General features: G+C 38.8%; 1 pseudogene; it reads right to left on the bottom strand.

Annotated features, from left to right (window-relative positions):
* Positions 1 to 8,054: 8,054 nt before the first annotated feature.
* LOC114629953 lies at positions 8,055 to 14,671 on the bottom strand (annotated as a pseudogene).
* Between the last annotated feature and the right edge of the window lie 50,324 nt (positions 14,672 to 64,995).

The following is a 64,995-nucleotide window of genomic DNA, read 5'->3' as shown; positions in this document are numbered from 1 at the left end:
AAAAAAAAAGAGAAAAAAGAAATGTTGATAATGTATTTGTAGCCACTTATATTTTTATGTCAAATTAATTTATGTAAATGAACTGCAGACTAAGATTAATGCAAGATATCTTTTCTTTTTATACAACACAGAAGTTGTGATGACCTTCCATTACAACATAGGCTGTCCAGAAATTCACTGAGACTTTTTTGTACTGTCTTTGTTTATGTCCAAGAACTCCACAGAAATCATTCGGTAACCATTTACATAGATTCACCAATAAAGTACCTACCACGGATCATGTATTCAACATACCCCACTGTTTTCAGCATATAACAAAAGTATTATTATTGAGGAGCCTATAGTGAAATTTTAACAGCTATTCAGTCCTATCCAAACGCCATCGCCACCAGGGATCAATGTTCCCAGTGTAGGCATGCTAATGAGTGGTCTGATTCCTTCTGTCGCAGCTTGCACAGTGTCTTCCAGTACTATAAAAAACGAATCCCAGGGAGGAGGCTTTGAGTCAGATCCAGCTGGAATTATCTTAGCCCTGTAACCAGTGTGTTTGTTGTCCTCAGCAATAGAGCTGTACCTTTAATGTTTGAGGAACCAAGGGTAAAAACAGCCTGTATTACTTGGGGAATCTCTTGAATTTCCTGATCAAGATCTCAATTCTCATGCCCAGTATTAGGGTTTTGTTAGTCTATGACTCTTTGGGGAGATATTGTCATCTCAAATAGCATTAATTCATATATATCTATATGCTTCACCAAGCACAGAGATTGTGTGTGTGTGTGTATAAGCATATATACACATACATAAACATACACACACACCTAACACAAAGTAATCCTAACCCTAACCCATGTTATGTAAATATAAATGATTTCCTGTGGCTATTTCAAGCATTCTTAGTGTTATTTATCCCCTCTCCCTTCCTCCCTCTTTCTATATTGTATTTCTTCTCCACCACCTAAAAATAATTTCTCATTTCCCCGATATCACTTGTACTGTGCTATTCCTCGACGCCAGAGCCCCTTGCCGAACTAGACGGTTCCTTTGTACTGTCTTGGTATCTGTTGCTACTCCAGGTCTATGTTCACTTGTGATGATTTGGAGCCAGGAATCACAGAGAGAAAACATTCAGTATTTGGTTCTCTGGATTTATGGTCCTTGATACAGTATTTTCTGGTTCCATCCATTTATCTGCATATTTCATGATTTCAAATCTCTTTAGAGCTGAAAGTTATTCTGTTGTGCAAATGTACCATATTTTTCTTATCCATTCATCAGCTGAAGGACATTTAGATTGTTTCCACTTACTAGCTATTGTGAACACTGCTGTGGAATTGCCTTTGAAGTGGGACGTTGAATCCTCTAGACATACACCACTGAGTGGTACCAGCTTTTCAAGAAATTTCACCAATGTATAGAATGGCTGCATCAGTTGCAATCCCACCAACTGAGAGCAAGGGTTCAAGGCCTCATCAGCATTTTCTTAACCATCCTGACTGGGGTAGAACATGATTTTGAGTAGCTTTAATTTGCATTTCCTTAATTGCTACATATGATGAACACTTTTTCAGATGTATTAGCCACTTTACTACATCTCTTGAGAACTCTTCAAATCCATGGCCCATTGCTTAATTGGGTCATTTGTTTGGACTGTTTTTCTAAGGTCTTATATTCTGGACATAGCCTGTACATAGCTGGCAAAATTTCACTCCTACTCTCTCTTTTCTTTTGCTGTATAGATTTTTAAGTGCTTCCACTTGTCAAGTATTGGTCTCACTTTTTGGACAAATGGAGTCACATACAAAGTCCTTTCACACACCCGTATTTGTGGGACATTGCCTACTTTCTTCTAAGAGTTTCAGTATTTCAGGTTTTACATTGAGGTCTTTTATCCATTTTGAGTTGACTTTTGTACAGGGTTAGAGATGCAGATCTAAATTTATTCTCTACATGTGGACATTCAGTTTTCACAGCACCATTTATTGAAGTTATTCTTACCCCCAGTGTACTCTTGGGATCTGTCAAGTATTAGCTGGCTGTAGTTACACATATCCGTGTCTGGGTCATCTATTGAGTTCCATAGGTCTACATGTCTAAGGTTTGATGCTAATATCATACTCTTTATTACTATCGCTCTGTAATATGCCTTGAAATCTAGAGTTATAATCCTTCTAGCACTTGCTCAGGATTACTTTGGCTCTCTGGGCTTTGCGTGGTTTCTTGTTTTAGGACTCTTTCCTCCCTATTTCTTTGAAGAATGCTGTGGGGTTTTCACTGGTGTTGCATTAGTCAGTAAATAGGACTCCGACAAGTATCACCAATTCTGTAGTACTAAATCTTTATGAGAATGAACTGGATGAGATAATCACCATTCCACTGGTTACAACCCTAGACTAAATAAAAAGGAGAAAGCTAAGCACTAGCATTCATCATGCTCTGCTTCCTGACTGCATTCACAAGGTAACTAACTGCCTCAAAGATATCACCATGATGATACCACAAATACGGGTGATATCACGCATGCCCAATAACTCAATAATCTTTCATTCCTTAAGTTGCTTTGCTCAGGTATTTTATCATTACAAAATAATCCAATCTAATGCAAAAAGTGGTACCAGCACAAACTAATGTAAAAATTTATTTCAGCAATAGGGTTGTCCATAATAAACCTAATTAGATGATTCTAAGTTTTAGGAATGAGTTTGAAGAAGAAATCTGGAAGTTTGTAAAATTGGGCTTTAAAAACGCTTAAAAATACTTACAAAATACTATAAGCAGAGCTAAACGACCCATTCTGATACAAGCTTGGAAGACAATACTGAGAAATACAGACAGCAGAAGCCAAGTTAATAAAGTTTCAGAGGGGAACAAGACCTCTATAAAATACTGGGCATTCTGTGAAACGTAGCAAGTTTGAGTTAAAAAGTAATGGACTAAATTACATGGCAGAGGTAACTTCAAGAGAGCACAGTGCTCAGACTATCGTATGGGTACTGCTCATTTACATTAACAGAAAAAGCAAAATGAAATGAAACACGTGAAGTCCATCAAGGAAAGTTTTATGAGCAGGTATGTTCCTCCAGAGAGCCCTAATACAGATGTTGGTACCAGAAGTGGTTCTAGAGCAACGGAAGTATAAGGATGAATTTTTCAAGTATTTGGAATTGGTTTTCCAGTTTAACAAGATTGACAGTTATTGAAGCCTCTATAAATTACTAAATCTAAAGTAGCTTTTTCCCAGGAGCATGGAGAATATTGAAAGCCCATGGTGACGACTATTTTTACAAACAAAAGAAGACAAATTCATCTTATTATCCTAACTGACCAACTAAACAAGGCAATGGATTTGGTGGCTGAACATAAAATTTCTGGCAATGTGTAGAATGATGCTGCCCGATGGGTGCTCCTAACACCTCGGATAAACAGACAAAGAAAAGGAATAAGTTCCATGATAAAACTAACTACATCCCAGCATCTTAGAATACAGTCAAAGACAACAATGAACTCAGTGACAAAAGTGACTGCCTCTAGGTGCACATAAACAGCCTAAGATTCTAATTGTGCCCTGGGAGAGAATTTTCTCAGAGTTCAAGTTGTGAAAAATCAAACCAAAGACCTCACATGAGGTTGACTAAATTACTACAAAAATTCAAGTCCCGGTCTCAGTTGTTAAGGGAGGGCATTAATTAGTAAAGGAGATCTCATAACTTGGGATGGAAAGGTATGGAAGAATTCTACTGAATCTGAGAACTTTAAATCTTCAGGAACAAACACCATGTTTACTAATTAATGAAGGGATGATTAAAAAAAAAAACGGCAAAAACTTGTTTTAAATTGGCAAGCAATCAAAAAAGACCCAAGTAAGAAAATTAAACACAGAGTAGCTCTCAATGAAACTCAGAGTAGGACATACTTTATATCTGTACTTCAATACACTAAAAACTTTTTTATAAATAAATTCAAATTTGACTTACAAAGAATAAACCAAAAGGATACCAGCAATCTGCCAACACATGAGACTGGGTGGTAGTAAAGTCTCCTAACTCAGAAAGCCCCAGGTCAGAGATCCATTGATGAATGCTACCAGAACGTAAAGGATGACAAAATACCAATGCTCCCCAAACTACTCCAGGGAATAGAAAGGAAAGAATACTAAGATTTATTTCATAATAGTACACTCTGATACTAAAACCAGATAAAAACAACAAAAATTATAGGCAAATCTCCCTGATGAACAAAGATACAAAACTTCTCAATTAAAAAACTAGCAAGCTGAATTAAGAATCACCACATTATCAAAAACATTAATTCAGAATAATAAAAGTGGTTAACAAACAGAGACAAGAAGGACTGCATGGCTAGGCATGGTGCTCACACCTTTAATTCCAGCAGAGGCAGGTGGATCTTTTTGAGTTCTAGGCCAGCCTGGTCCACACAGTGAGTTCCAGGACAATCAAAGCTACATAATTATCTTAGTCACTGTTCTCTTGCTGTGAAGAGACTCTATGACCAAGGCAACTCTTACAAGAGAAAGCATTTAACTGCAGACTGACTTAGTTTTAGTAGTCCATTATCATCATGATGGGAAACATGGAGCATACAGGCACACATGGTGCTGGAGAAGTAGTTGAGAGTTTTATATTCTGATCCACAGGCACAGAGAAAGATCCATGCTGGGCCTGCTGTGAACTTTTTGAAACTTCCAAGCCCATCCACAGTGACATACTTCATCCCACAAGGCCAATTCTTCTAATCCTTAATGTTATTCCCCGGTGATTATGCATTCAAATATATGAGCCTGTAGGAGCCATTCTTATTCAAACCCCTATAATAAGAAACCTTATCTCAAAACCAATGTCTGTTACATGTACATAAACTCATAAATCTAATGTATCACATCAATAGACTGACTCAAGGATAGAAGGCACAGAATCCTATCACTAGATACAGAAAAGGCCTAAGGTACCTACATAAGAAGCCTATCTCAGCATAACACAGGCTACATAGGACAAACCTAAGCCAACATTCTTCTAAATGGGGAGAGAATATTTCTTCTAAAATTTGGAACAAAAGAAGCATATTCAATTTATTGTATCTACTTCAATAAAATCATTGAAACCTTAACCAGAGCAGTAAGAAAAAAAATTTAGTGATAAAAACAGAAAGAGAAGATGTCCAATGATACCCATCTATTAAGGGCATGATACTAAATAGAAAAAAAATCTTACAGATTCTTCAAGAAAATTTTTATAGTCAATAAACAATTTCAGCAAAGGAGCAATAAGCAAAATTCACACACACACACACACACACACACACACACACACACACACCTGTTTGAATGAACATGACCCACATAGGTTTTGTTTAAATACTTGGTCCTCAGTTTGTAGAGCTGTTTGGGAAGGATTAGGAATTCGAAAAGTCATGAAGAGATTTCTTTGGTGAAGATTATAAACTTTATTTTGAATCTACCCTGTGGTTATTAGCAGTCTCTCTTTTGCAGGTTTATCTATGGTGAAAACGAGCAAATGATAAAATACAAAAAGTAGTTCAAGGAGAAAAGGAACACTGGGAAATTTAATGATGGAGCCAGGGATCTTGCTGAATTGAGTAAAAGCGGGAAGCTGAATCAGTAGTGGGAAAAAAGGATGTGGGGAGGGGAGTATCCTTAGGGCAAGCCTCCACCCAGCTGAGCTTCCAATCTGTGGATGAAAAAAGCTTAAGAATTTTCCCTTCCCAAAAAAACAACAAATTAAAGCTGCTGCAAATGTGACTCAGTGGGCTCAGGCTCCCATCCAAGCAGAAGGCAGAACCTGGGAGTGTCGAAGGATAAACGAAGGAGTTGTGAAAGTCTTTCTTCATGTTTAAGGAGAGCTGTGAAGGCAAGCAATGTGTGGCAAGGCAGTCCATGCATGAAGGTCATGAAAGGACAAGTCCTTAGAGACCACTCAGGACCAGAGAGAATGAAGATTTACTTTCTGATACTGAAACAGACCTAAAGTATCACATTTCATGGTATATGTGATATCGATTCTTGGTTGCCAATTTGACTATATCTGGAAATAGTAAAACTAATGGGGCACAAATGTGGGCGATTTTTGCTTGACTTGAAGTGGGAAGGTCTACTTCTAAATTCACATCTTTAATCCAGATCTTTTGAGCTAAGAAAAACAACCTTTAATCTGGGCCACACCTTCTGATTGGAAGAAGGAAGTTTTTGCTCTTTGTCTGATTGCTTTTGCCTCACTAGCAACTCCAGCCCTTTATGCGCATCAGAGCTAACATCTTCTGAATTCCAGCAGATATTGCAGACCAGCTAAGAATCAGCCTTGAGGACTGAAAAATTACTGGATGCTTGGACCTTCCCTCTATTGTTGGAGTAGCTGAACTACAATTTGTAAATCATTCTAATAAACCCCTTTGGATGAATGGACAGATAGATTTATTGATTAATTAATACAGTTATAAGGAATGACTAAACTTCTATTTCATTCCATTAAAAAATGTTTATTAGGTGTCTTCTATGTGCACACACCACTCTCAACATTTGGGATAAAGTGGTAAATCAGTCAAAATGCCTACCTTCTACTTTTCTGCAGATAGTAAAAATAAAATATTTAGGCAAGATGGTAAAAAATATATCAAAATACGTAAATAAGCAGAAAAACAATAGAAGGTCAACCAGCTTCCCAAGTGTCTTGCGAAGACCAATTATATAAAGATATTAAGTAAAATAAGCTAAACTAAGAAGGTAAAAAATCACATTTTTTTCATATTCGGATGAATATTTTAATTTGTGTATGCATGTAAACCACAAAACTTTAAAGGGGACTGTGAGAGAGTAAGGACTTTTAGAGGAGGATTAAGGAGAGGGTAAAAGAAAACATGAAAGCAGTATGGGAATGGAGGGTTTGGGGTAGAGGGAAACAGACAAGAGGGCAGGACAGTGAAGGAGGGAATGACATCAAAGTATAAATGCTACCATGAAAAAGACCACTTGACAAGTTGCCTTAAAAATTGTCTAAGGCAACACGTGTTTAACATGTATAAACCCTCAAGTATGCTTACATACATGTATGTTTACATTATATATATTATGTAAACATACACAGATATACTGATAAATATACATTTGTAGCCACACATTTTTAGCCTCTGAGGAACTATTTGAAACATGTAGTTTTATGGTATCCTCAAGTTTAGGGATAGCCAAAGATTTGTTGCATTTTCATTTCCAAGGATGACGCTTCATTCATGATCCAAATACTGGAAACACTTCAAAATCAGACTATCAGTTATAATCACAATGATTAAAAAAAAAAAGAAGGATCAGAAAGGGGAAAAATTGGGTTACTTCCTATAGCTTGAATATATCCCCAGAAAACATGTTAGAAGCTTAGTCCCCAGTATAATAGAACTTCACTTCCAGACTTTAATCATGATTTTCAGGAAGTTGTTTCAAGTATCACACAAACGTCTGCATTACCTGTCTATAATTTAAGTGCAATGTGGACAAAATTACTATCCTACCTCAAAAGTAATGGTTTCACTATCTTTTCCATCCTTTACCCACTGCTTCTACCACAGCAAACCATCTGTCAGAAAATTATATCTATGATTTTAATGTGTCGTTCTAAAGTTCCAGGGATATTTAATCTCCAGTCCATTGGATTGTGAGATTAGGTATTCAGGTGATCTGTCACACAGGGTCCTCCCTGTCAGTGGGATTATAGTCATTCTCGGAGCCTCGTCACACAGCTTCTTGACCTTAAGCCATAGGAAGCATCCTAGGCCATTCTTTAAAGCACTGAGACCATGTTCTTGGCATGCTCTGAACCTGCTGGCACTGCTACACATGGATTTCATGGCCCTCAGGATGTGAAAAAGTAATCCTATCCCTACAAATTACTCAGCTTCGGGTATTTTGTTATAACAAACAGTGTAAGGCAGAAAAGCATCTGAAGTTACAATTTAAAGCAATTATCTTAATTTTTTCCTTCAAACCAAAACCTCAAGGGAATACAAAAAAAATCTAGTACCATCTTTTACTAAAATTTGATAAATGTCTGTTATGGAAAAAGTGTTTATTTTGAAATTATTTTAATTTAGAAATAAAAAACCTCATAGGAAGATGGAAAGAAACAAAAAACACAAAGCATCCAGGCAACGTTTTACTTCATGAGCTTGTCACCCCCTGATTGGTTCACTCGTCCCATGATGAGAAAGGACTCAGCCACCCCTGAAAGAGAAAGAAAGACTGTCACTTTTAAGCATATCATTTGAAATGCAACATGCTGTGATTTTATAAAATCAAACTCATTTTCAAGAGAACATCTAACTTTATCCCAAGACAGTATAAAAGAATAACACTAAATTAAAATCTGAAGTTAAAAGGCCCTTAATGATGGGTGGCTTCTTGGGCAGGTTAGTTTAACACTCATCATGCACCTTTAAGAAATGTCATTTTGAAACAGTCTGACATGGCTTTCTAAACATAACAAAATAGATTAATTACACATGAAGTTTTCGATTTTACATGACTTGCAAGTAACAAACCAGTTTAAAGAAGAGAAAAAGATGACACCACTCTCCTCAGCCAGGAGACCATCAGAAAGACCCACAAACCTGGTTTAAGCACAATGAAAACAAAACATCTCCACAGAAGACCGCCTACATTTAAAAGCATAGTACTATATGGCTCTTGGAATTACAGCACCGTGTACATTAGTTTTGACAATTGTAAAACAAAACCAAAAAGAAAAAAATCACCCCCAAAAAAATCATGAGGAAAAAAAATGGGATTTTAAGTCAGTCTAGTGAGATGTTTGTGGATCTATTTCTCTTTCCATCCTCTCTGATTTACATTATTCCAAGCACCTAAAAAAATGTCTTACAGTTCTACGGTTACTGTGCTGTGACATGGAAAACATGTTTTCTGTAGCCCCACAACCAACAAAATCCTGTTTTATTTGGCTTCAACTTTGGAAAAAAAAATTAGTATTAAATGGTAGATAAACTGTAAAACAACAAAAATAGGGTTTTAACTACAGGAAACCTTTTCCAAGTAGCTAGCATCAAACATGTTTCCCATGTTGCTCTAGCACCGTGATCCATGCAGGTTATTCAGTCTCTCTGTAGCTCAGTTTCTACCTGAGGATTAAATGAGTTGATTCACATTCAACATTAACAGGATAAGGTCTGAGCAAAGGCAGGCTAGTATCATCATCTACATCTGTATTAGAGAGGATAAAGAATTCAAGTCATTTAGTTCATTCAACCAATATTTATCTAGTGTTCTAAACACCAAGATAAGTACCAATCACTCTCAATCTCTCTCTTTCTCTATCTCTCTCTTTCTGTGTGTGCATGTGTGTGTGTGTGTACGTGTATCAAGATCAGAACCTCACCAGATAGGGAACGCACTACATGAATTTGCATTTCAGTTTTTAAAGCAATGAAAAATACATTTGTATTATCTCTAAATTAGTCTTGGGCACTGTTATAGTAGCCCGAAGACTACAGCAGAACACCTGATATACAGTATTTACTAGTTGGTTTTCTTATAAAACAGAATAGTCAGTGTCAAAAAGAAAAAAAAATCATTATTTTATATTATTAGAATTTGACTGCCTGTAGTGAAAAATGTTTATTTTGAAGTAAGTATAGTTTAGAAATAAAACATTTTGGGGATTGGGTAGCAAAAACAGAAAAACACAAAGTATACAGGAAGATAAGTAACAGGCCTGCCTCCAAAGTCACAATCTTAAGGTGGCAGACACACACATCAAGGTAAAACCCAAGTACACTGAAGTCTGTGAAGAAAGATAAAAAAATATCCGCTAAGTAAGTGAATGCTTGGGTGAAAAATACTACGTCCCCCCCCCCCAAAACAAAAAAAAAGAAAGAACGAAAAAGAAAAGGAAAGAAGGAAAAAAAAAACAGAAAAGAAACCCCAGACTTTTTGTTGTTCTGGAGGGCAAAGTTAAGGATAGCATCACAGAAAACAAACTCTGTCATTGGAAACCTTTATAAAAATGCTGCTGCCTGGCTGAGGTTGTGCTTTGAGACAGGAGAAGACCAAACGCCAACTTGAAGAGCTACTGCACTTCTTTCCCACTGGGAAGGCAACTGGTCAGATTCAGGTTTCTCCTTCAGAAATCTCTCCAAGCCTCTACAATTCCAAAGCTGGCACTTCTCATTAGTAACCCAATGAGGGTTCTCAAAAGACAGAAAAGACGTCATGACCGGTTCATCAGCTTTCCTGTCCTTCAGTTTGTTTTTATGGATGGTCTCCTGCTGACCTTGCACTTGCAGCAATCTTCCTACTCCTGACTCTCTATCCAAAAGCCAGAGAATCTTAGGCACATACCAAGCATGCCCATATTAACTCTACAACCCTTTATTATTCAGAAATATCACTGTGTGTTACTTTTGTTTAAACACATCTATAATAATATGGATTTAGCCACATGCTATGAAAAGAACAACTCTACCAGTATTAAATTATCTAATACTCAAGAGACTACTAATTAAGGAATTTTCTAAGTAGATTTGAACTTTACCACCCATAAAGTCAGTATTATTAGTTCAAAATGGGAGAGGAGACTGACACATGACTACAAAATCACACACTACAGAAGAAACTAGAGAGCTGGCTCAGTTGTTAGGAGCATCCTCTTGCCGAGGTCAGGGGTTCAGCTCCCAGCATCCACTCTAGGGAGCTCACTTCTAAAGTCGTTAATCTATAACATAATCCAAGTAGGAACCACTGTCCTCTAACACAACGGTTAATTAAATTACCCAAGGCTTTGTTGGTTACTAAACAACAACAAAAAAAGATGTAGTCAATCTGCTTTGTCAGATTTCTACCAAAATAGTGATATTCAGATGAATCATGGGTTCTTTGCACCTTACAAGGATCAACAAGATACAAGGACAGGACGTGTTATGAATCTGGTCTGTCACTGAGTAGTTGACGGTGATATACTGTGGTTTTAACTTATTTTAAGAATAAAAAGCTTACATGGTTGCTATAAAGATGGTATTAGATACAGAAGCCTTTTAAAGGTATTAATAAATATACAACAGCAGTGCAACCTCACTAAAATATCTTGGGTCATGTCTGTACATTAATAAAATGGTCTCATTTGCAGTCACTTGAATGCTATGTCTATTTTATAAAGTGATTTACACAATAATGTTATTAATAAAGATATAGAATGCTATAAGTCTATTTTATAGTGATTTACACAATGTTACGAATAAAGCTATGGAATGTGAGATAGTCTATTTTATAAGGTGACTTACACAATAATGTTGTTAATAGGGATATGGATCAGTTTCACAAAGAAGCCAATGAAGCCCATGATAGCAAATCCTATCGCTGTGGCCATGGCGATCTTCTGGAATTCTGAATTTAAAACACAAAGTCTGTAATTAGCTATTGTCAGTCACAGAAAGTATGAAGAAGAGCTATCAGTAATATTAATAAAAATACCAGCATACAGATTAGTAGACACATCATTTTAAAATCAAAGAAAGTTGGAGTTCTAACAATATGTTGATTTACAGGCTTTTAAATCCCATACTTTGTTGATACGTAAAGGGAACAGAAATGAAAATGCTATGCTCCTGAGCTCATCAATAAACACCAAAAGTATTTATTATTCTCAGTGACAAAAATACAAAAAGCAAAAGAAACAAAGGATTGAGGTCAACCTAAGTAGTGTTTTGTAGTAGAACACTTTTTAAACTGTAACACTGATTATAAAAGTAAAACTATAGCTTTTGGGAATATTATAGGCAATTAATTGTCCTTAATACCACAGTGAAGTAAAAGGAAAGGACTGAAAATTCACATTACGGGGAGCAGTTTTACAAAGAGATTTTAACTCAGGTGTACTTCAGTCCGCTTCTCGGTCCTAAGGACACATTCTCTGACCACCTCACCTAGCTCTCCTGGTATGCACTATCTCCTCATTATCTTCCTTTACACCTCCACCAAGGCAGGTTATCAAAATGTGTACTGTAATGATTGGATGGCCTTCCCTGACAGACGCCCCCAGCTTCATGAGAATAAGAACCAGTATCTATTATTTTATTTACATATTAAATGTGTGCTAGTTAGTTTTATATCAACTTGACACAAGCTAGGAATTTGAGAGAAGAGAGACCATTGAGAAATGCCTCTCTAAGATCCAGCTATAGACAGGCAGGCCTGTAGGGCATTTTCTCAATTAGTGATTGATGACGGGGGGATCCAGGCCATTGTTAGATGGGGCACACTCCAGGACTAGTGGCCCTGGGTTCTGTAAGAAAGCAGGCTGAATAAGCCATGAGGGATAGCAAAGAAGCAGCAATCAGCTCCTGCCTGTTGGTTCCTGTCCCGCTTCAGTTCCTCCCTTGGCTTCCTTAGTGGACTATGATTCAAGATACATAACCCAAATAAATCCTTTCCTCCCCAGATAACCTTTGGTCATGGCGTCTCATTGTAGCGATACTAACCCTAAGACAATATGTTACTCTATTATAATCAACTGCCTTAAATTCTAACTCAATCAATTCATAAATTAAAGTAGGCAAATTCTAGCACACCTATTAAGCTATGACATAAGAAAGTAAAGTAACTTTCTAGATTGTAATAACCATTCCATTAATTTCATGTTAAAGTTTTTATAGACTAGATGGCTGAGCAGGGAAGTTGCCAAAGTTTTCTACACACTGGTAATATGGAAGACACTAAGCTATAACTTAAAGATGATGTGTCTGATAAGGCCTGAATAATCTCATATCATAAAGCAAAACTTTAAACAGTCTTGCTAAGAAGGACGTAAAGAAAGACAGGCTGTGGTAGTGACATCTATACTCCTTCTAACCGTGTGCTAAGCAGGCACTCGATCACTGAGCTGACGTCCACCCCCGCAAAGACTAATCAGAAGACGCTAAACGAAACATGCCAAGATTTAGTGTTTCTCTCATTCTCATGGTCAAGACAGCATTACCTTTTCTGTCGGGCTTGGTGCATCTTTTAACCAGCCGAATCGAGTCCTTTACAAACTGCCGACTTGGCTCGACAAACTGCATTACCTGATCCATGTTTGTCTGTTTAAAAAATAAAAACGAAAACAACATACTCAGTAGTATTCACTCACATCCTAGGGCTTGCTGAGTTATACACAGGGGTAAGTAGCACAGTCCTGAATTCAATTCATAAAGGAAAGCATATGGCTACAAACAAGCAAGCACAGATCTTACCAGTGCTGTTATCCTCACTGGCAAACGATCATACACTGATTAAAGGAGTCTCTCATGACAAGATTAAGCAACAATAGACCCCTTTCCTATCAACTACATTCACCTAACTATTCCTGCTAAGAAACCAAAAAATGTTTAGGCTTAGTAACTACTTTCTAAAGTTCAAACTACTGAAAAACTTAGAATGTACTACAACAAGTTCCAACTATGGTGTAGCAAGAGCCTAAAATGGAGGTAAAGGTGAATGCATTTCAATCAAGTTGCTAGAAGTCATGTTCATATAATGTACTTAAGTAAAAGTACATTTCTTGGGATGGACAGTCAGGTGTTATGTTCCAAACAATAAAAATTATCAAGATTCAGAATCTGCAAAGCCTCCAGCTAAATGTTTAGGTTAGAACATTTTGAGGTTCCTTTGAAACTCTATTAATTAACAAGAATGCTTTTCAATTATACAACAACTCTGAGAGCCACTGGTAATGGAGCCACAGTATTTGTACTTCACTTCCAGGCCTTAGAAGTCAGATGATTCCACTCCCTAGCTAGAAAAGGTAAGCCCTGCTAGGCCCCAGTTTTCTTATCTAAGTTGTGAGCAGTGGACAAACAGCTGAAACACTTAAGGTACACACTAAGAAATCTATCCACAGCCTGATACAAAAGGCAGAGGGATGCCTGTTTTCTCGGTGCTTCACTTAGCTGTTCTTCAAATCCAATAGCCCTAACAACCACACTAGAGCAACCACTGCACTCGATGTTAAAGGACAGCACTTGTCCACTAAAACTTCTAGACGCAGAGTCTTGAGCATATTCAGCGAGAAGGCTGAACCCTAAATCCGGACGCTAAGCTCTGAGTTCCTGAACCCTCCTCTAGGGAGGTCTTGACTGGATAATTCCATCTGAGGCCACGTAGGTAGAACCTGTGCCTGGATTTGGTCCTGTTCATGGATGAATGGCTCTCAGTCCACCTGTCCATCAGTGACCGGGCTCAGCGCACTTATCCACAGTTCGGTAACTTCTTGGTCTCAGCTCCTGGCCTCCAGGCTTGTCAAAGACACCCTCGTGACCCGAGCCCGCTCAGCCCGTGGCCCCTTCGCCGCCCCCTTCCCCGCCCCCTTCCCCGGGGGTTCCTTCGCTCCCCATGCCCCTAGACCCGCTTAGTCCCCTTAGTTCCCGGCCCCAGTCGTCCCGCCAGACGCCCGCACCTCCAGTTTCTTCTCGTCCCCTGGTCCCTCCGTGTCCCTACCCTCCCATCGCGCGGCCCCTCCGTGCCCTGGACCTTAGACCAGCTCCCCGCTACCCATCGCCCACGAGAAAATCCTTACTTACGGGATGGCGGTTTGAGAGGGTAGAGACACGTAGCTTAGGAGAAAAATTGAGCCCAACGGAACCGGAAGCCGGCTAGCCACAGCCCGCCCATTCCTCCTTTCAATTGGCTCTTCAGACAGAGACGTCACTACGCCGGCTCAGTGCTACGTGTGTTTCTCCCGGCTTCCGGAGCAGGGCCGGACCAGGGCGACTCTGGTCTGTCCAGCCGAACCGGCGCGCCCCAGACCTTGGTTCCCGATATCCACCTCCCGGTCTCGGGCGCAGCCTCTCCAGCAGCCTCAGCGTAAATCCACGAAATGGTCGCTAGTTAACGAGTGTCTGCGTTACATCTCTTGAGTCTCCCCGCTGCCTATGAAAATAATGTCACTGATCAAAAAATGAAACAAGCACCATAGTATAAACGACCTAATAATAGTCTCCATGCCTGAAAAATGACTTTCTGCTGTCTATCAGCAGAAAGAAAACTATCGCGGGAATTAAGACCGTCTACCTAGCAGTGTCTCGTCCCCTGTGAGGAATTAGATGTACTGAGGGTACTAACAGTCTCCGAGTGCAATACATTTGGCATTTCTGAGTTAATATTTGTTCCTCGGATAATCTTGACTGGCTCCTTCATTAGGCTAAGAACCAACCTTAGGGCTTTGAAGAGTTTTTGCTTCATTTCATGTGCGACATCAGTCAAGTACTGGGAAACAGACTACAATACTTCGCTTTCATATGGAGCACAAACTGTAATTCTACCATTAGTATTTGAAGGACCTATAAAAACTTTATTCCATTCACTAAAAGAGACACAGCAGGTTTGTCGAGTACCATGAAGCATCACTTTGAAACATTAGGTCTTTGCTATTAGAAGGAGTTGTTCTTTTATATCCAAAATAAGCAATTAGAGTTTCTCTTTTTAACTCATAGCTTGCAACCACATATTGGGACATGACAACTGTCATCCTGGCATAACTTGGCCTTTGGATATAAGAGGGGTTAATGTCGCTACTGTAGTATAACATTCTTATATTTTTTCATGCTTGTTTCAGTATAAATACACATCTATAATCCTAGCACTTGAGAATAGATGTGTAGATGTTCCAGGTCACCCTTAGCTACATAGAGAGTTGAAGGACAGCCTGGGTTATATGAAACTATCTCAAAACAAAAAGGTATTAAATATTCAAGCCCAGGATTAAATACTGCAAAGTGATAAAGCAGGAGAGTGATTCATATATTAATCACTCTCCTGTGATAAATAAAAACACAGAAAAGAAACACAGAATTAATCCATAAGAATTCAGGAGAAGCAGAACCAAGTAAAACAAATATTATTTTTAAAACCACTAAAACAGGACAGCTAAATATAGGAGACAAACTTCTAGCATACTGTAAAGAATTATCCAAATTAGGTTGCCCTCCCTCCTAGGAACCCAGATTACCCTGACACTTCTTCCCTGCTAAGCCAGCCATCCTGTCCTTTTCCAGAGACTGAGTGTTCTCTGAGGGCTCCAGTTGTGAATGCTGCCACTACCTGTGTAGTCCTTCCTAGGATCCTGTGTCCCCATTGCTTTGTATCTGTGTGACAATTCCCTGTGTAAACCCTGGTTGGTTCTCATGAGGTTTTCAGCCCAGTGAATACCATGTGGCTCTCTCTCGGTTTCTTTTAGGCAGTTCTGGTAGTATTCTTCTGCCCAGGTTTCAATGATCCACACACTTATTCTGAGTTTAACAGGTGGTTTCAGGCTGAGAAGCCAGTGATACAAGACTTTTGAAATGATATCTTGTTTCTGGTCTGTGGGTTGCCTACTACCTCTTACTTGGTGGAGAGGTTTTCCTGTATCTATTTCTCATTTCTCCCCATATTTATGTGATTGTTGTTACTGCTTACATGCTTGCTTAGTTGTGGTGTTAGGGGTTGAACCCAGAGCTATGTGCATGCTAGATAATTAGTCTAACATTGAGCTACAACCTATCCTAAGTCACATTTTAGAAATTACTCCTACCTAACATCATATACTTTGACAACATTGTATTTTTTCTCTTCCAGTAACCAGTTTACTAGCTTCAGTGAGATCAACTTTACTAAATTCCACATGAGAAATTGTACTAAACTTGCCACACTCCGCAGTTTTCACTGTTTTCACAAGTGACAGAATTTTATTCTTTTTATGAATGAATATTATTATATTGCAATTTCATATCATATTTTACATCCATTCTTCTGTTGGTAAATACTTTGGTTGACTCCATATCTTTGCTGCCATAAGAACGGCTGTATAAGCATGAAAGTACAGACATTTCTTTGGAATTCTGTCGAGTATATACCCAGCAATAGGACAAAAACAAAACAAAATGAAAGGAAAAATAGACAGCATCAACAAGACAGTTTCAACAAGGATCCAAGGTTAAAGGAGCTCACTACAACTGCTTGTAGGAACAGAAATGATACAGTCATTTTGGAGGACAAACTGGAAATTTCTTAACAAAGATACCCATAGTCCTTGTCTTAGCTAAGGTTTCTATTGCTGTGCTTACACCATGCCTGAAAACAATGGGAGAGAAGGGGTCTATTTCATCTTCCACTTCCAAGTAATAGCCCATCTCTGGGAGAAGTCAAGGCAGGAACTCAAGCAGGGCAACAATACCAAGACAGGAAATGAAGCAGAAGCCATGGAGGAATGCTGCTTACAAGCTTGATCCACATGGCTTGTTCAACATCTTATGTACCCTAGGCCCTTCATAGGGGTGGCAACACTCACAATCAGCTGGGCTCTCCCCATCAATCATTATTTAAGAAAATGTCCCACGGGCTTACCAATAGGCCAATTACATGGGCTGTTTAGGACTAGTCTCAACTGTGGGTCCCTCTTCCCAGATATATCTAGGTTTGTGTAAAGCTGGCAAAAACCAACCAGGACAGTTCTCCATATGATCCTCCAATAATGGAAAACTCTATGCTCACACAGAAAACTATAGCTATTTCAGTAGCATTTTTTTTCTTAATTGCCATGACATATAGAAAAACAATATACTTCAATAGCTGTGTGATTAAATAAGCTGGGCACATCAAGATATGAGTGATCCACATGAGAAGCCATGAAGTTAAGGTCAGATTACTAATTAAGGAAGCCAATCTCTTAAGACTATGTATCCTTTGATTCCAACCATACAATGCTCTGCAAAAGGAAAACTATGAAGGACAGAAAAGGATCAACAACTGGTCAGGAGTCGCCTGGCATATTGAAAGTAGAGAATGAGAGAGCACGGGAGACTTCCAGTGCAGTTGGAACTTCTGGATGTCATTCCAGTGCTGGCATCTGTTGTATTTGTTAGAGCCTGTAGAATTACACAGAGAATGAACCCTAATAGGCACTGTGAGTTTTAATTTAATGTGTCAATATTAGTTAATAAATTTTTGTAAAAAAGATATAGACGGAAAATCCATGTAGCTATAGACACATTATTGGAGGTGAATTCCTAATTTATAACTATGTAAGAAAAGTGCTGGACTAGTGAATTAGTTTTCATGCATACCAGGGAAGAAATCCTAGAGAATACACAAACTGAGAGTCAACAAAGATAAGGAAGGCCTTTCCAACTCAGCTTGAAATCAGCATTACAAATACTTTAACCTAATCCCCAGTCTTCCAGAGAAGTCTAGATTCAACCATCCCTAGCCTGCTAATGGATAGTAAACATAATATATCATGACCAAGAAGGATTTCTTCAAATGATGAAAGTGTGTAATTTGTATACAATTCCATTCATTCACTTGGCACAGAGTGAAGCATAGAAATTATATGGCCCATAAGTCATACACACTTAAAGTATGTACTGTTTAGCTAGTGGGTAGTGACACATACCCAGCACTCAGGAGGCAGAGGCAGGTGGATCTCTGTGAATTTGAGGCCAGCCTGGTCTACAAAGAGAGTTCAAGGACAGCCAGGGCTTCCTGGAGAAACTCTGTCTAAAAAAATTCAACCAACTAAATAAACAAGCAAACAAACAAGCAAATAAAATATTTAGACATATATAGGAAATATGTGCAAATTCTCAAAATAGACATTATATAGGTCAATAAAACTAAAGAGACCACTTTTAAAGATGAATATTAGTAAAATGCTAAATTGGCTTACCATTGGCATAATCAGTCCAACTCATTAACAGAAAAAAAAAAAAACAGGGTTAGGAAGGTTTTTAACTTCTTCAGAAGAAGCAAAAATGCATCAGACAAAATGTAACCCACACTTGTAACAAATGTTTTCATCAAAGTAGATGTGAAAGAAATATCACTCCAACAAATGAAGAACATTTTAAAGATGCATGGTGTCATATCTGATAGCAAAAGACTGTATTTCATTTTCTGAAGCCTAGGATCCAGGCTTTACACATTTCACTTTCATTCTGGCTCTCCTAGAAACCATTGGCATAAAAGGGACAGAAAATACTACACTGAAAGATAGGCCACTTAGGTAGACACAGAGTGTGGACTGTATAATTCTTCCAAAATGAACTAAGTCAAAGTTGACAGACAGTAAAAGAAAACATTCTACCAGAGGCAGGGACTGAGACTACTGTTATCTGTTAACAGGCCCAAGGGTGAGTTTGCAAAGTTAAGGAACCATCTGAAGTCTTTGTTGTTGTTGTTGTTGTTGTTGTTGTTATTTTATTTACTTACATTTCAAATGTTATTCCTCCTTCCAGGTTTCCCCTCTGCAAACCCCCTCTCCCATTCTCCCTTCCCCTGTTTCTATGAGGGTACTCTCTTACCCACCCACCCACTCCTGCCTCAGTCCCCTAGCATTCCCCTATATTGGGGCATGAGCCTCCACAGGACCAATGACCTCCCCTGCCATTGATTCCAGATAAGGTCATCCTCTGCTACATATTAAGCTTACATATTATACATACATTGGTCCCTCCATGTGTACTCTTTGGTTGGTGGTTTAGTCCTTAGGAGCTCTGGGGGATCTGGTTGGCTGATATTGTTGTTCTTCCTATGGAGTTGCAAAGTCCTTCAGCTCCTTTATTCCTTCCCCTAACTCCTTCACTGACGTCCCCATGCTCAGTTCAATGTTTGGCTGCAAGCATCTGCCTCTGTATCTTTCAGGCTCTGACAGAGCCTCTCAGGAAACATCTATATCAAGCTCCTGTCATCAAACACTTCTTGGCATCAGCAATAGTGTCTGGGTTTGGTGGCTGCATATGGGATGGATTCCCAGGTGTAGCAGTCTCTGGATGGCCTTTCCTTCAATCTGCTCCACTCTTTGTCCCTGTGTTTTCTTTAGACAGGAGCAATTCTGGGTTAATATTTTTGAGATGGGTGGTTGGCCCCATCCCTCAACCAGGGGCCATGCCTAATCTCTGATATAGACTTTACAGGTTCTCTCTCCCCTTAGTTGGATATTTCGGCTAATGTCATCCCCACTGGGTCCTGGGAGCCTCTTGCTTTCCTGGCATCTGGGACTTTCTGGTTGCTACCCCACCCCCCACCCCCCAGTTCCCTATCCAATTTTCTGTACAGAACACCAATGGCCCAGGCTCTAAGGTCAACTATCGACAAATGAGATCTCATAAAATTGAAAAGCTTCTGTAATACAAAGGACACTTTCATCAGGACAAAACAGCAGCCTACAAATTGGAAAAGAGCTTTTCAAATCCTACATCTGATAGAGGGCTAATTGTCATCTAGTCTGACAAATGATCTTGACAACCAGGGGAGCAAATTGACAGCATATACACTGTCTGAAAAAAGGTTAAAGGGGCCCTTGACTTCTTTTAGAGCTAGGTAAGTGGTATATAGTTCTTTATAATGGGGGGAGTGGTGGGGAAGCTCTTTGAATTGGAGGATAGGGGGGTTCATCCTCAGGGAAGTGGTATATTACTGCTGCAGCTCCCCTCTTCCCCCATCAGTAAATATTGAGAGGGCTCCTGCTATGGTCTCTCTTGAGAATAGTTTGGGGGGTAGCCACCGCAACAGAGGGAGGGCAGAGGACCATTTTTCATCAGGATAATGGTTGTCAATTAGTCCTGGGAATCTTATTAAGCTGATAGCAAAGTGGGAATGATTTTTTATTAGCCACTGAACATCAGAGAGGGAGAAGGGGGTGACAAAAATGTCAGGTTCTTTTCCTAGGGTTTGTAGGGCTCTATCCTTGCCATTTTTAATCATGTTGGCAAGTGCATCTACTTCATTTAAAATTTGGGGTGCACCACCCATTGGGGTATGGAGCCATTCCAGCACCCCCTGAGGTTTGTAAACGGCTTCTAAAAGCATAGGGTAGGAGTTAAAGATAAGGAGATGTACAGGTATGCTTAGGTCATACCTAGCAAGAGCCATACCTTTTAGGGCTGAATTGACAGAATTTAGGGCTTGGACTGCTTCTGGAGACAGTGTTCTTGGGGAGGTGAGACTTTTATTTCCTTTCAGGAGGTTAAAGAGGGGTTGAAGGGTGCTTGTGGGAAGGTGGAGCCAGGGTTGAAGCCAATTGAGATTGCCCAAAAAGCTCTGGAGGGAGGCAAGAGTTAATTTTTGAAGGAAGGAAAGGGTGGGTTTGAGAGGGCGTATTGAAGTAAGGGAGATCTCTGTTCCTAAAAATGCAAAGGGAAGAATAAGTTGGATTTTGTGAGGGGCTATTTTGAATCCTAGGGCAGATAGTGAAGGTATTAGCTGGTCCTTAAGTTGGGAGGGGGAGGTAGAAGCATCTCCACATACCAAGACATGTAAAGACAGATGTTGAGTCCTTTGTCTAAATAGGGTTTTAATGCAGTGGCTACAGCCTCCTGACAAATGGTAGGACTGTTAACCATTCCCTGGGGAAGAACAGTCCATTCATATCGTGAGGCTGGGCCAGAGTTGTTAATGGGGGACACTGAGAATGCAAAGCGTTCACAGTCCTGGGGGTGGAGAGGGATGGAAAAAAAGCAGTCTTCTATGTCTATTGCTAATAGGGGAACATTGGCAGGAATAGCTGAGATGTGGGGTAACCCTCTTTGCAGGGAGCCCCAGATTCTCATGGTTTTGTTAATTGCCCTCAAATCTTGCAATAGTCTCCACCCCGCTGAGCTCTTTTTTATAGCAAACACAGGGGTGTTCCATGGACTGCGGGAGGGGTGGATGTGTTGTAGAGACAGCTGCTCCTCTATGAGTTCTCTGAGGGTTCTAAGTTTCTCCCCTGATAGAGGCCACTCTGGGACTCAGATGGCTTCATCAGAGAACCAATCAAGGCAAGGAGTATTAAATCTAACAGTGGCCTCTAGAATTGGGAGTGGTTTGGAGGAGGGTTTCTTGGGTCTCCTTAGGTACTATTTTCTTCATAAGTAATATCCTCTATCTTAATGTGGTGTCTTTCTGATTGGGTGGTAAGAACCACATCTAAGGCCTATAAGATATCTCTCCCTAAAAAATTGGTGGCTACTTGAGCCACCAGGAGGCATATGAGACCTGTAGCCCCATCTGGGTCCTCCCACCTATAGGTCTGTTTGGTGATACATGAGTGAGAGGTATCCCCTATGCCTTGGAGGAAATGCCAACAAACCATCTGCTCCTCTGCCCCTCTGTCCCCCACCCAAAGGCAAGGCTACATTAAAATACCAAAGGAGATTTCACCTGCCTCTCCTCTTACTCCACCAACTCCTATCCAACCAAAGAGAGCCCATAGCAGGAGCCCCCTCAATATTTACTGATGGGGGGAAGAGGGGAGCTGCAGCAGTAATATACTACTTCTCTGAGGATGAACCCCCTTCCTACAATTCAAAGAGCTTCTCCACCCCCCACCGAATATAAAGAACTATATACCATTTACCTAGCTCTAAAAGAAGTCAAGGGCCCCTTTAACCTTTTTTCAGACAGTGTATATGCTGTCAATTTGCTCCCCTGGTTGTCAAGATCATTTGTCAAACTAGACGACATTCATCTGACTGAAGACTCCAGAGACAATGCTGAGACCCAGAGACACACACCAAACTCCAGAGACACACACCAAGATCCAGAGACACACACTAAATCCTACAGAAGACAGATCCAGACCTTCCAGCTACAGATGAACTCTTTTGCCAAAGTCATATAGCTAAAGTTACATGTTAGTTAGAAAACATAATGCCTATCCAGATTAATCAGATGTTATTATCCTCAAACTGTACCATCTGTATTTAATTAATTCAATGATTCCTTGCCTTCCCAACCCCACCATAAATTCCCTTTACTCTGTGGCTTAATTGTGCTACCCCCTCTGGCCTACATAGTGTTTTCTTTTGACTTCCTCATCCAAAATTTTCACTACAGATGACACAGAGATGCCCCTCATTTTATGAAAGAAAAGAGAGTGGGATGTCGGGCCGTGAATGGGGTCTTGGTTTTTGGTAGAGCACTGTCTGGAAGTAGCCTGGAGATCCTGCAAGGCACGGGCATCTATTCCTCCATCCTCCCAGAATCCAGGCTCCTAACATTCGGTCTAAAATCTCCATGTGACCTACACTGTTCAGTCATGTAGTCCATTATAGCCCCTCCCAAAGAGCACAGGTAGAGGGCATGACTACAGGCCTCAGGCCCGAGAGGGATTTACATACTAATGAGATACCTGAAGGCCAGAGGGCAGAGCCAATAAAGTATTCTTCCCCAGATCCTTTCCCCTACTCCCTCCCTATTTAACTTGGGCCTGCCCTGAGTTTTAGGGGTGTACATCCAGATCCATCTACCATCCACCATTAAAATAAATCTCTTAAACCCATGGACTCCACGTGCTGTGGGAATCACAACAGCCCAGCAAGATTCAAGAACCCACCCCCATGCCCATGCATGAGCTGATCATTTCTCTGCAGTTAATATCCAATATATACAAAGAACTCAAGAAGTTAGACTCCAGAGAATCAAATAAACCTATTTTAAAATGGAGTACAAAGCTAAACAAAGAATTCTCAACTGAGGAATCTTGAATGCCCAAGAAGCACCTAAAGAAATGTTCAACGTCCTTAGTCATCAAGGAAATGCAAATCAAAACGACCCTGAGATTCCACCTCATATAACTCAGAATGACTGAGATCAAAAACTCAGGTGACAGAAGATGCTTGCAAGGATGTGGAGAAAGAAGAACACTCCTCCATTGTTGGTGGGATTGTAAGCTGATACAACTACTCTGGAAAACAGTCTAGCAGTTCCTCAAAAAATTGGACATAGTACTACCTGAAGACCCAGCTATACCACACTTGTGCATATACACAAAAGATGCTCCAACATATAACAAGGACATCTTCACAGCAGCCATGTTTATAGTAGCCAGAAGTTGGAAACAACCCAGATGTCCCTCAACAGAAGAATGGATATAGAAAACGTGATATATTTAAACAATGGAATACTACTATGCTATTAAAAACAATGACTTCATGAAATTCTAAGGTAAATGGATGGAACTAGAAATATTATCTTGAGTGAGGTAACCAAGTAACAAAAGAACACACATGGTATGTGTCACTGATAGTTGGATATTAGACAAAAAGCTCAGAATACCCGCAATAAAACTCACAGACCATACAAAGCATAAGAAGGAAGACCAAAGTATGGATGCTTCAGTCCTACTTAAAAGGGGAAACAAAATAATCATGGGAAGTAGAGGGAGAGACTTGGGATGGAGAGAGGAGAGGGGAGGGAAAACGGGGGCAGGACCAGGTGTGGGAGGAGACAGGGGAGACATACAGAGGATCAGGAAATTGAACAGCATTCGAAGTTTTATGTTCTGGTTGTGAGACAAAAACACTCTTGGGCCTCCTTGAACATATACATTTTAGGAGTGTGCCTTTCATTATAACTAGTGATTGGCTTATTATGAAATGCATAACATTGTAGTTATGATTATTATATGTCTTAGTGAGGTTAGTATTTCTGTAGTCCTGGCTGTCCTGGAACTCACTCTGTAGACCAGGCTAGTCTCGAACTCTTGAACTCAGAAATCCGCCTGCCTCTGCCTCCCAAGTGCTGGGATTAAAGGTGTGCGCCACTGCCGCCCGGCTCACACCACCTTTCATAGGTGGAAGAAGTTAGAACAGGAACTCAAGCAGGGCAGGAGAAGCTCCTGGAGTCAGGAACTAGTGCAGAGGCCATGGAAGAGCGCTGCTTAACTGTTCCCAATGGCTTACACAGGCCTTCTTATAAAACCTATGACCACCAGTCCACAATAAGCTGGGCCTATCCCCATCAGTGACTAATTAAGAATATGTCCTACAGGCAGAGCCATTTTCTCAACTGAGGTTTCTTCCTCTCTAAAACTCTAGCATGTGTCAAGATAACATAAAACTAGCCAGCACATCATACTATAGTAGAGTTGTTTACAATAGCCTATTGATTGGCGTAGACAGTGTACATGTATGAAAATGTCATAAACTCATACATAAACAAGGAAGTGGAAGGCATAAAATTATATACGTGTACTTGCATTATTTAGTTTGAGTCTTGAAACAAAAATAAAAATCTGCATTAGGGAACAATTATTAAACATTAAAAGAACCATGATGAGACATACTTTTATATGAAATATCTGGAAAAGACACAAGATGGCGATATTACACCAAGAAAATATACACAAACGCTGTAGTTGTATCCAACCCCTCCTGGTGACTGAAGGTGAATCCCTGGACTGATTCCCCTCCATGTTCTTATCCAAGTGACTTTGGAAGCCATTTCTAGTATTGTAATTGCTATCTCCAATCAATAACTATCTTTTAAACATCTCAAGAGCATATGAAGAACTTTCTCTTCTCAGCTATCACTAATACAGTTTAAAAGTGCAGTAGTTTGCGATCAGTACAATATTTACTACTATGGATACTCGTGACTACTGGACATTGTAAACTCAATAAGTCCGCTGTGAAATATCACCATAATTTTTAAAGAGTGCTTGAATTCCTCTAGAATCCCTGCTTTTATGTTTCAGATAGTCATACACAGAGGGCAGTGCAGGAAGATGAATCTCCTTACACACTAGTGTGGGAAAGATGAAGGAACTGACTTTAAGTCTGTGCACTCTCTACCAATTTGCTCATCTATGAAAGGACACATAGCCAGGTTGTTAGGGAGCACCAAGAAGCATTCATTCACTCAACTCTGCAGAGGAAAAGAAAATAGATCCATTTCCCAGACTATTTGATTCAGAGTCATTTTCTTTAAAACATTACTTCTCATCAATGGCAAAGATGTTTCTATCTCAGTTAACTTAACTGGAGATAACGATGGTCTCTGACTCCACATTTAGGCTACTATAGGATGACATCAGAAGAGACAACAAACAAACAAGCCAAGAGGAGAGGTGCTTCCTCTGTCTCCAGGGCATTCCCTGGTGTATGCCATGTAGAGGGCCAGAACACATACCCTAAATACCACTGTAAGGACTTAAAGAAGTCATTAGCAGAGTCCAGTAAAGTCATACTGATGGATGGTGGCAAGAGAAAAATCCAGAAAAGGACCTCTGGAATATGGATTTTAAATCCAATTTCCATGATCCCTGTACTGACAGATGCTCAGAAGCCAAGGCCAGATGATGGAACTGATGGTACATTTTACTGTTTGAGTCTCTTGGCTGTGGGAGAGGGATATGTGGTTTGCAATTATGGCACTCCAGGATACAGAATCAGCCTACTCTGAATATTGTGCATAATTCTTTGAGGTTGTTCCCAAGCGGCTCTGAGCTCTAGTTTGTTCTTCTAAAAAATGAAGGAAGCCACATCTTTCTCACTGGATTGTTTGTAAGATTAGCAGATGCTCTGTGCAAGTGTTGGCACTCAAGGCTTCATTATGTGATTAGTTTGTGCCCCTTCTCTTTTTTGTGGTTACCTGCAATCCTGTGACTAATGCTCTGCTTCTGAGATAAATTCCAGTGGCAAACCGCCAAGTGAGCTCAGGGCTCTGATCCTGAATGTTTATAAAGGAATGTGAGTATGCTCCTCACAAGCTTTGCTCATGTTTTCTGTCCTTTCTGAATCTGATTGAAGACTAAATTCTGCCGGTTACTTTTGGCAACAGTAGTTTGCTAAGCCTTCCCAAGGGAAGCCTCCATATATCTGTACCTTGTGATAAACTGGAAACTAAGAACTTCCCAAGGATATCTCAGAATCACTTGCTTTTCTTAAACACTGGCCTCTAGGGCTTGCCATTTACATGATTCCGTGAATCTTCATGTCACAGCACCTCACCTATTTCAGCAGTCATCATGTGGTTGTATACCACCAGTCATTAAAATATCTATACTCCCTCAGCTAATGTGGATTTTGATCATCCATGCTAGGCCCATGCTTCCAAATGTTTATGCCACAGGAAGATTGGTGAACTTTTAAGAGATGGGGCCTAGAAGAAGGAAGTATGCTCACTTACTTGAAAGGAATTGTGGGACCCTGTTCTCTTCCTTTGTCTCTGGTTGAATCCTGGCCATGACATGATCCACTTTTCTCCATAAACATACTTGTTGAATTATGGACTGACTTATCTCAGGCCTGAAGACAACTTATCATAGACGAAAAGTGTGAGAAACAAAACCAAACCAACTTTTTCCTTATAAGCTGATTCTCTCACATATTTCTTACAGTGAAAGGAAAGCAAATGTACTCTGTCCAGCATCATCTATAATTCTTCTTGTTTCCTTCCCCTTATCATCCAGCTGGTGGTCATCTGGAACTCCTAGCCAGTCAGCTCATGTACCTTCTCCCTGGCTTCAGCACTGCACTCCTGTGTGGTTTCTCTCTGTTCATGTACCACTCTACCATGCTCTTCTCTTCCAGGTCCAAGCATATGGACTTTAAATATGCTGACAAATCTGGAGTCCTTCACTCTAGCTTCTCCCACAGCTTCTTATTGCAGCTAACTTAAAAATCTATGCTCCCTGTGGACACCCTGACTGCTTCTCTACAGTCCCCTCATTCCTTTTCAGTCACTGTGGTCCCACCATATTTTCTGTCTCTTTAATACAACACATCTTCACACCCAAAACTCCATACATCTTTCTTTAACTGTCCATTTGTCTTTTCTCATTCCTGATTTAGTTTATTCCTGTTTCTTAAACAGAGTTCTCTCTGGGTGCCCTCAATAAAATCATCCTGACTGACCCCTGCCTTCTTTAAACTACCATATGGTTTTGTTAAGCGTTTAACCATTATAGAAATTATATTTATTTGTTTCAGCACAAAAGAATTGACATAAAATAAAATATATTGTTCAAAGGCACTCAGAGAAGAGTATATTTTGTATGTGTCCTACCCCCTTTGTTAGTTATTAAAGGTTAGTCTAGACATATGGTAGTCTTAATGCCTTAGCCACAATGCCAGTTAAAAAAAAAACACTGTCTCTAGATGCTCTGTGCCTATGCAGTAGGAACATCTGTAAAGTACCTGTTTGAGGAAGTGGCTTTGTTGTTTGAAAAACAAAAGCACTGTCAAAATTTAAATCTTTGTCTAGTTTATTATTAGCTGAGAGTATCAGGCATTGCCACATAGAACAGGAATTGGAAAATATTTGATGAATGAGCAAAAGAAAAATAGAATAAGGAATGAGAAGTACATGAATGAACACCAAATGAAATTTAAAAAGGTTTTATTTATCTGAAAGCAGGCCTTGATACTGGCCTGGAGCCTGTAGTGAGTGGAACCTGAGTTTTCTGCAACCCTGAGACTGAAAGAAGCTAGAGGAGAAAGACTCTCAGATGTATTCCTTCACTGTGAGAGGTTCTTCCAAAGCTTCTCCATATAAGACACGCAAGCCTAGCGTGCCCACATTCTCAGCTTTGAGACTGTACTTGCAGACTTGATATGTGTTGTCTCCCAGATAGCACTTTGCTATCAGCCAGAGCTTCATGATGTCGGAGGAAGGTGCTGGGATTTTTTGAGAGACGTGCGCAGTTACTCACAGCGAGAAGAAAATCTTTATTCTGTCTTGTTTATCTGAAACTAGGATCACAGAGTGTTCTGCTTGGTTTTGGCAGCAAGGGTGATGATGAGGTTGTTTCCGCTGCTACAAGGTCAACACTGCTAATGTTCATGGGATCAGTACCAGTTTTGGACTACTTCTAAATTAGAAAAGTAAAAGTTACACAAGGAAACAGATGAGCTAAATCCGGAAGTGAATGACTAATATCACTGGTTGAAAGTACTCATCAAGCACCTAATCACATGATCAGATACATTATTTGTCATTAGTATTATTTTTCTTCTTTGGTCTGTTTTGGATTTTATGAGACAGGATCTCACTCTGCTCACTCTGTAGTCTGGTATGGCCTGGAACTCTTGGTAGTCTGTCTTTCCACTTCATTCTCCAAAGTATCAGAATCATAGACATGAGCCTCTACTCCCAACTTCAAATTCATCTTTTGAGATTTCTCCTTGTAGTAGAGGATTTATCCTGGAGTCCCTATTAGCAATCTTATGGCCCTCAAGGCACAAGTATAAATTCCTTGGATAGATGTCATTGATACATGAAAATTGTAACACTTAATTTCAAAGTATTGAAAAAGTGAAAGAGAGCTGGGATGAGAATATGGCTTAGTAAACTCTTGCCTTGCCAGCCTGAAGACTGGAGCTCAACCCCAAAATCAATACAAAAAACCCAGGTGCAGTGGAGCATCCCTATAATCCTAATGTGGGATAGGAGAGGACAGGTCCCTGGGGTTTGCAGACTAAGCAGCCTAGCCAAATTGGTGAGATCTAGCTTCGGTGAGACTTCCTTAAAATACAAATTAAAACAAAGAGGCTGGTAAAGATTTTTGCTTGATTAAGAGTTTTTGTTGCTGTACAGAAAAATTTCATGTAGCCCCATCTGCTGATTCTTGAGAGTAGTTTCCAAGATGGTGGTCTTCTGTTCAGAAGTTCTTGTCTACTCCAATGTCTTAAGTATTCCCTGTTTTCATCTAGAATTTCCAGCATTTCAGGTTCTAAATCAACATTGATTCATTTAGAATAGATTGTTATACAAGGTGAAATTCATGAACCCAATTTCTGCTAGTACAAATCCAGTTTACCAAAACCACTTGATAACTAGTTTATCTTTTCATTGTTTTTTTTGCCTCTTTTGTTAATAATTAGGCAGGCATAGCTTTACTGATTCATTTGGGAGTTCTTTATTTTGTTGCATTTGTCTATCTATTTGCTTTTTATGCCATTACTAGACTGTCTTTATCACTATAGCTCTGTAATATAAATTAAGGCTGGGAGTTATGATGACAACATCTGTATTCTTACTTCTTAGACTTATTTTGGCTACCTGTGGTCTTTGGTAATTCAGTATGAATTCTAGTTCTATGAGATATGATGTCAGAATTTTGATAGGTATAACAATATGCTTTCTATATTTTAGAAAAAGGCTATATTAGTTAATCTTTTTGGTTGATGTCAAAAAATATCATGGTCAAGGCAATTTAATAAAGACAGGGATTATTTTGCCTTATAATTCTAGAAGAATAAGAGTCCATCATGTGGGAAGGCGTGGCGGCAACCAGCTGGCATGGTGACAGGAGGAAGAAGCCTGAAGCTGACATCCTCAGTCTCAAACACAAAGAAGAGAGACAGAGACAGAGACAGACAGACAGAGAGACAGAGACAGACAGACAGAGAGACAGAGACACAGATATACAGAAAGACAGAGTGACAGAGAAACAGAAACAAGGACAAAAAGACTGAGAGAAAGTTGCAGTATATTTGATCACATTGTGAACCCCAAGATTGTGTTATTTACTGAAAAAAAAAACTTTTTCTAGTTGTGGTGTAAGTCAGCCTTAGCATACACCTTTAGTTACTCTGGCTAGAATACAGACAGGCCCTTAGTACACACCTTTAATCCAAAACAATGAAGGTAAAGTTAGTTTATACTCATGTTTGAAAGAGATGTCTAGTTGACTGGCAGAAAAAGTGATGAATCAGAGAAAAATTTGACAGAATGAGTCAGATGTAGGTTACACCCAACTTTCATAAGAGACAGGAAAGGGAAGCTGCTTAAGAGAGCAAGGTGAGGGATGTAGGAAGAAGAGGAAGAGGAGAAAGAGGAGGATGAGGGGAGGGGAGGAGAGGAAGAAGAGGAGGAAGAGAAGAGGAGAAAGAGAAGGAAGAAGAGGAGGAGGAGGAGGACAAGGACAGTTTTGCCTGGAGAGTTATTCAGAGACAAGATGAAGAGAGAACAAGCTAGACACAAGTAAAGTCAGACTGAGACAGAGAATTAGAAGTAGCCAGAAGATTAGAACATCTTGCCAAAGTTAATATGATGTTCAGAGCAATGCAATTCAGGAGAAGTTGTGAGAAGCCAGATTGAATCAGTTAGCATGTAGAGGAGTTTTGAGCCAGAACAACTGAGTTGAACCAGCCAGCAAGAGTTCAGAAAGACCATGAAAGTGAGAGCTTATTTAGGAGTTATGTCTCAGAGACTGAAAACATTCTAGGCCTAGATTAGATTGTATGGAGGTTAGAAGCTACCAGGGCTAGGCCTAGGTTAGCAGATGGAGGCAACAAGCCTCTGAGACAACTATCACAACAGACAAACTAAAGTTACATTGACAAGAAAGAACTGAACACAGGCTGATATTGTAAACACCCAAAGACTACCTTCAATGACAGACTTCCTCCAGCAAGTCTATACTACTCAAACCTTCCCAAACGGCCCCACCAACTGTGAACAAGGAGTTCAAATAACTAAGCCAATAGGAAACACTCCCATTTGATTCATCACAGGAGCTGAATTTATAAAAAAAAATGTATAAATTAAATACCAAGAAAACAAAATGGCCAGTCAACAGATAAGCTAATGAATCAAATGAACAGTTTTCTTGAAAAGAAATCGGTATGGCCACCAACTGTCCTTAAATGAGTTTATCATCCCAAGTCATCAGAGAAATGCAAATTAAGACTACTCTGAGATATTCTCTCCCTTCAGCAAAATGGTTATCCTCAAGAAATTTGACAAGAAATGTTGGAGATGAAGAGAAAGAGGAACCCTTATTCACTGATGATAAAGAGTAAAAATTAGTATAGCCACTATAGAAATCAGTGTGGGGTTTCCTCAAAAAATTACAAGTAGAATTATGATATGACCCAGCTGTTTTACTCATGGGTATCTACCCAAAGAATGCCATAGAGTACCATAGAAATACTTGCACCCCCATGTGTATTGATGATCTATTCACTAGAGCAAGGAAATAGAATTGACTTAATTGTCAATCAAGAAATAAATGTGTTAGAAAATTATGGTACATATATAAAATGGGATAGTGTTAACTTTCAACTAAAAAAGGAATCACAAAATTTGCAGGAAAATTGGTAGACTTAGAATGTATAAGGAAATTCAGCCAAACTCAAAATGGAAAATAAAACTTCAAGTTCTCCCTCATGTGTGAATCCTAGCCTATAACAAACCCATGTATCTGTGTAAACAAATGCACACCTGGGTATGATATACCATGTAGAAAAGAAAAAAAGAAGGAATAACAAAAGAAAAGAAGAGCTTTTATTTTTTCCCCTGTCTTCCTGGGACAGGTGCTTTAGAGGCACTCAGGATGGTCCAGCGTTTGACATACCGTCATAGGCTTTCCTACAGTACAGCCTCTAACAAAACTAGGCTGTCTCAAACGCCTGGCAACAGGATTGTTTATCTTTACACCAAGAAGGTTGGGAAAGCACCTAAACCCGTATGTGGCATGTGCCCAGTAGACTGTGAGGGGTTCCTGCTGTGAGACCCAAAGTCCTTATGAGATTGTCTAAGACAAAGCAGCATGTCAGCAGGGTCTATGGTGGTTTCCTGTGTGCCAAGTGTGTCCGTGACAGGATCAGGTGGGCTTTCCTAGATGAGGAGCAGAAAATCGTTGTGAAAGTGTTGAAGGCACAAGCACAGAGTCAGAAAGCAAAATAAACATGCAACTTCTTTAAGTAGTAAAAATCAAGACTTGGTTTATGGGGGGAAAAAGAAAAGAGGATAAAATGAATACTAATGAGCTCACATATACGGTATTGTTTTCGCTTAACACATCTTCCATTCCAAATAAGCCCTTATTTGGGCCATGTTCATGTATCTTTCCATGAGGGGCTATTACCTTACAAGGGGTCCAAATTTTAGATTACATTTTTTTATTGTTTGAATATTCCTGTAGGAATTTTTGCAATTACTATTAAATGTAGTCATTTTTAAACAAAACTTAAGCTTTTTGAATAATAGCATTTGTTAATGATAATTAAAAGAATATTTTAAATAATCCTAATTTTGAGGTTTCTGAGACTTCGTTGGAATATTGACTAATCATCCTTGTATCTCACAGAGTGGCATGCCAGGGATCTCAAATCACCGAAAAATCTGATTTCCTCACAGTGAGTTATCATTCTAAAATGTATCATCGTAACTGAATAAATGTACTTTAAAAAAAAAGAGTTATAATGACCATAAAAATTCCCAGTCTCGACCTGTATCAATTAACTGTGAGATAGATACTTTGATAAAGATTTACACTTTTTTCTTCATTTTATATTTTTTAATATTTATTATTATTATTATTATTATTATTATTATTATTGACAGGGATTCTCTGTCTAGGCTGTCCTGGAACTGGGGGCAATGTTTGGAAGTAAGTTCTCTGCCTGTACCATAGGGTCCTGGGATCTAACCCTAGTTGTCAGTCAGGCTTGCATGGCAAGTCCATTTACAGCCCCAAATTTAGACTTTACAAACTCCAAGCAAGAGTTAGGAGTGTGGCTCGGTGGCAGATGATCTCCTTAGCATGTGTGATGCCCATTTGATCCCTAGTACACACACAAATCCAGACAAAAGGTCAAATTGAGACAGATTGGAAGAGTAGAATAGTATCAAGAGACCAGGAAAAAGGCAAGCCAAGAATTTCCTAACTAGCCTAGCTAACGTGTATGAAAAAATTTTCAACTGAAAAAAAAAAATTCTCAGTCTCGCATATCCTTCACATTTTCACTATAGTTACTTTATTTGAAGAGGAAAAGGGCACAAATGTGGTAAAAAAAAAATCATGTGATGGGCAACTGGAGGATACACACAACCTTGATGTCTGGTCTCCACTTACTCATGTACACACAGACACACATGCACACACACACACACACAATCAAACAAGTAGACAGACAAAAATAGAAAACTTGAAAGAAAAAAACCTTTAGAAACACCTACTGGAGCTCATTACTTGAATCATATTTTCTTTGCTAGTGCAATATTTGTGCTTCAAGTCTCTAAGGAATTGAAAAATTATACATGATAGAAAAATTACACAAATTACTTCACTATTTCCAGAGTAGAGTATACTAATTGCAATGATTTTAAAGTAATTTTAAAGTAATGATCATTTTAAGACCAAGTTTTATACTGTTGACTACTCTTTCCTTAAAATTCACTTCAGCTTTATTTAGTACTATATTTTTCTGTATTTACTTTCCGTTTTTACCTGGATTTCCACAATGATTTTTTTCTTGTGTTTGTTCTCTACTTCTTATTTTCTTTATTTTTAAATTATTACCTCATAAATAGTAATACATTCAATGTGTTGTTTCTCTTGGGCTTTATAATATTTAAAACTCTTATCTGCTGGACTGGTGAGGTGACTCAGCAGTTAAGCACACATCAGTTTCTCTAGCTGAGGACCCGAGTTTGGTTCCCAGCACCCACAGGGGAGCAGGTTAGGCTTACAACAAGCTGTAAAGGGAATTGTAAGCTCTTGGGGTTCAACTTCAGAGTATCTGACTTTGAAGCCTTCTTCTGGCCTCCACATATATTACACTCAAGTGTTCATACCTACCCTCACACATACACATAAGCACACAATTAAAAAATAAATAAACCTTATCTTTTGACATAACTTCAGAGTTTGCTTAAATACAATATTTAAATCAGAGTTTCTGGTTTTCTTTTGTTAGTTAGTTTGATTGTTCTGGTGCTTTGATTTTGGGGTTTTAGGTTTGGGGTTTTTTTTTTTTTGGTTTGGTTTTTCGTTTGTTTTAAGATATGGTTTTACAGTGGCTTGAAACTCAGTATATGGTTCAAGTTGACTTTAAATTCATGATCCTTTTATCTCTATCCCTCGAGATGTGATTACATAACAGATGTACCAAAGCAATTGGAGAAGCAGTGATGCTAGCAATTAGTGTAAATAAAGCAGTTATGCCAGCAATAATCAAGCCCACTACTCTCTTGCTTCTGCTTAAAGTCTGACTCACTTCATCTAGTACTTGCAAGTTACTTTTAGATTACCAAGATTCTGTGATACTCAGAGCAATAAAACACAAGATGGTTAATAGACCTCCATAACTGTCATGCTGGATTTTAAAACACTACACAATTATAAGGTGTACAATCAATGCAACTTACATTAAATACTGTAGAAGAAACAAAAGTATTTTTAACTTGACAATTAAAAGAGCCTTAGCACATGTGCTAACACCTGTTTGAAATCCAGATCCTGCCCCAATTTTATCTCTTGCTAACATAAAATCATAGAGAACTGCAGCTAATTTCCATATATGTCCCTGAAAATGTCCAGAACCATACTTCCAAATGAAGACTGTTATTTCCAATATTAGATTGATTTCTAGACCAGTCCATAATTGAGTCCAAATAACTGGTCACATTTAAGAACAATACAAGAGTCATTATAACTTCTCATCTTGATTCTCTTATCCACAAGGTCTAAAAACTTGAGGCAAGGCAGCTTGTCCCATCAAGGGTAAGCAATGGTGGGTCAGGAACATATGTCCAATACAGCTTCCCAGTCACCATTGTCAGGGTACTCAGCAACCTCACAGGTCAGCATCATTCTTTGTCCTGGCATCAACATGTCTCACCCATCGCCACCACGCTCCTTCAGCATCCTGCAGAAAAAAACACAAACATGCCCTCTTCCCCATATTTAATACCTGATCTGGATCCATGCCTTATGGCAGTAAGTAGATCCTTACCTTTCACTTATGCATAAGTATGTCTAGTTGTAGAGTGCCAGAGACACTCATCAGAAAGTTCCTTGGCATCCATAAGACAGCTACTTTTGTTAATCATTTAGCAAAAAAATGTTACTAATGTGTTGAATAGATAGGCATTTGGAAGAACAGATTGATGATCTTTATCCTATTCAAATTATTGGAAGGAGGTTCAGAATTTAAGAATAAGGAACCCTCTTGAGTTTCATGCCAAATACCACTGGACTCATGTTACTTCTAAAATTTATAGTGGTAGTCATTATAATTAGGAAAATGTTTAAAGACACTTGCAGTGTGTTTGGCATAATTCTAACACTTCTCTGGATGTTTTAATTTTACATAGTGAGCTTATGAATTTCAAGAATGCTGCTCTGCTAAGTATTAATGCGGTAGATACTGCTGATAAAATTACCCATGGCCTGAGGTCAGTATTTATATTTTGGTCAAGCTTCAAGAATGGCATATATAGGTTGATCATGCTAGCCATTTTTGTCCCGGAAATACTTTTATTCCTGCCCATTGTGTTAAAGCTTGTCTTTAACAACATCAACATGTTGGCAGCCAAAGTACTTGAAAGTTGTCTTGAAACTGAAAATGGGCCCCCAGAAAGAGTTATTAAATTAACAGGCTGGCAAGCCAAGGGACAGGTAAGATTCTGCACAGGGTCTTACCAACCTGAGACAGAAGTGCATTGCTTTTGATAATTACCATTATGGGTAAGAAAGGCTTTCTTGTCAGAATGACCTAAGACAGGTTCATTATTGTTAATGAAATAAAAAAAAGGGGAGAGGCAGAGAGCCTATGCATCTATTGTATTGCTGATCCCTCAACCTAGAACTGACCTTAATACTTGCATGTAATTAAAATGGTATAAAAGCAAAACAGAGAGGGGTGGGATAGGGGGTTCTAGGGAGGGAAAATGGGGAAAGGGGATGGCATCTGAAATGTAAATAAGTAAAATACAAATAAATAAATAAATAAATAAATAAATAAATTTAAAAAACATAACAGATGTACCACTAAAGTTACATTAAGTAAAAATAGTCAAATAACCTTTGGAGCAACATCTGACAATGGACACATTTCTTCTTAATTTCCTTACAAACTTCCCAGATCTAATAAGTATCTATCTCTTCTGTGTCTACTAGCAAATACCTCATTTATTGTGATTATGGTGTTTAGATGTACACTGCCTGCTTTAGCATCTAAAGGCATGGGACTTTGTGTGAGACCTCACTTTCGCCCAATATTCTCATATTCTAGCAGTATGCACATCCTTACAGCCTTCTAGTTTTTCCTTCTACATATTCATTCCAATTAACTCCTGAACCTAAGGGTCAGGGAACATTGCAGAAGAGGGAATAAAAAGATTGTAAGAACCAGATGGTCAGGGCGTTTGCTTTGAATTTGTATCTCCTCTTAACATCAGAAGCTGTACCTATAAAGTCTCACCAACGTGACTATATATGCAGGAACTGAAAATGGACAAGAATGGACATGCTCAATGGGATGGGGTTTAGAGAAGGGAAAGCTCATGAAGCTGCCACCATATACAAAGAACCAAGCAACTAAGGGATGCTGAGAGTGGGAGAAGTCATTTTTCCAGGGTTGAACACACTAGTTGGCTATCCAATGCCAAATGATCAGCTGCAAAAACATATATACATTATACAGACTAATCAGGTTGGATTTATGTATTTAGGATATGACTATATATCCATATACACACATCAGTATGTAACAACAAATAATGAAAAATGAGGTCATGAATCTAAAAGAGAGCAAGGAGTGTTATATGGGAGGAATTGGAGAATGGAAATGGAAGAGGAAGATGTAATTGTATATGAAAAATAAAAGAAATAATCAAAATTCCTATTGTAATAACTTATACATGGCATATTGTCATTAATCACATCTAATTTCACATAAGAGCAAAACTATTACGTTTGGAAGCTAAAATGCCAATAACAACTTGAAATGTCAACTTAAGGAATCAAAAGGAATACCGTGAAATAAATGTACTATATTTATCAGTGAAAATGAATAGAACTGATACACTGACAGCTTTTCAAAAAAAAAAAAAAGCTTCTTTCTCTGGAGAGAAAAACTGTGGACAGCAAACGCTTACCTAGATCCTACAGGACATACTCAAAATGTCCTCTTAGCTCTTGAAAAAGATTTTGCTGCAAAAAGCAAGAAAAGGGAAAAACTTCTGTAGGGTTTGGTAGTCTTTAAATAAGCTCAACTTGAGTCACCCCCCTCACCCATTGTGAATGTCTTCCAGTCTTGAAAGCAAATGCCAACCACTATTTCCTCTGATGGAAATGAAGAGAGAGAGAGAGAGGTGGTGAGGGGAGGAAACACATAAATAAAGCTTCCCACCAGACTCATAAGGGTGTGACTGGGCAAGGAGCAGGAACTGCCATCTATCCCCATTGAAAGGGACAACAAAAAGATTTTTAAGTCATTTGGTGATGCTAGAGGTCATTTAGTTCAGTATTTCTTTCACCAAAGAGGAAACTCAATTGCAGACACAGTTGGACAATCGCAGAGCTACTGAAAGGCAATGCCAGGCCCAGAGCCCAGAGCTGGAGTCTCAGTCCAAACCACTTTTCTTCTGTATCACAGCTGCCTCTCCGCAGACCTGAGGTTTTACAGTTTCACTTATTCAAATGCAAATATTTTGTGTGCTTTATATTTCTTTACTAACTGGAGTTTGCTCAGCGGAATAAATGAGTGTGGGTTGGCCATGTCAAAATGATCAACCCCCTTTAAAACATTAGGTTGCCTTCGTCTCGATTTGTGATGTGGAACTCGAGTTTTTACCCATCTAGCCTGCTTTGCTTGTACTTAGTGGATGCTACAAGTGGCAAGGATGAGATCACTGAAATCAATGAAATCAATGGCCCAGAGGAAAGTCTTCTCTATTCCCATTCCCACTCCTACTTTGGGAAGTAGTCCAGCAAACTGGTTGCTATGAAACCTGTGCAGCTGGGCTCAGTGGGAGTCTGGGTGGTCTCACAACAGCTTTTGAAACTTTGAGAAAACTAGGGAAGTTGTATATTTATCCATTGTCACACCATGGGAATAAACATGATTAACATATATCTTCAGATAGTCTGTCATTTTAGAGAAGTAGGCACAGCTAAGAGAGCACTTCACTGTAATGTGATAGATTCTGTGATAAAGGTTAGATGAATTCAAGATATCAGCACACTAGAGTGGTATCTTAACCCTGCCTTCTAAAGATAGTGAGTATGTATTCAGAAGATGATGTCAAGCAGAAATATGAGACATAAAATGTGTGTGTGTGTGTGTGAATAACTGATAAAGTAGAAGGGAAAATGTTGTTAGTAGCTCCCAGTTTATTGTAGAAGCTCAGAGGCATCAGGGAACCCGTGGAACAGATGAACAGAAATCAGAGGTGTCTCTGGAACACAGCATGCAGAAACAGGACGAGTGGAGGAAGAGGTGTTGACAGGATGGGTTGGGAGGTGCTGAAAGGCCTAACATTCTATATACAAAGCCTTCTCATCTGCTTCAGACTGCCCATGTGACAGTTACACCTTGAAGAATACAGTGCGCCTCCAGTCCCCATAAGCCTGGTCTTCTGAACCTCGGTGCATTGTATTATGGAGATAATAAGGAAGGAGTTGTGCAAAGTAAGGCATTTAATGGGTAATGTAATGTGTCTGGCATTCAGGAAAAAGTGCTCGAATGGGGGAGCAAGCATGGTCTTCTAATTAAATCAGGGCCTGTACCTTTGAGTAAGAACAAATGGCATGAGAGATAAGATTAGCTTTAGCTAGCAGGAAAAGAAAGATATCCAGTATGGTGGGAAATGAAAGGACCATTTCCTTTTCCTTAAGTGTGAAGGCGACCTGAAGGAAGAGGCTAGGTCTGCCATGGCAGTCTTGGATGGGCATCACTTGCCCAGTACTACCTTATTGCTACTAAGGTATAGCCAGTACACCTGTACTGCCAAGAAGTCAGACTAGAATACCGACAGTCTTTTTCACATGGGCTAATGCTTCTTCTAGTTTCTCTTCAGGTCGGTCAAGTTATAGGATTTGGCAAGCACCAAGTTTCTGGAAGGTACTAGCTGGGCTTTTCTGCTATATTCCATTTAATTTTGAAAATTTTATGTATGTTTGAAGTTAACAGAAAACTGTAACAATGCTTCAAAGAGTTTCTATCCCCTCTCTCATCAAATTTTCTTGTTCTAAACAGCCATACTAAAATTATCAAAAATTCTTAATAATAAGAATCTATATTAATAACATACTGTGAATGCCAGGAAGCATTGATATACCTTACTCTAACCTCCTCCTATTTGTTTTCATTTCTCTTGGCTCAGGACATGTCTTGGACTTCAGGTGACCTCTGGCTCTTTAATCTCCCTTATTCTTCATGTGTGTACCTTTTAAATGCACTTTACTAGAGGACATATAATGTCTGTGTCTCTCAGTGGTAGCCATTTCATCTCTGTTTAAGGTAGGATGCTCTATTTTTATTTGCATAAGACTACTTTCCCTTTCTAATGTGCCATTTTAAGTGTCTTACTGGGAGAGAGGTACATTCGAGAATCTCCCTTCTTATCTTACTTTCCCCTGCTAGTTTCAGTGCCTGTCACGTCTGCTGTAGTTACTCTACAGGGTCTGTCAACTCAGTTTGGTTTTACGATCCCTAAGGCCAGATTTGAAAACACCAAAGTCACCTCTTCTCAAATCACTATATTAGTCCTCAAGATTATAAAGTCAACTGTAGCAACTTCTGCTCCATGGCTGTCACTATGAAAAGAAGCCTTGGGAAGACATCTTCCCTGAGTGCTTACTGCTTGCAAATACTTGATTTGCTGTTTTGTCTCTTCTTTCTATCTTGGATCCAGATTCAAACCATTATTTATTTCATTATTCGTGAAATAAATCTGAATCAGAGGTTCTAGACATGCATCATTTTTTTTTTGTTCAGTGTCCCATTTTCTATCCTTTTTGGTTGGCTAACTTAACATCTTCCTTGACTTTAAAGTGTAGAGAGTCCTCTTAATTCGGAACCAGTTAAGTATTTACTAAATATGTAATTCCTTCAATTCACTGAGGTGATCCTAATATGGTCTTTCTGAATGAACTGACAGTGGTGAATTTTTCAAGTATTTGAGAATTGTGTAATTATGCTCAAGATGACTACATGGTAATTTTGTCATTAAAATTTTAGGTTTGCTTCTGATCCATACCCGTGATTCACCATAAGAGGAAATGATACAGAGTTAAGAAAAGGTCAGAGGGCTGAAGAGATGACTCAGCCATTAAGAGTATTGGCTATTCTTCCAGAAAACTCAATAATCCCAGGACCCACATAGTGGCTCATAATCATCTATAACGCTACTTTCAGTGGTCTGACACCATCTTATGTCCTCCCAAGGGTACTAGGCATTCATCTATAGCTATACCTATATCTGCATATTTATAATATATAATATATATGAAAACAAAGCAATCATATACATAAACATCAAAATAAGAAAAAATTTAAAATTAAAGAAAAAGGTAAGTAGAAGCAAGATCCACTAAGGAATATGCCAAAATCATCTTGAAGCACTGGGTATAATATTTTTGTTTATTGAAAGTGAGAGTAATCCAAAAGATCAAGAAACTGTCTCCATAAAAACTAAGCTATTTTCAAAATCTGGACATGTGTGTAATTCAGAAAGAGTAGTGAAGCAGAGGAGTCAAGCTAGTTGTCTCAATAGTAGTATACAGAGCTGAAAAGTAATGTAACATGACAGTAGTTGTATCTTTGTGCTTCTTTTCCCAATACCAGGCACCAACCTTGACTCTTAACGAATACTAACTCATTTAATCTCTGCACTGTCCTTATGAATTAGAAATAGTTATGGTTCATATTTTAGAACTGTTAACTAGATAGACCTGGTGACAAAAAGGCAACAAGTTGAAAGAGTCAATAACTCACCCCAAATAATGGGACAACAACGACCCACATCCTGATCACCCACAATACCTGGACAGGTATTACATCAGGAGGAAGTTGGCCTTAGCATGTGACTGCCTGCCTAAATTCTGCCACATTTGGAAAATTAAGGACAGGCTTTTCTGGTCGCTATTGACTGCTATTATTGGTGATGACACTGTGCTGCTGATCCAGGCAGGAAGGTGTTTGTTAGGGTGCTCTTACTAATGGCCAAACTCATACTCCTCCCCATATGGTGACACTACTATACCACTGGGCATTCTGGCCTTCTGCTTGCAACGGACAGGATGCTGCTTGACATCATCAACAACAATATTACTTTGACTGTTACATCACCCTTATCTTGATGTCATTCACATCTAATTAGTAAATCTGCCTGTAGATTCCTGGTCACAACCATGCATACATTCAACCTGGTTTAAAGTCATATGTGAATAGCCTGAGAGGGAACTCTGTCTGGATAGAAACTGGAAAGAAAGGAAATTAGAAGCAACTAAGGCTGCTATGAACATAGTTGAGCATATGTCCTTGTTATATGTTCGAGCATCTTCTGGGTATATGCCTAGGAGAGGTATAGCTGGATCCTCGGGAAATGCTATGTCCAATTTTCTAAGGAACTGCCATACTGATTTCCAAAGTGGTTGCACCATCTTGCAGTCCCACCAACAATGGAGGAGTGTTCCTCTTTCTCCACACCCTCGCCAGCATCTACTATCACCTGAGTTCTTAATCTTAGCCATTCTAACTGGTGTGAGATGGAATCTCAGAGTTGTTTTGATTTGCATTTCCCTGATGACTAAGGACATTGAACATTTCTTTAGGTGCTTCTCAGCCATTCGAGTTTCTTCCATTGAAAATTCTTTGTTAAGCTCTATACCCCATTTTTTAATAGGGTAATTTGGTTGTCTGGTGTCTACTTTCTTGAGTTCTTTGTATATATTGGATATTAGCCCTCTATCAGATGTAGGATTGGTAAAGATCTTTTCCCAGTTTGTTGGTTATGTTCATAGCAGCCTTATTTATAATAACCAGGAGCTGGAAAGAACCCAGATGTCCTTCAACTGAGGAATGGATTCAAAAAATGTGGTATATTTACACAATGGAGTATTACTCAGCTATTAAAAACAATGAATTCGAGAGGTTCCTAGGTAAATGGATGGAACTAGAAATTATCATCCTGAGTGAAGTAAGCCAATCACAAAAGAACACACATGGTATTCACTCACTGATTATTGGATATTAGCCCAGAACCTTGAAATGCCCAAGATGCAACTCACAGGCCACATGAAGCTCATAAAAAAGGAAGACCAAGTGGGGGTGATTCAGTTCTTCTTAGAAGGAGCAACAAAATACTCAAGGGAGCAAACATGGAGACAAAGTGAGGGACAGAAACTGAAGGAGGGGCCATTTGAAGACCTTTCCACCTGAGTATCCACCCCATATGCAGTCACCAAAGGTAGATGCTGATGTGGAAGTCAGGAAGTACATGCCGATAAGGGCCTGATATGGGTGTTTCCTCAGAGGCCTTCAAGAGTCTGACATATTCAGAGGCAGATGCTCACAACTAGCCATTGAACTGATCATGAGGTTCTCAATGGAGGAGTTAGAGTGAGGACTGAAGGAGCTGAAAGGGTTTGTGGCACCATGAGGAGAGCAACAATACCAACCAACCACAGCTCCCAGGGTCCTAACCACCAGCCTGGGAGCACTTATAGAGGGATCCAGGGCGTCAGCTGAATATGTAAGAGTAGAGGGCCCTGCCGGGCACAGGTGGAAGATGAGATCCTTGACCTCATGAAGGCTGGACGCCCCAGGGGGTGGGAATTTTGAGGGTGGGGAAGTGGGAGTGGGGGGGGGGGTAGGTGGGGGTTACATCCACAGAGAAGAAGGTGGAGGGGTAAGGGGATGGGGGATTCCCGGGTGGGTGGGGGATGGGGTAAGGGGATAACATATGAAATGTAAATAAAATATCCAATAAAAAAAAGAAAAAAATTAAAAAAAAAATAGAAGCAACTAAAAAGAAGAATGGAGGAGGAGGAACACTAAGAGGAGGAAGAAGAGTAGGAGAAGAAAGAAGGAAAGGAGGATGAGAGAGAGAGAGTGAGAGAAGCAGGAGGATGAAAGAGTGAAGGAGGAGAAGAAGGCACAGCTATAGGAGAAAGAAGAGATGAGAGTGAGGTAGGACCAAGGACCAAGGCTGGGAATGTTGAATGACATGGTCATGTTTTGTTAAAACATTGAAATAGTTTCAAGTTGTTGTGAAATCGCCTCTACTTTTCAATGATATTGTCATACTTCACCCCCTTTTTCTTTCCAGAGGTGAACAGGCCCTAGCAGTTGATCAATAGTTTAAATATTACCCCTGGAGAAAAAGAATACTGAAAGTCTGACAAAAACACTCGGCTTTTTGCTTCCTTTTTTTTTTTTTATTTTAAATCTACCTTTCATTTTCTGGCCCACAGAGGACTTGGTAGGAGACAAAAATTTCTCTGCAGAATTATGTCCCTGTTGGCATCTCTTACCATGTGACCCTGACACTGGAGGTGATACTTCATGTTCCTTCTGTGGTACCAACACCCCACAGAGAACTTCTAGGTTAAATTGCCTTAGCCATTCTACCTGGCTCTGATGCTTTGGCATTTCCCCTTCCCAGGATGAGAGGTATGGAGTAGCTTAGGCTCATTGTGCAGTCAAACCAACACTGAAATAAGTGGTAGTTACCCATCTGAAGAGGGGGAGGGAGCTTCATAGTTTCTTGGCATGAGTCTTCTTTTATGACAGGAATAAAGTATAATTCAAAGAAACACTAGTTTGAAAGGCATTCTGGTCTAGGTACATGATATAACGATTTGATATCTATTATGTACTAATCACCAGAATCGAATTAATTAGCACATTCATCTCCACCCATAACCATCGTGTGTGTGTGTGTGTGTGTGTGTGTGTGTGTGTGCTGGGAACACTTAGTTTTATCAGATTCAGCTCCAGAACAATTCCTCCCAGATAATGTCCTTCAGTCTCCAGTTTCCCAGTGCTTGTTTGAAAGCTCTGTAACATTCTAAAGTGTCCATCACCCTTTCATAATCCTCTCTTCTTATGGCCGTGCTGTATTGACAGACAACATCTTGTATTCTTCCCCCACAGTTTCTCTTACAGCTAGTTTTCCACATTTGTCACGTTTCTGATAAGTCATTATTACACTATAATGAAGAACGAGTAGAAAGAAGAGTCAACTTACATATGCTGTTTGGTTGGTGGTTTATTCTCTGAGACTCTCCAAGGGTACAGGTTAGTTGATTCTGTTGGTCTTCCTGTGGAGTTCTGATCCCCTTCAGAGCCTTCAAACTTTCCCCCAACTCTTCCATAACAGTTCCCAAAGTCCATCCAATGTTTGGCTGTGGGTATCGCATCTGTCTCAGTCAGCTGCTAGATAGAGCCCCTCAGAGGATAGCCATGCCAGGCTCCTGTCTGCAAGCATACAGAGTATCATTAACAGTGTCAGGGATTGCTGTTTGCCCATGGGATTGGGCCAGTTATTGGTTGGTCATTCCTTCAGGCTCTGCTAGGTCTTTGTCCCTGCATTGTTTAATATCAGGATAAATTTTGGGTGTAAAGTTTTGTGGTTAAGTTGGGAGTCACCAATCAAAGAGCTTACCCGGCCTGGAAAAAGGTTTTTGCACATATTTAACACACATGCAGCTAAGTCTCCATGTGAGTCCCCCAACAACTGGTGTGATGGGAGGCTGTCCCTAAAGCTGTAGTTGGACTGTGGACTCAGTTCACCAACAGGGCTGCTGTGTCTTGTTTCAGTGGAAAAGGAAGCAACCAATTGTGCAAAGACTTGATGCTACAGAATGGGAAGAATATTGGGGATGGGGGAGCAGCCTTTCAAAAGGTAAGGAGGAATGTGTGAGGGAACTCTGAAAGGGGGGACCAGGAGGGGAGCAGCATTTGGAATGTAAAATTAATTAATTTTAAAAAAAGAAATTAGAATCAAGAAAAGTCTTGCTTAGCCTGATGTCATGGAGAAAACAACACACACAGAAAAAAAAACAAAGCAAACAAATAATGAAAATAAAACATAAGAAACACAAAAAACCAAAAAAAAAACCAAAAAAAAAGTATGAGATTTGATCATTGTGAGAACCACTCCACCTTCTGAGAAGATTCACGGAGTCAAAATAAGTAGAAAATAACTTTCTAAATATATTTCAAAAGATTAGATAGACTGTCCTGAATTATGATTGCCTAGCAAATGATGGTGGCATGTAGTTACTGAGAGGAAGCCACATATGGGAGGAGACACGTCTGGCATAATTAAGTCAGCCATCTGAGCACACCTTTCCCTGTGACTAACACAAATTTACTTACGTGCTAGCCAAGGAATTAAGGTAATAAGGAAATGACCTTTGGTTATCAGAACTAACCTAGAAAAGTCAGCCCTTAGCCTGGATGCCTTACTATTCTTCCTCCACAGAAACTGGGAAACAATTTCATGCTGTATTTTTCACCTATTTCTTCTGCTCCATTTTCTCAGACTTGTATTACATAACCATGTCTTAAACTCTTGCACAGAATAGGAAAAAATAAGTCACATGCCATCCTAATTCACAAAGAGAATACCTGTCTTTGCAGTGTACCTGGATAACATTAGCTCTACAGTATTACATCAAATACTTTATATTATTGAATAATGTTCCAAATAAACATGTTAATAGCTATAAAAATGGCACCAAATTACTGTACCTGGATTTCCTTAACCTTTGGTATTTGGTTTAATTTTATTATTGTCATCTTAAAATTGTTTTCACAGACCTAGCTATTTTACTTGTCTGCTGCTTCCTTGGGATAAATTTCTAGGTGTTACAATGTCAATAAAAATATGAATATTTTACATTTATTTTTTAAGGGCTGTTGTTTTATATCATTTGCTTGTGTTGCCTAATTTCCCCTGGCATTTTAATTCTAATCATATTTTTGCTCAGAATTTTTAAAAGTATGTTTTGCAACGTAATCTGTCATCTTTCTCTAGGTTGTATGTTTTAGAATTTGCAATACTATACCATTTTAAAGTTTTAAAAAATTCTTCCCATCAGCAATATTTCTCCTAATAATTACATCCTGGAAATATTTGAGCATTTTTAAAAGATGTATATTTTTCATATATCACTGTGAAAACAACCCAATAATTGTTCATTAAATTCTTGCATTTCTGCACAATTAAGCCTTTAATTTGGGTTCTCCCTATCATGATTCCACCACATATTTCTTTAGAAAATGTTTTATCTACTTTCTTTTTAAAAAAAGAAACATGGTGCTTTATAGTGCATACTGATATCTGGTAAGGACACTTATCCGTTACTATAGTTCTAGTCAAAATATTCTTGCCTTGTACCCTAACAAGCTTCCTTCCACGTTATTTACAATATTTCTTCTCTTGGTCTATTCCAAGCTGATCAATTGACATGATTATCTCACTGAAGTGACAAACTCAGGTCCCACTAAGCTAACCATATTTTACCATTTGCTTCTCCCTTCCTTTCTTCCACATAATAGTAGGTTTTGTTCTACATAGAGTCATTTTGTAATTTCTGACTTCTCTTGAAGGTTGAGCAAAACCATCTCTTGTTTGAGAAAGTCCCATCAGCATCTATGCTTCTTTTTCCTGTCATCTACCCAAATTGGGTTTCAAATTCCCAAGCCTAAGAAAGCCGGTCTTGTACACATTCCCCAACTCAGCTGCCTAGTGCAGCAAAGTAACAATGGAGAGACTTCTAATTAAGAGTATGATAAACTGCACCTATTGGTCACTCTGGAACCGAGTAAACATAGCAGAAGGTTAGCATGTGTAGTTATGGATAAAGCCCCGAGAAATAAAAATATGATGTGTCCTTCAACCTTAAACTTTTCTATAGTCACTATTTTAAAAGTTCTAGAGCAGATAATACTGCAACTGTCCGCTAACAATATGGAAATCAAATAGGTATACTGGGAACATGCATATTGGAGGAAATTTTCTGCTTCTAACAATAATATTAGAAAAAGAGATCATAAAATACATGGCGTGGAGAGGGAGAAATGAAGAAGCTAAAACAGAAACTTGAGGATTCTTGCCAGGAAGAGGAAAGACGTTCTTCTTTCCAATCTAATAAAAAAAAAATCCTTTGTGGACACCATGATACTGACTTGCACAAGAGGGAGCTGAGGCTGAGTAAACTTCTCTGGTAACTGGTCAAAGCAAGTGCAGTGGAGATCTCGGTGATGTGAAACTGCCCTCTTGTCATTCTGCCACGCCTTCAGCTTCCACTTGCAGATGGATTAACCAACAGTTTCTGCACATAGAAGCCTACACCACAAACTCAGTTAGTAGGTATAGACTCTTCTTGCTCCACCAATTCACCTCATTGTTGAAGTTAGACACCAGTAACCATCCTGATATCATAAGGCTTTCAGAGTACTGCCTTGGATTCTCTCTCTCTCTCTCTCAGCCTCTCTCTCTCTCTCTCTCTCTCTCTCTTTCTCTCTCTCTGTCCCTTCCTCCCTCCCTTCCTTCTTTTGCACTCACATACTTACAGGAGAACAGAGCATATGTGTTTTCAAATACTGTAGAGTTAGGAGTCATATACAGTTCTTTTAGACTGACTTTTTCACTTAACACTGTACATTTAAGTTTCTCCTATGTATAGTCTTTTTATTGATTTACTCATTAGCTAGATGTGATACACTTTGTTATATATCCACAACCCGAAGTACTTTTGCTGCTTCCAGTTTGTGTGGGAGGAGCATCTCATAGGCTGCACATGTTTCCAGGTACATACATACTCCTGAGCATATGGCGGCCTTAATTTGACACAGTTACTTATCAAGGAAAATGAAGAAGAAATAAAGTTGGGAGGGGCTCATGGGAAGGTCTGGGAAAAGTCAGAGATGGGAAGAGAAGTGGATGTGATCAAAAGATATTATATACATGTATAAAAGTATCAAAGATTTAATAAACAATACATTTAAATAAAAGTATTGGGTTTTGGAAAGGTTAGCACTTTAGATGGTTTCCTGACAAGGATGAGTTTGTAAACTCTGACAATGCTAAAGGTGGGCATTGTAAAAGAGAGACAATGGTGGGACTCAGCACCACGAGGCACAACTGATGAAGCAGTGGGTAAATGGAACACAGAGACAGGTCTCAAGCTTCCAGATGGTGCTGAAACGTCTCTTCATTGCCCCATTCAAGAATTAATAAAGAGGTGCCATACAATACTCAAATTGCTTCAACCCTAATAAACTCATGCATGTACCTCACATGAACTCACTTCCAAAATGTGTAAGTCAAGGAGTTTTGTGTGGCAGGTTTCTGGCATAACCTTAAGGATTCACTCAATTCTACGTCTCTGAATCCAAATGTCTCACACAATGTGTGTGTCACATACTTCTTCTAGTGACTAAAGATTTTTAAAGTTCATTTTCCAGAGTCAACAGTAACATTGCCAACTCTCTCCAGGGGAAGATGGGCACAGATGTCCCATGATGCTCATGAGGTTTGGCGTTCAGTGCATTGCCCATGTCTTCTTAGTTTCAGGCCAAGATTCTTTGTACAGTTTTCTCCAAGGTAGTATTGTGGTGATGTGCATGGTCCTTTTTGCTAAGAGATGTGAGGAATGGTGCATCCTTTTCTTTGGGAGATCAAAGGTGCTAATAGCTCACATGTATTCTCACACAGCACCTCTCTCTCAGCCAAGTGAATCACTCCTACAGTTGACTGTTAGTGCCAAGCTGACTCCCCGCCAGGGCACAGTGGTTACAACTCCCAAGAAATATTCCTGGCTTTTTTTTTCCTGAAACTTTCTTAGGGCCTTCATTTACCCTTGAGTCTCTGTTCATTTTTCTGGGATTTATGTTACTTGATACTTTTCCTAACATTATAAAACCACGTTAGTTCACCATTTATGTTGGGCTCATTTCTCTGTTGTTTCTGGACACATGTGGAGACATTAAAAATTGCAGTCCTGTAGGTGGTTGGGTTCATCTGAAGATGTGTGATCCCAGTTCTTCACTGTGTGGTACCCAGTGTAATCTTATTATTGTTGAAGCCTGGCTCCAGAGAAGGAAATAGTTTTCCATATTTAACAGCAGTGCCCCTGGGACCTGCCTCGCCTTTATGAACTCAGCCTGGGCTCCTCATGTGGGAGTCATAAAAGCAATTTTGACTCAAACCTATATTTCTTTTGGCTTTAATAAAGAACTATATAAACTTTAACTTGGCTATGCAGATCAGAAAAGTAAATGTCACTGGAGGCCTTCATTTAAGATCAGACTTATATTTGACACTTCTTCTGTCAGAGACAAATACATAGACACAAATAGCGATGTTTATAATATAATCAGTTTAATTAGTTTCTACATGCCAATAAAATGTCAAGCTCTGGCACAATCACCACCTTACAGCCACGTCCTGTTAATATAAATAAGGCACGGTGTTGCCCTCTAGTCTCTTGTTAAAACATTATTTGACATTACACACTCCCAACCCCTTTATTTGTTTAGTTATTGGTCCTAAAATAATTGAGAAAGAGAAGATCAAATTACAAATGCAACGCTGGTCCTGTGCATAAATACAAGGTTAATAACCATCTGGTCCAGCATCACTGCCATCTTTCTTTAAATTTTCCTATGCAGATAATTAAAGATCCCAAGGAAAAGTTATTGCATAAAGAACTTCAAGAGACAAGGGATTCTCAAAATTGTGTGGATTATACCACATCAATCAGAAAGTAGTGTGTGGTATGTTTGGAAAGAATGAGGGAAGGGGGAAGGACTGGAACAGCTAGATTGGAAGTTTATTGTCTAAAATTCATTCTAGAAATTATGCTAAGTGTTTTGGGTACAGATTTGTAAGAATCTGAGCCACTTACTAGTTCAAGAGTACAAGACACATGATACACACTCCCCCCAATAAACACACAGTATGGCTACATGTCAAGACAGCGAAAAGAAACCACTGTGTCGTATGAACAAAGAAGAGAATGACATTCAGTCATCTGTGAAATGGTGATCGATTTTTTAGAGGAAAATCACACTGAAAGATTCTGATTTGATAAGTAACGTAAGTGGGGAGACGAGGTTTAAGAGGTAATGAATTTGGAGTACTATCGAATAGAATACTACGACCCAAGAAGACGCTTGAGGTACTGGGATGTAACTCAGTAAAGTGCTTGCCTCGCACGTACAAGGCCCTGAGTCTGATCCTCAGCACTGAAATTAGAAGAAGGTGTTCGTGTAAGTTCCTTTAAAAAATATACATATACAAAGACAGTAATAGTTCAGGGATGGTGACTCTAGGAAGCCAATAGTCATAATTTTGCTCTGCTTAAGCATCACTCCTTTTTTTTTTGACTTGTTTAAGAGGATTATTACTAGATACACATGTGTCTATGTAAGATTTGAAATTTTTGTCTATTACCCCACAAAACTGTCATTTTAGTTCCACATATAGATCTGTCTGGGATTTAGAAATTTTATGATAATGAATAATGACTCTCATGGTTCTTCTATGTAGCTATCCAGTTCTGTGTTTAAAATATTTAAAAGACTATTTTATCATCATCATCAGTGTGTGTGTGTGTGTGTGTGAATATATATATATGAATGAGTATTTCTAGGCTCTCTATTCTGTCTTAATTCCTAATTATCATTCCTTGTATTACCTTAAACCAAATACTAAAATACTCTTCCTTTCTTAAAAATATATAGACACAAAGACAATAGATATTATGAATGACTTTTCATGGCATTACAGAGAAGCCATTAGAAAACTCCTAGTTTTTATTTGTAGAATACCCCATCAAGCAATGTCTCTGTTTCTTAAAATAATTGAAATGTTGGAGAAACTTGGAGAACTTAATCATTTTGGCCTCTCTTCCTCAGGCATGCGTTTTTCTCTCCTTCAAACCATGTAAAAAGAATGTGTCTTTTCTTCCAAAAGATCCTGGAAGGCCATACTCCACTTATTTTCCTTGTGGTGCTTTTATTGAATTTATGTGTCCTCTTATACTAAGGCACCTTTCCTCATCAATTCTCTTAAATACTGAGAAGTCATGATTAAGACTTCTTTGAAAAAAAAAAAACTTCTCTATCAATGGATTCTGATGTGTGTTTTGTGGATAAATACTGGAGTAATTTTGCTATCACTCCTTATTTTGGGGTAAACTGTCCTCCCTAGTAATAACAGTGCACAGTTGGTTAGTGTGGGCAACACTGGCCTTCACATTTGTTCTTTTTTTTTTTTTTTTGATGTCTACTGTTCTCTTTCTGCATTGCATTGATAATTTTCTATAAAATGCATTTACTTGTGAAAGGTCTTTACAAATGATACATTATATTTACTAGAGCCTATGTTTTATTTTAACTTTTCTAGGAACATAAAATATGCATATTTATGTTTGTCTAAAGCATTTGTGTGCTCAAATATTACTTCTTATTTTTAAAACTCTAAATAAGTTAGATCAACAATCAATGTACAAATATTTACTGAGATTCTGCTCAACATAAAGCGTATTCTTGAAGATGAAAATAAAAATTTAAGAATTCTAGGTTGACTGTGAAAATTCACTGTTAAGGTGCAGTGTTTAATTCATCTTCTGCTCTACGATTAAATGGTAACTGAATAATTCCTATGTTGCTTTTTGGCAAAAAGGAGAAGCTATTTCATGATATGGCCCAAGAATTCACCAAGGCACTTAGAAAGCCTAGTATCTGTTTGCAGACTTGTTTTCACACAGATAAATCTTTTTTTGTCAGCCAAGTGGTGTTGGCACACGCCTTTAATCCCAGCACTTGGGAAGCAGAGGCAGACAGATTTCTGACTTCAAGGCTAGCCTGGTCTACAGAGTGAGTTCCAGGACAGCCAGGGCTATACAGAGAAACCCTGTCTCGGAAAAAAATTTCTTTTGTCATGAATATTAAAACCAATAGTTTGTGGAGCTTTCTTCAGAACCATAATACATCACTAAGGTAGCTGGCAAGATGACTGTGAATTGTGATTATCAGAAACCTTGGTCATAGTTCCTTGACGTATGACACATGACATAGATTGACAGTCATGATATAGCTAGAAAAACATTTTGATAGTCCCCTGGGGTGAGCATTCTCAGGTAACAGCTGATCTGCCTTCTGGGGTGGGGATGAAGATGCAGGTGTGGTCTGTTAGAGGGTTTCCCTCTTGGAGAAAGATAGGAACTACTGCCATTAGACATCCTTCTTGATTTTTTTTCCAAGCAGCCTTTAGTCTTCTCTGGAAAAGTTCTGCACAAAGATTAAGAATGCATGCATAGGAATGGAGAGGTGGCTTATCAGTTAAGAGCATGTCTACCTGCTCTTGAAAAGTACTCAGGCTCAGTTCCCAGCACCCACATCAGCAGGGCTCAAAACTACCTGAATATAACTCCAGCTCCAAGGTATCCAACACCCTCTTCTAGTCTCTGTCGACAACTACACTCTCATACACATAAACACACACACACACACACACAGTTGAATAATAAATATTTGAAAAATGAATAGATATTTCAAGGACACTAGATTACTACTACCTCCTACATTGGATCTGGATCAAGCATCCATTTTAAGTTTTTATCAATGGTAGTTTTTTAAGGACAATATGCCATTGTCCAAAGAGGGCCAAGTTTATGAAGACATTTTCCTTGCAGAGTTCTTACTCAACAAAGTCACATTGAGCCTGAATGTGTTACATTGTACTTATCTGAATTGAAAAATGTGACATCAAATTTATACTTGGAGGTATCATTGCAATTTTAGGATATATTTGGCCAGTGGTATGGTATTACATTAGTTGTATAAATTAATGCCACCTCTCTCTTTCCACTCTCTGCAGGCACCAGGCTGTATGCCAATCACTCTTCATAAACAAGTTTGGGTTATTAAGGAGCCATACCAGAATACCACTCTGGAAACTTCTTGTTTTGCTTTTCAGAATTATGCAAGCCAAGGTAGCATTCCAAAACATGTTTCTCCATTATCCCTGCAACATTTATACCAAAAATGCCTGTTTTTCACTAAACTCCTAATTAGGAGAGAGCTGGGATATATTTTTGGTAGGAGAGCATCATCCTCCCCACCCTGCCCCAGCTTGATATTTTTCTGAGCTGTACACAGAGAGGTCATCACACAGGATGGAAGTCTGGAGAGCTGAGAACATCTGTCGTGATGCCATAGTTTATGGTCAGGACTCTGCAGTCTTTAAGGATCTAGAGGTTTCTTAGCTACCTTCTTAATTCTGTCCTTGGATTGCTCTCTTCCCTGGTAACTGCTATCTTGAACTTGACTCACAGTTTGCCTTAATAATTGAAAACCAAGAATAGCTGATCTAAAAGAAACTTTTAAAAAGTTCCTTGATAGAAGTTAAGCCAATTAGACTGTTGCATGTTGTATAACCATGACTCTGAGACAGTGACTGCAATTAGATTTCAAGATGGTAGGATAAATTGCTAAAAAGCACTTTACATTTTTAATTTGGTTCTGATTCGTTGTACATAGTAACCACCTCTTTAGACACATTTCTGAGAATAAAGCAAATTTGACTGTCTATGTATCAGACAATACAGTGTTTGGTGCATAGATAAAAATGTAAAATGAATTAATGAAAAAGGAATCAGTGTTGTTTTAGCAACAAATTCAATTACAATGAATTTATGTAAGTTGTAGAAGTGGAAGTGAAATAAATAGGAAGATAACATCTCTCAAATTCAGCCCATTAAAGGCTACGTTGTTATGGAAGCAGGCACCTTTTGTCCTGATTCTTAACATTTTCAGGCCTCTCCTGCCCTTTGTCACTCAAAAATAGCCTCATGTATTCAACCTTGTGCTGATGTCCAATTCTGCCTCTCATTTCCAGAAGTGAATGCCCCATTCCCAGCATGGGGAAAGTAATTTCACAACATTGCAGTACAGTGCCATTACAAACTGCATGTTCTCAGGTAAAACAGTAGTAAGGATTTTTCATATCTGTTAATTTACTAATAAATTTTGTGTGTATTTAATCTTTTTATTTTAAAAAACTTTGAGTTCATTAGTCTATTATTTTTTCTGTGTGATTGTTTTGTGTCCAAATGTCTATATAATGAGGGCTAATAAAATTTCTCACTGGTAGAGATCTCACTGCAAAACCTGGTGATCTGGGTTCCCTGATGGTAGAGGGAGAAAATTGACTTCTCTGTTATTTAGATGCATGTGCACTTGTACACAGACATGCACAAACACAAAATATATAAACAAATATATAACACACAAAAATACTTTGGACTACTTTCCATCCAGATAAATTATGATTAGTAATCAATTTATTATTTCTGTACTTAATCAGGAAATCATTTTAAGTTGACTAAGCTAGCCTTTCTGTGGGAAAACATGTATATTAGTTAAATATGTATTACAGTTCATCATGGGCACATTATTAGTGTTGCACTTGCTGAAGTGTGTTATAGTTACTTTTCCTTAGTGTTAGGGATTGAATTCATGGTCTTGTGGGTGTCCACGCTAGAAGATCTCCTACTAAGCTACAACCCTAGCTATGTAGTACTTTTTCTAAGTGTCTCCATTGACATTCTCAAACTCCTGTAAGAGTAGAAGATATATTAGACTCCTTTATGTTACACTCAAACTGGGGGACTTAAAAAACAGCTGCTCCATAAGGTTATGTTGAATTATGGAGATCATCAATCACCTCCCCGTAGAACAATCCTCTGTTTTTAGAGCAGGCAAGGTAGCCAAATTATGAACTTTTAGTTTCACTATCTGATAGTCCAGGGATATAAAAGTGTGTTTCTTTGTGAAAAGGAAAAAAAAATTAAAACACCACTTTTCCATCAAAGATACCCAGTGTTCCCTCTAGGGAAAAAGTAGACCAAAGAACAATAAAGGGTAGTCAGAAATGGAGGTCTATTCCTCCCATACTGTCTTTAACATTGGGAGAGGGGATGATGTTGATTCAAAGGTATTCATTTGAAATGGGGAAACAAACTTAGGTTTAGATTTCCCTATCACACCATGTCTTGAATATAAATATAGACCCAAGCCCTTCTGAATCAGTTTGACTTTCTAATAAATACATTTTGTCTTTGGCTTTCTGGAAATATTTTTTTAAAAGGAATAGCATTTTACTTGTTGTTTTAAACTTCCCTTTAAGAATATCTGAAGGGCAGGGGGTCAGCATGCACAGCAGAATTACCATTCTGATACAAGCTATTATAGACTAGAATCTGGGGCCTTTGTACAGATTACAAAACCTTTGCCATCAACTAAGACTTCAACCAGTGAGTCAAAGCAAAAAGTAAGCTGACAGTGGATTCACATATCTCCTTCTCTCCCAGATTCAAAACCCCAACTCTGTAGCAGAACACCTGCTCCAGTTTCCCTTCCTCTCTGAACTCAGCCCCAACATATCACAAAGATCTTTTCCTTCAACCTTTCTTCCACCAACTCATCCCAGTATCCCAGCGTCCAATACCAGCAGTCATTAACTGGGAACATAGAGGCTGAGCAGCACGAGGGAAACAGGTAACATACAAGCAAGCATCACACTCTCCATAAAGAGAAACCAAGGGAAGAAGAAGCCAAAGAACAAAACACTGACCCACTGACAAATCAAGAAATCAGCACCTAGGCATATAATCAATACAATACCAGATATTTAGACATCAGTATAAAAAAAATACAATCAATAACAGCCAGGGCACTATTTCTCTCTATTGAGTCCTGCTATCCTATCATGGCTGGCCCTGGATATTCCAACATAGATGAAGCACAAGAAAAGTACCTTAAAGACACCTTTATGAAGATAAACTTAACTGCTTGGGTCTCACCATTCCTAATGACAAATTGTATTACAAAGCAAGAGTAATAAAAACCACATAGTATTTGCAAAGAACAGGCATGTTGATCAACACAGTCAAATGAAGACCAAGGCATAAATCCACATACATAAGGACACATAATTTTTGATTAAAAAAAAACATAGAATATACATCCAGAAAGACAACATCTTCAACAAATGATGCTAGTCAAACTGTATGTCTGCCTAAGAATTCAGGGAGATCTATAATTATCACTCTGCACAAAACTCAACTCCAAGTGTATCAAAGACCTCAACATAAAATCAGACACATTGAACTATATAGAAGAGAAAGTAGGGTATAGTTGACACAGAAGACATTCTGAATAGAGCATTGATAGTACTGGCACTAAAATCAACAGTTAATAAATGGGACCTCAGGAAACCAAAAGCTTCTGTAAGGCAAAGGACATCATCAATCAGACAAAGTGGCAGCTTATAGAATGGGAAAAAATTTCACCAACTCCATATTAATAAAGGGTTAATTTCTAAACCGTAATTTTAAAAAACTCAAGAAAATAGACATCAAAAACCCAATAATCCAGTTAAAAATGGGGCACAGACTGGGCGGTGGTGGCGCACACCTTTAATCCCAGCACTTGGGAGGCAGAGGCAGGTGGATTTCTGAGTTCGAGGCCAGCCAGGTCTACAGAGTGAGTTCTAGGACAGCCAGGGCTACACAGAGAAACCCTGTCTCAAAAAAACAAAAAAAATAAAATAAAATAAAATAAAATAAAATAAAATAAAATAAAATAAAAATGGGGCACAGATCTAAACAGAGAATTTACATTAAAGGAATCTCAAGTGGCTGAGAAACTCGTAAATAAATTTTCTTTAGTCATCAGGGAAATGCCAATCAGAACTACTTTGAGATTCCACCTTACACCTGTCAGAATGGTTAATGTCAATAACTCAAGTGACAGCTCATGCTGGCAAGGACATGGAGCACAGGAAACACTCCTCCATTGCTGCTAGGAAAGTAAACTTGTACAGCAACTATCAAAATCAACACAGCAGTTTCTCAGAAAGTTGGGAATTGACCTACCCCAAGGTCCAGTTATACAGTTACTTTTGGGACTATACCCAAAAGATGCTTTAACATCCCAAAGGACGCTTTAGCCTGCTCAAACATGTTCATTCTGGCTTTACTCATAATACCCAGAGAGTGTAAATAACCTGGATGTCCTTCAACAGAATAATGGATAAAGAAACTGTGGTATACTTATACAATGTAGTATTATTCAGCTGTTAAAAAAATCACATCATGAAATTTTCAAGCAAGTAGATGGAAATAAAAAAAAATCACTTTGAGTGAGGAAATCCAGACCTATAAAGATAAATATGGTATACATTTGTTTTTAAGTGCATATTAGCTGTTAAGTACATGATAACTAAACTACAATTTGTATACCTAGAGAGATTAGGAATAGAGGAAGAGTCAGTGGGAGACACATGAATCTCCCTCAGGGTGGGAATTAGGATAAGATTTTACAGGCAGACTGGGGGGTCTAGAAGGGAGTAGTAGGTGGGTCAGGTTGGAAGGGGAAGGGGAAATAGGGTAGAGGGAAAGAATGTGGGAAAAGACTGATGAAATTCAGCAACATTTGAGAGATGATGTGGAAACCTATTTAGAAAGCAGAAACTTTTTAAAATCCATAATGCTCCTAATGAGGTCTCCTAATAATGGGCAATATGAAGTCTCAACTGGTCATCTTCTGTAACCAGACAAGGCTTCCTGTAGCAGGACTTGGTTGCATTCAATTGAACTGTTGCCCATGGTGGTCCCCTGGAAATCCCCTAACAATGCATGCTGTTGCTAAGATACCGAGTTGTTCTCTGCCAACTATTGAGGGACACCATTGTCAAGGACAACACCCACACAGCTCATTGAACATGGAACAGTTGAGCTGGTGCCTACATGGAGCCTTTGGGAAGGTACTCTGCAGGGTACCAAAAGAGAAATATGTGTACAAACCTAGGGACAAAACCTTTGACCTACAATTTGTCTTGCCTGATTTTACTATTCTAAGGCAAAGGTAGCGTAGAACTTGTGGGAGTAGCCAGTTAATGTTTGATTCGACTTAAGGACTACTCCATAAGACGGAATCCATGCCAGACACTGCTAGGGTATCCAAGAACCAGAAAGTAGATAGCCCAGGGACCTAAGGTAAAACCAAACACTACTGTTCTAAAAACAAAGTATCAATAAGAAGACTCCTGTTGATATTCTGCTATACTTATAAATAAATGCCTTATCAAGTCACCACCAGAGAAGCTTCCTCGAGCAGCAGATGAGAACAAATGCAAAGGCCCACAGCCAGACATTGCTCAGATAGAGAGAGTTTAAATGGGGTGTCTCCATCAAATCCCTTCATTCATAGCTCAAGGAACCCTGCAAAAGAGGAGGCAGAAAGAGTGTAAGAGCCAAGGGATATAGAGGACACCAAGAAAACAAGGCTCTCTGAATCAACTAAGCAATATGCATATGAACTCGCAGAGAGTGAAACAGGAAGTACAGGGCCTACGTGGGTCTGTACCAAGTCCTCTGCCTATATATTAAAGCTTGTCACTTAGTATTTTTATGAGACTCCTACGTGTAAGAACGAGTGTGTCTCTGATTTTTGTGCCTGTTCTTAAGACTCTTTTCCTCCTGTTGGATTGCCATGTTCAACTTCATATAATTTTTTTTTTGCTTTATCCTATTATATTTCATATTGTCATGTTGGTTGCTGTCTCATAGAAGACTACTCTTTTCTAATGAGAGACGGAGAGGGAGGGGCCCTAGAGAGGAGGAAGGTGAGAGGAGACAAGCTGAGAGGAATAGAAGAAGAGCAAACTACAACTGGGATATAACATAGGAGAAAAAAATGGATTTTCAAAAGAAGATAAAAAATTAATAAGATCTCAAAAAATTAAAATAAATAATAATGTTTCAGGAGGAAATCCCTTTATATTTTTAAATAAAAAATGTCTTATGTATGTATACATACATAAGAAATATATAGCTACATATATAGCTACACATTTATACATATATACACATTCATATACATGAATGTGTACCTATAATATTATGGCGTCACACCAGCTAATCTGTGTTTTGGCAGAATTTTATCTGTGTAATGCATAACAAATATTTTCTCAAACAAAACCCCTTTATTTCAATAGCTAAAAATAACTTCAGCCTATGGGACACTGCAATACTAGGCAGGTGTGATCTAACTATGATAGGGAATCCAGAGCAAAGCCTCCTCCTGATATGTCTTCCTCCTTTCCATATGGTTGCTTGGCTACATTACAGCATCATGTTACCTTTCTTTTAAAATAAGATGGGTCCATTTTTCTCAGTCCTTACATGCTGTGCTCCTTACATGCTTTTCATGCTCTGCACTGAGTCTCAACCATGTGTCTTGCTTGGATATTTGTTCCCCATATCTGGAAGGTTAGGTCTGAGACCTTTCTTGATGTTATGATGTTTATACATTTATTTCCCTCAGTCTCTTTGGTTGGAGTTTCTCTCTGAGCACTGGCTTTTTGATGCCTGCATCTATTTGACTAAGATGACTTCTGAGAATATTGAGAGAAACACCTATATGATTTCTCTTACAATTTTCTTGCTGTACTAAATAGGATTTTGCTCTGACTAGCTTGGAAGGGCACCTCAGCCCCCTGTAGATGAGTCTTAAAGAACACTTCGCCATTCACTGACTCACACTCAGCAGGATGGTGATTAGTCAGGCTGCTTTTGCTCCATTGCTTCACCTGGATTCCTGTCCTTCCTGTAAATGCCACCATCTCCACCTGCCCAGTCTGAACAGAGAGGAAGATGAGTCAGATTTCCTACAAAGTTGCTCACTTCTTTTCTGATATGTGTAATTAGTTTTATGCTCTGTTTCTTCACTTCGCTCTTGCTTCTTTATTGGCTGTACATTGAAATTACTCTCAGAATTTATTAAAAATTTTTTTATAAACTATAAGCCACAAAATATTGGGTTATTAACCTTTATGCTGTACTATCATCATAATTTGAAATAATAATTATTAAAACATGGAGAGTGTTGACCTTTTACAATTTAATTTAATCTTAAGAAATGAATCCTCAGATCTATAGACTGAAGGCATTAGAAGGCAGCAGTCCTGAGCTTTCATGGTATTCTGATGCAAACTGAGTAATTCCTCTTACTATTATGAGAAGAATAATATCAGCTTACTTTCACCTGTCTCTTTCTGGACTGCCATACAGTGGTGTAAATAATAGATGGGATTTATAAGTTTAAAGGGCTACAGTGACTTTGATTTGTACCATTGCTGATGTCTTCCTTTCTTCCTTTTTGATGTGTGTTTACTTGTGAGTGCACATGTGTGAGAGTGGTGTGTGTGTGTCTGTGTGTGTCTCTGTGTGTGTCTGTGTATGTGTGTGTGTGTGTGTGTGTGTGTGTGTGTGTGTGTGAGAGAGAGAGAGAGAGAGAGAGAGAGAGAGAGAGAGAGAGAGGAGAATGTCCAGTGTCCTACTCTATAACTGTCTGTCCTATTCACCTAAGACTGCTTCTTACTGAACCTGGTGCCACATCGCAGTCAGCAAGACTCAGTGCAGCAAAGACTCTTACTCAAACAACCATCTCTTTAGCCATGCAGCTGATAAATTCTACAGTGTAAATATGCCCACTGTGGCTGGTTTTAAGTTATAAACCAGTTTACCAATTCACTACAAACGTCTTGCAGTTTAACACTGGTACTTGAGAAACTCTAGGACTAGCTCAAGATTGAGGCTAGTTGTGATCTTTCCCAAGATGCCTATCTTTCTCCTGTGCTGTCAAAGTTCCATCAGTGTACATGTCACTACAGAAATAGGTTGTCCTTAGAGCTGAGCAACTAGGTAAACTCATTTCTGTCATTAGAATGTCACATCACAACACAAATGGACCTTTTGACTTATGTGATAGATTTTATTTTCTCTGTTTTTCTATATGCATACAAATAGATTTGAGGTTGATTGGTTAAAACTCCTGGCTTAGAGAGAAAATGGAATGATTTACAACCCTCTGTAGAGAGTCCTTAGTCTTGCCATGTGCATATCATCAAATGTTCACTGCAGCCACTATTACCAGGAAGACTTCTGGCTTTTCCCCAGAAGGTGAACTCTGTTATGCTATGTCTATGTGTATTGTTAGAGTGTGATATCTCTGTCTTCTCTTCCATATTGACATGGTGCATAGTGTGATAGGAAGATAGGGTGATTTATTCTCCTTGAATACTTATGATTTTGAGATAGATTTGTCAAAAATGTATCACTGCATTTCACAGGCAGTGACAATAACTAACAGCAATAGTTTAAACCTATTACTTATTGAATGGCTTTATTCCTAACACATTTACAGCTACATACTCTCAAAGCCTTTGAGTGAAAGAGACATAAAAGCTACTTTCTTCCGTTTGGAAACTGTGTTTCCAAAACACAGTTACAATGGTTTATGAATTTAGAATAATTCTGTCTATAAAAGTAGATAAATAAAAACATGGGAGACAGAGGGTTTTGGATATTAGATTACGTTCTGGAAACAAATGGGAATAGATTCCTGAGTGAAACTGGGTTTTCTAGGAGTAGTTGATTTAAATTCTCCATCCTTGGCCCCAGGAGTTGTGTACTTGTCTACAGCAGGCCTATGACCGAAATGCACTCTGTGTGTGGAAGGCTAGCAGCCCATCATACCTGAGTAATGTTGCTCCTCAGACTACATATGGGACACGGGCCACTCACTCCTCACAACATGGGTTTTTTGAACATATACACACATGTCAAAGATTAAAAATATCAGTCTATCACCCCATACCTAAAGCAATGGATACTTACTCACCCTGTAAAATTATGCTGAGGTTTTTCAGTTATCCAGAAAAGGATAAAATAAAATCCCAACCTACAAAAATAAAATCTCAAACCTACAAAAAAAAACTATAAAAAACTGAAGCAGTTGGGAGCAGACAGTATAGTCTTCCTCAGAGAAAAATACATCATCTGATTGTTAAGTGCCAGAAATCCAATCAGCCCTGAAAACATACATACAAGTAACATTACATGAGAAGTTTATATATAGGGAGATATATGTATATACTTCTGTCTTTGTCAGTTTTCTATTTCCATGAAGAAACATCACGACCATGGCAACTCTTAGAAAACACTTAATTAGAACTGAGTTATTGTTTAGAGGTTAATGCCATTGTCATCATGACAGAAAGCATGGCTGCATGCAGGTAGACATGGTTCTAGAAAGTAGCTTGAGAGTTCTGTGTCTGGATCTTCAGACAGTAGACAGAGAGAGACACTGGATCTGGCTTGAACATTTAAAACCTCAAAGCCTGTTCCCAATGACACATTCCTTCCAACAAGGCCCCACCCACTCTGACAAGGCCACACCTCCTAGTCCCTCTCAAGTAGTGCCACTTTCTAATGACCAAGCATTCGAATATATAAGACTATGTGAGCACTCCTCTTAAAACCACCACAACATAGAAATATGAAATAAAAATTAGTGAAAAAAGAGGTCATGAGTTTGGAGGAGAGAGGGGGTGGGTAATATGAGACTGGAGGGAGGAAATGGAAGGAAATAATTATATTATAATCCTAAAATTAAATTTAAAAAGGCTAGCAACAGATGCATGGCCCTGAAACAACTATAGAGAAACAGATACATAAGTGCAAAGGGTAAGTGGGATGTAACTGGAAGAAGAAAAAGAAGAAGGACTGGGCTGGGAAGGAGCTCAGTGGTAGAATATTGCCTCTCACACACTAGGCTATGAATTTGGTCCCCAGCAAGACAAGAAGAGGTGAGGGAAAGGGGGGATACATATGTAATTTTCAGGGTGGCAGAAAATTGTTTATTTATTGAAAGGATTACTTTTAAGTAGAAAAAACACCCAGAAACAAAGAACACCAAAAATATAAACTGAGATATGAGAAATAAATGCTATGGCAGTAGTGATTATGATAGGGATCTAGTCAAATAGTACACAACCCCCAGGGCATCTGTGTGGAAATGTGCGAGTGTATATGCTGGGGAGTCAGTGCTGTCAATGACAGGGAAAGAGAAGATGAGTCATAGGCCATCGCTTCCCCCATCTTTCCATCCAATGCAACATCTCTGGGAAACTCAAAACAATATAAAACGCTATACAATGTAGCATGGTCACAACAGAAGTACATTCATCAAGAAGGTAAACCATTTAAAAATCATGTGTTATTTGATTTATAACTTGTAAACTTTTGGGAGTATATGTATGTACGCCCATGTGTATGTGTTTGTGTGTGTGTGTTTGTGTGTATGTTTGTTTGTGTGTGTGTGTGTGTGTGAATATGTGCATACATGTGTGCAGACACACTCAGAGACCAGAGCTTGACACTGGGATACTTTGTTTCCACAATCATCTTTCTACTTTTTTTGAGACCAAGTCTGAACCTGGAGCTAGATACCTTCCATGATACATCTCTCTCCTCCACTCCACAATACTGGGATTGCAAACACACATCACTGCATTTGATTTTTTATGTTCTGGAGGTACAAACTCAGGTCATTTTCCCAGGAAACACTTTTAACAGAAAAACATCTCCTCAGTCCATGTCTGATATTTCTGTTGACCAAGAGTTCAGAGTTCCCAGATAATGAGCCAGGAAAACAGTACAAGTAAGGATATATTTAATGTGTTTAAATAATAAACTTAGGTTCATGAAGATATATTTTTGCCTTGCTTTCATGAGTCCATGGGAAAAGATCCAAACAAGATACAGAAATCAGATGAAATTGTTACTACTTGATACATTTTTCGTCTAATGTAGAAGTAAAATCTCTCAAATAAAAGCCACTGTGTGTTTATAGTAATTTGTGTTATTGCAATTACATCTGAGTTTTGGAATATAAATTTTTAGGGACACAGAAACAAAGTAGCCATGTTTTCAACAATTGACTTGTTATTTAGGTGGTTTTATTGTGGGTTTTTTTAATATGCTAAGAGCACAGAGGTTTTAGACTGTGGAAGGTTTAACAGATGTGAAGTAGGACGATGCCCATTATCTCTTTACTAAAAAAGAACTCCCATTTTGCTCTTTCTGGGACATGAAATGTTGAAAGATTATCTCTTACCTTCCACATGTCCAGTGAGTGTTTTCAAGTTTCAGGAAAGGACAACTTCTTCCTTAGAAAAAAAGTTTCGTTCCATCTGAAATATTTTCTTACCACTTCAGGGAGGGTAATAAAACAACTGAACGAATTGTTAAAAAAAAAAAAAGGTCCATGACTCAGGAAGATGCTGCAACTTCTTCTTGATCAGAGTTCTCTTTTGTTGGAAGTTCCAGAACACATGTTAGTCTAATAAATGTTCATAACACCTTCTAAGTAATTGGTAACACAAAGTTCATAAGCAAAATCAAGGGAATAAAGCTAGTTTCCACCCCTGCTGCAGGCCCCTCATTTGTACAGAAGCACCTCTCTCCTGGCCAATGTACCATCCATGGCGTCACCAAGCCATCATTACTACAGTCATACCATCTTGCTTATGAGTCCTCTTCTTCATCCATCCACACAAAGGTTTTGTTGTACCTTTAGGGTTTGTAT

The sequence above is a fragment of the Grammomys surdaster genome, unplaced genomic scaffold, assembly GCF_004785775.1.
Source record: "Grammomys surdaster isolate TR1022 unplaced genomic scaffold, NIH_TR_1.0 67, whole genome shotgun sequence".
NCBI lineage: Eukaryota > Metazoa > Chordata > Mammalia > Rodentia > Muridae > Grammomys > Grammomys surdaster.
This window is presented reverse-complemented; position numbering and strand designations above follow the sequence as displayed.